This window comes from Benincasa hispida, unplaced genomic scaffold (assembly GCF_027475165.1).
Source record: "Benincasa hispida cultivar pf3 unplaced genomic scaffold, pf3_genome.v1.1 HicScf110, whole genome shotgun sequence".
NCBI classification, from domain to species: domain Eukaryota; kingdom Viridiplantae; phylum Streptophyta; class Magnoliopsida; order Cucurbitales; family Cucurbitaceae; genus Benincasa; species Benincasa hispida.
The window spans coordinates 1-72,089 of record NW_028325411.1 but is presented as its reverse complement, the minus strand read 5'-3'; the positions used below and the strand labels follow the sequence as shown (position 1 = coordinate 72,089).

General features: G+C 34.4%; 1 long non-coding RNA gene across 1 annotated transcript; it reads right to left on the bottom strand.

Moving 5' to 3' along the window:
* Positions 1–48,953: 48,953 nt before the first annotated feature.
* LOC120081879 (uncharacterized) lies at positions 48,954–66,229 on the bottom strand. Its single transcript, XR_005482972.2, has 3 exons — positions 65,137–66,229; positions 64,957–65,040; positions 48,954–49,536 (listed from the first exon to the last, which is right to left on the bottom strand). It is a non-coding gene; the product is annotated as an uncharacterized LOC120081879 (long non-coding RNA).
* Between the last annotated feature and the right edge of the window lie 5,860 nt (positions 66,230–72,089).

The following is a 72,089-nucleotide window of genomic DNA, read 5'->3' as shown; positions in this document are numbered from 1 at the left end:
CACTCATTATCCCTTACCAACCACCTTCCGTTTACAATCTGGATAAAGTCCCTTGGAATTAAGAAAAAAGATACGGAGAAGAGAGAAAGGAAAAGGGAAGGCAAATACTTCTACTTTTCTCAAGGCAATCGGAATAGAATGTGGCCGAACAGCTTAGCAAAGTCCCTGCCCAAATTTAGATCTTAGGTCTTCTTTTAACTTCAGAGCACCACCGAGAACAAATGATGGAAATATTTCGGAATGCACATGTCACCCCAGACATTTCACCCGAGAGATTGGCCAGGTTAGTGGGACAGATTTTGGCTCTGCTTCAACCTCTTAAATTATTGGCAGAGTTACCATTGACTCAGTATAGAAGTGTGTGGGTCTTAAGATCTTCTATTTACACGACACCTCTAATTCCCACAAGGAGTTAACTCTTGAGCATCATATGATTAAGGACCAAACCTATTGGAACATCCTCAGGAAGGTCCCTGGAGAGTTTACCTTCATTGATTTCTATTGGTAGTGGCCAAAGGTTGTAGGAACGAGTGAGTCCTTTATGATATTTGTTTATTTGGCTTGATGATGGCTTCTTTGTATGTTTAAAATTGGAACTAAAACTCTTCACATGGGAATCTAATGAAGCTTTTATGAGAAAGTTATTCCTTATTTCTTAGAGTTAATCAGCTCATGTTAAAAGATCAAATATCTTTTGAAGACATGTAAACATCTTTTTTAGGTATATTATTTGATAGTTTGCCCAAATAAAAATGATAGCATGACGTCCTCCAATAATGACTTCCAAATAACCATAAGCTTTTGAATTTTATTCTGGTTCTTAGGGGCTCGAAAGTATGATAAACCTCCTGCATGAAAGCAAAAGAAAGCTTTTTCAAGTCCTGATCGACCCAAAATCCAGATGGTACAAGGATCAACTTATATGAATGGTCGAGTAGAGAAAATATGTTATTGATGGAACTTGAATTTAGAAGGCACCTTGAAGGATAATACATAATTGGTCGCTTTTCTTTCTTGTTGGTTGTGTCTTTTTATGTTTTCGCAAAAGGGAGCTTATCTTTATCCTTAGTCTTTAAGGTTGCTAGTTTGATGGTAGATGGGTACACCTTTAGTCTTGACGTTCTAGTTTTGGCCAATATAAACCATAATTTAGGGTTGATAACTAAAGCTTCAAACTCGATTAAATGCATGGACTTTTACTTTCTTATGAATTATGTCCAAGGTTTGTTAGTCCACTATTTTAACACACATTACCCCATTCCAATAGATACTGAGGATTCAAATATGGCCAAGTTTTCTGATGAAGGAGGGTCGATTTATTTTGAAGAATACGAGGCACATGAATTGATCTACATTGGTGCAAATATCTAGTGGCCCATGAACATTCAAAATAGGAATAAATATGAGTGCATGACCAATGACAAAAATCTATCATTTTTAAATTGTTCACATTTCCAGTATGTGATTATGTTACTTATCGTCCCAATGTGGGAGTACTTCGATTATTGAATCGTATAGTTCTTATTGATTTGACCAATAGTTAAGCTTTTATCAAGACATTCCTAATTATATAAGGAAATCTCACCTATTATCACTCTAAAAAATGTGTTATATCATTGGAGGGTCTACACGAGGTGTAAAAAATTATCTCAAGTATTCTTGTCAACCTGCATGTTAAAACCATGCAACAAGTTACTTTGCGGTTCAGAGACTGGTGGTTGACGAAACATGAGAATTAATTTAAAGAAAATAGGCATCGTTAAATGCCCAATGTTATTCCTTCTCTGTTACAACCTAGGCTATCTAAGAATAAAGGGGCCACCCCAAGTGAAAATAAAAAATTTTTAATTGAAGAAACAATACCTTCCCCTTAAAAAGATGTTTCAACCTATGGAGAGGAGAGTCATAAAAGTACCAGTGATCATCATAGGAAGTGACCCTAAAAGAAGGCAAAGGCGTCAGGTGATGGAATTTTTTAAGGACTTTGAAGTGCTTTAGATGTCCTTAATGGCACTAATTTACTGGTATATATACCTCTTCTTTGTGTTCTTTTTGTCCCTTTTATGATATATAATTTATGTTTTTTTTTTTTCTGTAGTCACCTTTGAGCAATTCCCTTCATGAACTTGTGAGTAATGTAACAAAGTGTCTTTAATGGGACCTTATGCTTTTGATTCAACCATCGAGAAGGTTAGTACTTCTGAAATGCCGCTAGTTGAACCAGTTAAATAGCCCTCACAACCTCTTATCATTTACAAAAACATTTGACATGGCAAGAAGAAAGTAGACGTCGAAAGTGTCAAAGTTTTGGACCTTCCAGCCAAGGAAGTTGATTTCTCCAAAGTGCGTTTAGTAGATAAAATCCTACCCTCTTCTGATCCTTTCAAGATTTCTATGCCAACTCGATGTGTCTACAAGGATTTGATTGTTGGGAACCTTGAAACTTCTCTATATTGTGTTGATGTGGTGATTTCAAACTTCTATCAACAAGCAACCCTATCCATGTGGGAAAATATTCAAGAAAATATTGTGCATACTTCCTTTAAAAATATCTCAAGTCTCCAGTCCAATGCTTAGGATGATTTCAAAAGAAATATGCACAATCTTGTCTTGAATACTTTACCAAATGGATGGGGTTGCCCATTTATAGAAGTTTGAAATCACCACATTCACATAATATAGAGAAGCCTCAAGGTCTCTAGCAATTGGTTCCTTGTAGGCACATTGAGTCAGCTAAACAATCTTAGGGTACTAGAGGAAGGTAGTATTTTCCACGCTAAAGGCACTTTGGAACAACCAACTTCCTTGATTGAGGGTCCAAAACTCCTGCTCTCTCGATGTTTACTTTCTTTTTACTGCATCGAATGTCTTCAAAAATGATAAAAGGTCGTGAGGGATGTCTAACTCGTTCAACAAGCAGTGCTTCAGAAGTACCAACCTTCTCAATGGCTGTATCAACAACATAGGGCCCCATTAAAGATTCTTCGCTATGTGGCTCTACAAGTTCTTGAAGTGAATTGCTCAAAGATGGCTACAAAAAGAAAACAAATTATTTGCTAAAAAAAGGATGAGAAGAACATAAGGAAGAGGTATATATACCAATAAGTTAGGAGCACTAGGGACCTCTGAAGCGCTTAAAACTTCTTCCAAAAGAAATTTTCAACTGGAGCGTTTGCCATTTTGGATTGTCTTTTCCAATGATGATCACTAGTATTACTATGACTCTCATCTCCATGGCCGAAGCATCTTTTTTAGGGGTAGGTACTGTTTCTTCAATTAAACAAATTTGGTTGCCACCTTGGGTGACCTCTTTATTCTTGGGTAGCCTAGAAATAGCACTAGGCACTAAATAATGCATATTTTCTTCAAAGTAATTCACATGTTTTGTTAGCCACCAGTCTATGTACCGTGAAGTAACTTGATCGCATACTGAAAAAATGTAAAGACTTTAAAAATGATAGATTCTTGTCATCAATTATGTGCTCATATTTATTTTTACCCTGAATGTTCACGTGCCACTGAATATTTAACTTGTGCCTCGTATTCTCTTAAATAAATTGAGCCTCCATTGACAAAAAAGTTTGCCACTTTAGATCTCAAATATCTATAGGAATGGAGTAATATGTGTTAAAATAGTGGGCTAACCAAGTTTGGATGTAATGCATGGGAAAGTAAGAGTCCAAGAACCCAATTGAGTTTGAAGATTTAGTTACTAATCCTAAACCATGATATATATTCCCTAAAACTGGAACATTTAATTATTAACCCTAAATCATAATATATATTTGCTAGAACTGGAATGACAAGGCTAAAGGTGTCCTTACCAGCCCTCAAACTAGCAACCTTCAAGACTCTAAGACGAATGCAAGCTCCCTTCTATGAAAATGCGAAAATACAACTACAAAGAAAGAAAAGCAACCAAGTACGTTTTATCCTTCAAAATGCCTTCTATCTCAAGTTCTGTAAACAACATATTTTCTCTACTTGACCACTAACGAAACATGATCCTCGTACCATCTAGATTATGGGTAGAGTGGGATCGAAATGCTTTCTTTTGCTTTGTTGCAAGAGGTTTATCATAATTCTGTGCTTTTGTGAGCTAGAATGAAATTCAGAAGTTGAAGGTGTCACACAATAATTTTTATGCGAGCAAACTATTGAATAGTACGCTTGAAAAAGATGTTTGCAAGTCTTCAAAAGATGTCTGATCTTTTCCCATGAGGTGGTTAACTCTCGAAAAGAAGGAAAAACTTCCTCGTAAGAGCTTCCCTAGATTGGAAGACCCACAAATTACCATAGGGAAATTGATAGTTCGCTTGTCATAGTGTGAACAATGTTAGTTAGGTGACACCAAGCATCGCAAAAGGCTTGCACCACATCGCTATTATGGTCACATATATACAAAGAATCCATCACCGAGTCAAATAGATCGACATCGTAAAGGACTCGCTCGTTCCGACTACAAACTCTAGCCCCTCCCAATAAAAATTGGTGAATGTAAACTCTCTAGGATTCTTCTGATGGAGTAAACATGCATAAAGTGGAAGCAAAAAAAATCATTAAGTACTCTAATTGCACTTAATTTGAGTTACAATTTAAAAACAAATTTTCATATACAAGAGTTCCAGTTCATTACCTTTGAAGAATTCCACCTTAATCCTTCCGCTCTCTACGAATTTGACCTTCAAATTTACAATAGACCACCAAGAGAATCTTCTCTACTATTCTCAGCTCTAGATTTGAGTTGTTGAACTCTGAAGTGAGAGGGAATTGGAAGTACTTTGGAAAGGGTTTGAGAGCTCAAAGAAATATTTAGAAATTTAAAAAATTTCATAATTTCATTCATTTCAATTTTAGAAATTGAAGAATTTATTCAATATAAACATGCAAATTAATTCTTTTAGCCATTTGACATTTCAAATGGTATTAGAGTAAGTGGGCTATGTGTTGATTTAGGAAAATATCCACTAAAAAGTCTAAAACTTGGATAAATCCACTAAAAATCATTTTCAAAGCAATAAGATTTGATTGCAGTGTCAAATCTTATATTCCAGGATCAAAATGTTTGTTTTAACCCATAAATGGATCTATTAAGTTTGCAAACCTTTTTCTCTTGACCCTGTTCAATAAATCCCTCTGGTTGAGACATATAGATACTTTCATCAAGATAGTCATTCAAAAAGGCTGTCTTGATATCCATTTACAAGATTTTATAATCATAAAAAGTGGCAATGGACAAGAGTATTCTAATAGACTTAATCATGGCAACTAGAGAGAAGGTTTCTTCACAGTTTACCCTCTCTTTTTGGGTAAACCTTTTTTCCACGAGTCTAGCTTTATAGGTCTGTAACTTACTGGCTTGGTCTCATTTTTTCTTATGTATCCATTTGCAACCAATAGTTTTTACCCGTTCTGATTGATCTACAAGTTTTTAGACTGATTTGAAATACATTGACTCCATTTCAAGGTCCATGGCTTGTATCCATTGGTTTCTATCGATATCTTCCATTGCCCGTTTAAAAGCCAATGGATCCTCTAAGTCATTATCAGGTATGATGACTCAAGTTTTTGTTGAACCCATGTAATAGTTAGGCTGATAAATAGCCCTCCCACTATGTGGAGGCATTCTCAACTCTTGAAAATGATGTGAAGTTCCATTTCATCAACAACTCTTTTTGAAAGACCAGTTTGATCAACAACTTTTGTTGAGTTATCTATAGTTTCTCTAGACATCTCACTCAATACTAGCTTACTGTGAGGTTGATGATTTTTAATGTAGTCTTCCTCTAGGAATGTTTCATTTATCGATACAAATACTTTATCTTCTTGAGGATAATAAAAATAACCACATTTTGTCTCTTTAGCATAGCCTATAAATAGACATAGTTTTGAACAGTGTCCCAATTTCTTTGAATTCTGCACCAACACATGTGCTGGGCACCTCCAAATCCTGAAGTGACTAAACTATCTTTACGTCCTCTCCATAACCCATTAGGTGTTTTCAAAACACTTTTCGAGGGAACCATGTTCAAAATATAGTGCAATCTCTACTGCATGACCCTAAAAAGAAATAGACAACTAAGTATAACTCATCATTGAATGAGCCATGTCCAACAGAGTTCTATTCTCCTTTCAGCTACACTATTTTGTTGTGGTGTGTCTGGTGCTGTGAGTTGAGACTAAATTCCATGTTTTAACAAATAGTCCGAGAATTTTAACTCCATAAACTCACCACCTCGATCTGATCGAAGTGTTTTAATCTTTTTACCTAAGTGCTTCTCAACCTCTGCCTTATATTCCTTGAACTTTTCAAGTGTTTCAAACTTATGTTACATTAGGTAAATATAGAGCTGATGAAATATTCATACCCTCCTCTTGATTTAACTTTCATCGGACCGCAAAGTTATGGATGTATCAGTTCTAAGGATTCTTTGGCACTAAGAAATTTTCCTGAAAAAGATCTTTTGGTCATCTTACCCTCAAGAAAAGATTCACATGGAGGTAAAGAGTTATCTTCTAACTTATTAAGAAGTCTACTCCTAACCAATCTTCCAATCCTATTGAGATTAATGTGTCATGATCTTAATTGCTAAATGTAAGCATTTGGAGAAATCTTTTGTTTCTTCTTTTGAGTTTCAACTGTTCTAAACATCTCTATATTTAAAACGACTTGTACCTCAGTTGGTTTTAACACGTATAAGTTATTTTCTAAATTTGCAGAACATATATTAATACCTTTCGAAGTAATGAACACTGCATTATTTTCAAAAGATACTTTGTAATTTTGCTCTAGCAAACATGAGATAGATATTAAATTCCTTTTCATAGAAGGAATATAATAGACATTTTCAAGTAAAATGTGATTACCTCCAACAAATAACTTCATATTTCCAACTGCTTTAGCTAAAACAACTTCCCCGATCCCTACCTTAAAAGTTGCTTCACTTTTTGTAAGCTGTCTCTAGGAACTAGTTTCTTGAGCGAAAGCACAAATACAATTAGCGGCATCTGAATCTATTATCCAGGTATTTTTATCATGTTCCAATAAGCACGTCTCAATGACAAACAAATCATATTTACTTTGTCATGCTTTCTTTGTTTCTTCATCTATGATATTCATGATTTCTTCAGCAGAAGACATATTCTTAATTTTCTTAGCTAATATATCATATATATTTACTAGAATAATGTTTCAGGCATTTTGATTTGCCTTAATCCATTTGTCATATGCATTCCAACCATTTTGGTCTGCAGAAGATCTGGGAGATTGAGGGCATTCCTCTGATAAACAAATTTTAAATCATCGTTTGCTAGTATATTTGATTTCCATGTTGAATAATCATTATCGTTAAACATATCGAAAGTGAGTAATTTTGAGGAATTCAACATGCTGAATTTTTTTTAAAAAAATCTAATTAGTAAAATGTCTCTAATTCAATTCAATTTTAGCAAAAAGAAACAATGTACCAAAATTCGTTATTTATTTGCAACGATACTGATAGTGAATCAGAATAAGTGCTACCGAGGAGCAGTCAAATACTCTTTCACTAAAGTAAGACATTCTTGACTAAATATTATCTCCAGAATAACTCTTATTCTTATAGTTCCTTTAGTTACCGTTTTCGGTCAAGAACTTACAAATACTTAGTAATTCTGTAAGTGTAACCCTCCATTTTCAGACTTCATAGGTTGACCTCAACGATGCTTCCGAATTGGATAGTCAAGGTTTGGGTATTGACTTAAGAAATCTTATCCATTCTTGGAGTTTGAGTTGTTCCAAATCCCATGTTACGATCCACCGAAGGGATAGCCATTTCTTAAATGACTCGTTTAGGTTGCCTAAAGTCAACAAGCAGGCGCAACATAGGAATCTCACAGTCCAAATTAACGAAAGAGACTGTTGGACATGTTGACATATATCCTTCACCCACTTACAATGAACTACTTTCCCTATGCACCTTGCTATTGATCCATGCAAATACTTTCCGAATTGAGGTCACTCCTAGGGTGACACAAAATTGAGCATGAATCTCACGTTGTGAACTCTTAGGGATGTGAGAGCTAAGAACAATATATCGTATATGTTATTAATCTTCTAATAAAGTGTTCTAAATGTTTGGGTATATACTTTTACTTAGGTTTATTCTAGTTAACCAAATAATCTAACTCTATGTGGTTTGTCCAAGTATAATGTTTATAATTGGATTTAACCTACAATGTCAGTTTTAAAACCTCACACCGCTCACGCATGCTCGTAAAATCGGTTAACAACGCTCAGTATTTTGGTTATAATCCTCAAGTAGGAGGTATTCCGTAGATCGTCAACTTAAGTACCTCTAGCCTTAGACAGGATTATAGACCTATTGAGTTTGTAACCATGTTTTATAAGTTAACGACCTATTTTAAATATTAAAATAAGTTTTAGTTAAACCTAAGTGAGCATGCATCTTATCTTTGTTATATATTTTAAATGTCTAACTCATTTTATAACCCTTATAAAACCATAGACATCCTTTAACAAATGCTTAAACATTCCATACATTAATATAACAACTATATTAATTTTATGAACCTTAATCATGCATACTATATAAATTATAACCAATTTATAACATATATTAATGCATGAAACATGCTTTCCTATGGTGGGATTTAAATCTACCTAACATACAATATGCACATACATGTTTAATTTAAATATAACATATATCACATGCATAAAATATTTAAACAACATTGATATGGACCAACTTTGGCACACTAAGCAAGAAAAAACTAATGTATTACAAAAATAATCCAAAAACATGTTGAGAAAGCTTCTAGACCGCTCGAACCGATCAGAACCGAACCCAAACCACCCGAATCGACCCTCTAAAGCTCCAAAAAGAGGCTGAACCGGTCCTAATAAGGTTAAACCAGACCTAAGGAAGCCAAAACCGATCGAAGCGGCCATCTCCCATGAATCGATCCTCATGTGTATGCGTTTCTAGGCTAGGATGAGCAGTGTTGCAACACCCTATCCTAGTGTTGCAACATCTAGGGCTTCAGGATGAATAGCGTCGTGATGCTGCAAAGGTAGTGGCTATTTTTCTAGTTTTTGCTTCTAAACTTACTTGCTTCAATCTTCAATTACAGCCCAATTTCTACTTTATTGACTCCAATAAAATTATAGACCCTTAATCATGCATTAAGGCTCATCAATAAGAGCATCAATTACAAATTTAACAGCTCAATCAAAGAGAATTCCAATGCCAAAGTTGAATTAAAACCATATCAATCAACCAAACATGCAACTCTAGAAATTCACCCACCAAACTCAAATTAACGTTAATTGAGTGCTTAAATCATACTCTAATACCAATTGATGGAGTAAGCATGCATAAGACGGAAGCAAATAGAATCATTAAGCACTCTAATTACACTTAATTTGAGTTACAAGCATGCTTAAAAACAGTTTTTCACATACAAGATATCCAATTCATTGTCTTTGAAGAATTCTACCTTAATCCTTATGCTCTCCATGAATTTGACCTTCAAATTTACAGTAGACCACCAAGAGAATATATTCTACTATTCTCAGCCTTTGATTTCAGTTGTGGAACTATGAATTGGGAGGGAATTGGAAGTAGTTTGGAGAGGGTTTGAGAGCTCGAAGAAATTTTTAGAAATTTCCAAAATTGAAGTATTTATTCAACATAAACATGCAAGCACTAATTCTTTAAGCCATTTGACACTTCAAGTGGCATTAGAGTAAGTGGGCTATGTGTTGATTTAGGGAACAATCCACTAAAAAGTCTAAAACATGGATAAGTTCACTAAAACCCATTTTCAATCTTAATTTAATTTTATTATAACTTAATTAAATTAAACAAAAAATTCAATTTGTAACATTAAAATTTTAATTCGAAATTGATTTAATTTAAATAAATAATAAAATAAATTTAATTAATTAATTAAATAAATAATAATTTAACATCAAATATTAAATTAATAAAACACCTAGTGGAAATATGAATCCCTATTCATGTAATCAATATTTAAATATATTGAACTATCCAATTACGTTTAATTTCAACAAAATTAAATGTTTAATTATATCAACTTTAAAAGTGAAAACCCTAAATTAAAATTGAACACTTCAATATTCAAACTTTCAATTGAATTTGAACACTTTAAATTAACTCAATATTCTAATCCAAGGTTTAATTTTTTCGAGCTTGTAAAGGGACCTTATGGACCTACAGATCATGAACTCTAATGATTTAAGATTAATTGGCTAAACTCTTTAAACCGAATTAATTAATATTCATTAACTACTGAGAGACACCACTATAGCTTAGTAGTTGCACTCTTCTCATTGTAGATATATTTCTGTCCACCTGATTTAACTATAATCAGTACATCGACTCTTCACAGGTTGTTCGTAATAATGGATGGGTCTAAAGTTGTTTTACCCCCAAAATTACATCTTGCTCCTTAAGTCCCACTGATCCTCTAATGAACAATTGATTTGTGATCCAATCACTAAATCGAGTCCCTTTTAGGCCAATTAGAGGGTGGGGCCCTTGTTCAAGACCTAGAATCAGTACTTAAGAGAACAACCTCTCTACTATCCCTAAATCGAGTAGAAATGAATTTCGTCTTGCACCCTATATCCTCAGTTATCTACTCGATTTTAGTCCTAAAATGGGAGGCTTATTGAGCCAGCATTGTTGAGCCAATCCTCACGTATGTAAATATAAGGATAATCCCAAACAAACAAGGGTTCACAATTAGTTCAGGATTCAGATCGAGTTACCTAAGTCATCGATTTAAAACAGTCAGTCTTACAAAGTAAACAATGTTATAAAGTAATAGTGACTTATTTCTTGGTCTTGGTCTTATACAAACTCTTTGCATAGGAGCCCTCCACTCACATGTCTCTACATAAACGATTTAGGATAACATCGTTTGTGCTATCTACAAAGTGAGTCACGTTCGATAGTGTTACCAGAATAAGGTACCCAACCTTATTCATATACTATAGACCGTTTTGCCTATTTACTTGAACTTGATCCATCTTTATGTCTCCACATAAAGTTCAAGTATTCATGTAATATCCATAGATCTTAGTTTATTGGATTTAGTCTATACAAGTACAATTTACATATTCAACAACAATTTTATTGAATAAATGTCAATGACATCTTTATTGATAATAGAAAATGTTTAATATTACAAACTGCGAGTTTTAGGACATACAACCCAATATCTTCATGATAATGTTTCAATGGGTTTGGTCCTCAATCATATGACGATCGAGAGTTAACATCTGGATAAGATTATGGGCCTCATCATGAATAGAAGATCTTAAGACCAACATACTTCTACTAGGTGAAAGATACCTCTACTACTAATTCAAGAAGGATTCTACCATCATTTAAGTCTGGCCATGAATGTGCAAAAGGACTAGCTAGTGACTCCTTCACAAGAAAATTAAGTCCATTTTTATGGGTTACTCTCTATCTGTAAGGATCACAAGATGCCTCTTTCTAGACGAGATATGCTTAGTAAGGTGAACCATCATTGTGCAAAAAAAATGTAAGATAAAAAATGAGTCTTGGTTTCATGATCTAACAACAATTGACGCATGAAATACTTAAAAAAATGTTGAACTCCCATAAGATAGGTGGAGAACACTAAGAGTCACAACTATCGAAGTTGGTGTCGACCTTATAATGTCAACATCTTTAGGCGGCAACCAAATACTAAAAAATTATCCAGACCTTTCCAGGGTCATCTCTATATGTGTCAAGGCACAACCGAACATTAGAGTTGTTTAAAACTTTCAGGGTCATCTGTATATGTGTTAAGGTGCCAATGGAACACTGGGATTGTTCAATTCTTTTCCAGGTCATCCTTATATGTATCGAGGCGAAAATAGAATATTAAGGTTGTTTAGACCTTTCTGAGATCATTCTTATATGTATCAAGGCGAAAATAGAATACTGAGATTATTTATACCTTTTTAGGGTCATTCCTCTATGTATCGGGGCGAAAATAGAACACTGAGATTGTTTAGACCTTTTCGAGGTCATTTTTGTATGTGTCGAGGCGGCAATAGAACATTCAGGATTGTTCAGACCTTTCTAAGGTCATCCTTATATCTATCGGGATGACAATATAATACTGTGATTGCTCAGACCTTTCCAAGACCATCCCTACATGTGTCAGGGCGACAATAGAATACTGAGATTGTTCATATCTTTCTTGGGTCATCCTTATATGTGTCGGGTGGCAATAGTATACTAAGACCTTTTCAAGGCCATTCTTATATATGTCGAAGTGGCGATGGAATATTAAGGATGTTCAGATTGAGGAGGTGATAGAACACTGACGAACATTGAGACATTTCATTTATAGATGCAAGAGAAAACAAAAAAAAACAAAAAACAAAAAACAAAAAACAAAGCACAATGAAAAAAATAACAAAAGAAAGAAAGAACCCACGTTTTGCAAATATATGTGAAAACTAGAAAAGTTACTCCCTCAAAGTGCAAGTTACCAATAGCTTAACTCTGAAGAAAAATGGGACGAGTTATTAAAATTAAAAAAATATATATAGTGTATTAAGAAGAATTGCAAGAAAAAGAAGAGGAGAATCTAAAGGTAAAAAAATATATATTGTAAAAGGAATTAAAAAATAATAAAAATAGCCAAAATAGTTTCAATTTGTGAAAATGGCCAAGCACCTAAATCTACTACTTTTTAAAATCTAAACAAGGACAAATATATCCTTGTTATCCAATCCCTACAATTATGGTGTGTTTTAAACAAATTTAATAAATTAAAAACAATATCTAATAATCTTAACTACCTAACTAAAAATCTAGTAAAATATCTAATTCTCCTACGATGGACTAATTTAACAAACTAAAAAAAATTAATGTATTCTTAAAAAAAATATTTGGAAGATTTTGTGTCTATGACAACAAAAGTATGGGAAAGAGAAGCAACCTGCTTTAGGTGGAACACTTAAATTTTTACCCCACAAATACCATACACTACAAAAGAGCTAACTACTTTTTCACTAGAGAGTTCGCTACACAAATACATTATACTACAATCAATTAATTAACTCTTTGTCAAACTTTGCAATACCTTACATTAAAAAGAACTTAATCTTTATTAAACGGAGCCACACATATACTTATACAATACCTTGTAACAGCTAAAATTTTTGTTCGACTAAGTCATACAAATATCTTGAATGAAAAGATAATAATGAACCAGATAAATATATGTCTCCTACAAAAAATATATACTTAAGAAAACGCTAAAATATTCATCGAACTGAGTCGCATAAATCCAATACATGACAATTAGAAGAAGGGACAGTTGCAAATATAGACATTAGACCAAAAGTATTAGCAGATATAACAAAATGTAAAAAATAGTTTGCAAATATGGCCAAATTTAAATAGTCAATCAGTGATAGACCTTATTGATAGGAGTCTATCAGTGATAGACCATATCACTAGTAGGAGTAGGAGTAGGAGTCTATCAACGATGGAAGTCTATTGCTGATAGACTTGGCTATATTTGTAATTTTTTTTTTAAATGATGTTATACTTTTAGTTATTATTCCTAAAAATGTTACCGATTACAATTACTCTTAAAAGAAATATACATGTGAATATTTTTGGCGTATGCATAGAATTTAGCAACTTGCAATGATGTATTTGGTAACCTATAGTTACAATTTAATTTAGGTCTTCAAGATATATTTCATCATGTTTTTTTTTCATGATCGCATCTCCAACTCTTTTTAGTTGATATAGAATTCTCCTTAGAATTGGAATCAACGTGAATATTGAAGATGGCATCTTCTAGGAATCATCTCCATCCAAAATGTTGTCAAAATCTTTAAGACTTCAAAACAAATTTAAACAAGCATTTGAGCAATAACCATGGACACATTCAAATTGTTTTGAGAATTGAAAACACAAGAATTGATTTACAATCTAAAATTTATTTCCTTCTATTTATAGATAATTAAGATTTAAAAATAATTTTGAAAGTAAAAGAAGATAATAGAAAAGATAAATAAAATTTCAAATCCAAATCTAAAATATTTCAAATTAAAAGCTTTGTATAGCATTGAGCAGAGAGGGAAATCGATTGAAAGCTTTGTAGAACATTGAAGAGGGGAAACACAAGAATTGGACAACGTAAACCATTAGCAAATAAACCAACACTGAATTTTCATTTAAAATTTAAATCTATTTAGAAACTAAATCCCAATCAAATTTTGAAATTTAAAAATAAATTTTGCTAAAATTTTGGAATAATATACTAGTCAAACTTAATAGAGGTACTAATCAGGGCTCTACACATCACCTATTGGCAGAATTAAAAAAATGACCATTTTTTCGAGTGGGTGTTTCGTTTTGACCATACATGAGGTTAAAAAAAGAAAATAGAAGTAAAATTAAAAAAAAAGAAAAAAAAAAAGAAAAAAAAAAAAGAAGAAAAAACTGTGAAGTTTAATAAAAAGAAAAAAAAGGTTAATGAAAAAATTAGGAAAAAGAAAAAAAAGGAAACCCCATCTTTCTTTCCTCTTGCACAGCGGCACCTCCCCTGATTTCTCTCTCTCTCTTCCTCTCAATTTCACGCCACCACCGGCGAGAGATCTGCTGCCATAAAAAGTTGTAGCCTATAGCAGAGAAAACTTAGAGAAAAAGGAAAGGGAGGGAGCTGACAGAGAGGAAATTTTTCTGATGTTTTTCTATATTGAATACCATAGCTTACATGTTCAATTTATACAACGAGGGTGTAGAACCCTAAAGAATCAGAGAGGACAAAAGAAGTGGGGCCACATAACACATGGTAATAAGTGAATGCATAAGGCTTGTCAATAAACAAATTTGCATTTTCATGATTTCTTGCCCGTGGTAATTTTTGTGTTTGTTGGTGTTGATGTCCTAAATCTCAGGATTTGTAGTCTGTAATTATATTTGTACAAACGTATTATTTATCTAATAAAAATAAGTTGTATTTTATTTGACATTTAGTTGCATTAACCCAAAAATCAATAAACTAATATCCAAGATTATTAGATGTAACTTAAACATGTATCTGGAGACATATAGGTCAATCATGTTTAAGTGATAACCAAAACAGCCTATAGTAGATGGATAAGGTTGAGTACTTTATATTGGTGACTCTATGGATACGACCCACTATGTAGTTGTTATAATTCTTGTAAGGTGCTACAAATGATCTAATCATGATCATTCATGTGGAGACATTTGAGCAGGGTATCCTATCCTTTGATTTGTATGGGTGAGAGTGGCTAGATTTGTCAACTCAATAAGCCTACCATTTCGGGGATTCATCTGATTTAGTAGTTGGGAACACAACTACACAAGAAGAAATTCACTCCTTCCCTATTGTTAGGGTAAGTAGATAAATTGCTTCCTTAAGGGCTAATTCCGAGGCTTGAACAATGTGGCGTCACACTCTTTCTAGGCCTGAGAGCGGTTCGGTTATAATTAGATTATAATTATTTGTTCATTAGAGGGATCAATGGTACTTAAAGAGTTAGACGTAACTATAGGGGTAAAACAATAATTTTGACCCAAATCTACTTAAAGCAATTTGTGAAGGGTCAAACACATTTTTAATTGGTTATATCCAATGGACAAGAAATATATTTGTAGTGCAAAGAGTATAGTTATCGGTCTTTAGTGGAGTGACCGACAGTTAATGGAAGTTGATTAATTTAATTAAAGAGTTTAATAATTAATCAAGTATCATTGGAGCTTCAATCTATAGGTTCATAAGGTCCCCTTGTTAGCTCAATATGGATTAGTGAGAATCAAATTAATTTTAGATTAATTTGAATTGTTCAAATTAATTGAAGGGAAGTAATTATATAAGTTATAATTAAGATAATGTATATGATTGTTCGGTGCTAAGTAGGTGTCGTTAGTTCTACCTAACCCAGAGCAAACAATATTTGTAAAGCTCAAACAACAACCTAAACTAACTCGTAGTTAAAGTGGAAGTAAGAGGTAAATCCACAGGGAAAGGTTATTTAATCTTTTCCTTAACCAAGCTTAACTATAAAAGCGATAAAACGGGGGTCTTAATCATTGACCAAGGTTGGATAGGCCTAACCCTAATCAATCTACATGTTTCTATCTCTATTGGGTTCGATAACGGCAATATAGAAGAGAAAACACGCGCATCAAGTTCTACGATTCAATTGCGCCGATTAATTGTCAAGATAGCTTACTCGATTAATCGAATTTTCTTCAAATCTAGTAATTAGTGCATCCTAGGATAGCCATTAAACACACAATTACTAATGCCTCTTTAGAACTTAGCTAAACATTCTATCGAACACATTAAGAGCAATGCATTCAATCTCGATTGTGACAATACCAAGCATCTAGGCTAAACATGTTTAAGATATAGATCATTCAACATGCTTCAAGAATTAAAAATAGATTCAAGAATGCTCAAATCAGATTGCAAATGATAAAGATAAATAGAAAACTCAAAAGAATTGCAAGAACTCTTGAAATAGAAATAAGATTCGATTACTTCACAAATCCATAGACAAATTCATGAAGAATTACAAATTGTTTCTTACAATCCGAAAAGAAATAAAAATCCAACCTAAGTGAGAAACAAAATTACCATAGAGACGAAATGATATATAGAGAAATTCTAGCCTCCATCGGAATCGTGCTTTCTCTTTTGCAAAAATGAAAGAAAAACTATTTATACTTGCAAAGTAGCGTCGTGATGCTGAGGCTAGCATTACAATGCTAAATCGCAAAAAGGCCAAGAAGCGTTGCGCTTGAGACATGACACTACCCTCGACGTTGAGTTGCATGAGGCGCATGCGCGTGAATATTTGCGTCTAAATTCGGAGTGTTGCAACACTACCCTGTTTTGAAGCAAAATTATGCCTTCTGTCTTCAAGCGTTGCTCAATGCTTCTCCTAGGGTCGTGACGTTGGGTATTAATGGCATTTTGGTAATTTCTTTGATTCTTTTCAACTTTTTTGACTTTCGTGGTCATTGTTTATCCTTTTTAGCTCAATTTCTTGGAATGACTCCTAATTGCCTTCGGGACCGTTTTACCTACAAAATGAGCATTAAAAGCAAATAATCAACACGATTTTGAGGGAATTGATATAGAAAATATATGTCTTTTAAAGACCAAACAATGATACATTATAATATAAAGTTTTAATGAAAGAAGTAAATATTTGAATACAATTCAAATATTAATTATATGGATGTGATTCATATAAAAACTATAGGTTAAAATTAATATGATTATGATTCATATTAATACTATAGGTTGAATGAGAGAATAATAAACAATATATTATATTATATGTGATATAATATACACTATAGGTTATATGTTATTTGTGGTATAACATATAGTTTAATATTTATATATATATATATTAAGTTAGTTAATATATATGGGTTAATATTTATATATTAAAATTCATTTAATTTTAATTTTAATTTAAATAGAAAAAAGGGAGGGATAACTCCCTTAACCCCTTAATTCTCTCATGCTTTACAGAACATAAGAACACAAATGAAAAATTGAAGTCTTCTTCCTCAGCATCTCCATCCTCCCAAGAGAACTCTATGTGTGTTAGTGTTCTCTGTGTGAAATTCTTCTCTCGAAAGGTAAAATCTCCCTCACCAAAATTAAAAATCAGAAGCTCACACCTCTCTGATTGTTCCTCATCCTTAATAAGGAAGACGTTTTGGTGGTGTGCCATTGCTAATGTACATTTTGGGTTGCTGTTCTTACTAAGGAGTTTTGCTTGAGTTCATGGTGTGTTGGAGAGGAAGCGAGAAGACTTGGTACTTCAAAGGTGAATTTCAAATTTCCCTTTTCCCTCTGAAATTCAAAGTGGAGAAAACATGCTTAATTAATTTAGTTTATCCATGTTTCCATCCTCTGAGTTTTCAATGTTCTTTAAAATGAAAATTGAGACACACATTCATAAGGTTCCGCTTTGGGGTATTCCAAACCCTTCTGTATTGTCGTGTGTTAAATAGTGAGTTTAAATAGAAGCACCTTAACATCCCTCCTCGAACGAGCGGGTAACACAATTATCCCAAACTGACTGTCAATAACTTGATCAGCTAAGGGAACATATCTAATTTCAAGAGCACCTTGAAGCACCTTATCATGAATGAAGTGTACGAAAATTTCAATGTGTTGTCTGGCATGAAACATTGGATTAGTGACCAAAGTCCCAACACTAATGTTGTCACACCATAAGATGGGCCAATCTGGAGTAGGAACACCGAGTTCACATAGTAACTGTTTGAGCCAAATTATTTCAGCAGAAGCATAAGCTAAGGCTCGATACTCAAATTCAGTGCTTGAGTAGGCCACTGCAGTTTGTTTCTTTGAGGATCAGGAAGCTAAATGTTGCCCTAGGTAGACACAATAGGCAGCAATAGATTTATGGTCATCAACATTGGATTCTCAATCAGCATTAGAGTAAGCTTTGATACGGAGAGTCTCATATAGGGAGATTAAGAGACCCAGGTATTTTGTGCCACTAAGATACCGAAGAACTCGTTTAATAGTCTGCCAATGAACATCCGTCGAGCTTTTGAGAAAGTGGCTTAGGTGATTAACGATATAGGCAATGTCAAGTCGTGTATTCGTTAAGTATTGCAAAGCTCCAATGGTGTTGCGGTAAACAAAAGGATCGGATAGGGGAGTACCATATGAGATGGAGAGATGCATACCAACAGCAGAGGGCGTCGAGGCCGATTTCAAGGATGTAAGATTTAGTTTAATCAAAAGATCTTCAATGTAGGTAGACTGAGTAAGCAATAAGCTAGAATTAAGACGAGAATCCTTAATAGCCAGGAAATAATTTAAAGGCCCTAGATCTTTTAGAAAAAACTTTCGATCCAAAGTGGTCATAAAATTATTGATTAGAGAAACATTATTGACAGTCACAATAAAATCATCGACATAAACCAACAACATCACAGTACAAGAACCTTGGTAATAGATAAACAAGGAAGAATCAGCCTTATTGTTTACAAAACTCCAAGAGATCAGTGTAGTCTTACACATGTTATTCCACACACACGATGCTTTCTTTAAGCCATATAGAGCTTTGCACAGCTTGCAGACATGATTAGGATAAGTAGAATAAACATACCCAGGTGGTTGATCCATATAGACGTCCTTATGAAGCTGGCATTTAAGAAGGAATTATTGAAGCCTAGCTGACAATGATCCCAACCATAAAATATACCAATCATAAGAATGACTCAAATTTTCGATGGTTTTACAATGGGACTGAAGGTTTCAAAGAAATCAACTCTCGGATTCTAATGGAAACCCTTCACAATGAGTCATGCCTCATGTCTCTGAACTAAATCGTCAGAATTCCTCTTGTTTTGAAAGACCCATTAACACCTAACAATATTTTTACTAAAGGGCATTGATATAAGATCCCAAGTATGATTTTGAGAAAGATCTTTGATTTCAAGATCCATTGCTTCTTTCAGAACGGGAGTAGTTAAAGCATTAGCCTCGCATGTGGATTCGATGGAGACCCAATCAATCGTAGGGGAGGAGGCAAGCCAAACCTTCGATTTGAAGATGTCGACCTTCACTCGAGTAATCATTAGGTGACCAGGTGCCAATGCCAGTGGGGGAAAAGTAGGGGAGTTAGCAAGGACGACAGTCGGGTGAGAAAGAGGAGAAGATAAAGGCAAATCGGTGGAGGGTAGGGATGATGGTTTTGGGATTGGTGTCCTAATTCTCCCAGATTCTCGTTGTTTTGTAAAGATACACATTGTTCAATGAATAAAATAAGTGTTATTTAATTCTGGCATTTACTCATATCCAATAAACAAAACTCCTTGGTTATCTTATGTGGACTTAAGCATGTATATGTGATATACAAGTGGATCATGCCTTAAGTGATAACCTAAATCGATATGGAGTATAAGGATTAAGGTGGGATACCTGATCTTGGTGACACTACGGATATGACCCACTTTGTAGAGGTTTGTAAGTATTGTAAACTACTACAGATGGTAGATCCTGACCATTCGTGTGGAGATGTGGAGCGAGGGTGTCCTATACAAAGAGTTTGTATAAGACCTGGACCACGAGATGACTAGACTCTGTATATAACATCGTTGATACTAGAGACTTGAATCTCACCTAAACGACCATAGGTGACACGACCTTAATCCTGAGTGGTTTGTGAACTCCTGCCTTTGAGGTCGGTCCTTTGATTAGTATTGGATGAAAGTGGCCAGATTGCCAACTCAACATGCCTACCTTTTTGGTGACTTGTCTGATCTGGGAGCTGAGAATTCAATTCACAAGATGAAATCACTCTTTTCCCGAAGCAGAGATAAGTAGAGAGATTTCTCCCTTAAGGGCTGATTCTGGGGCTTGAACATAGTGGCCACAAATTCTCTTTGGAAGAGAAGACTCAGTCATAGTGGAACTATGACTTATGTTCATTAGAAGGATTAGTGGTACTTAATGAGACAGATGTAACTACAGGGGCATAACGGTTATTCGCCCAACTGTATTTCGAGCGATCTATGAAGGGTTGTCACACTACTGATTGGTTAAGATGGACAATAATATATCTATAGTGAGGAGAGTTCAACTGTCAGTCTTTAGTGGAGTGCCTGGCAGTTAATGGATGATGGATCCCATGACTAAAGAGTTTAGTCAGTTATTCACGTATCGTTGGAGCTTCGGATCTACAAGTCCATGAAGTCCCCTTGGTAGCTTGGATTCATGTTGAAGGATCAAGTTCTTGGTGTTGATTTGAAATGTTCAAATTGACAAGAGGTATTTTGATTATATATGATATAATCGGTATGATGTATAAGATACATCTAATGGAGGATTGATGTAAATGAGATTTACATTAAGTACCATGGAATAGAAAAAGAACTATGGTTTATATGTTTATGAGATGAATTTGAACACTTTAAATTAACTCAATATTCTAATCCAAGGTTTAATTTTTTCGAGCTTGTAAAGGGACCTTATGGACCTACAGATCATGAACTCTAATGATTTAAGATTAATTGGCTAAACTCTTTAAACCGAATTAATTAATATTCATTAACTACTGAGAGACACCACTATAGCTTAGTAGTTGCACTCTTCTCATTGTAGATATATTTCTGTCCACCTGATTTAACTATAATCAGTACATCGACTCTTCACAGGTTGTTCGTAATAATGGATGGGTCTAAAGTTGTTTTACCCCCAAAATTACATCTTGCTCCTTAAGTCCCACTGATCCTCTAATGAACAATTGATTTGTGATCCAATCACTAAATCGAGTCCCTTTTAGGCCAATTAGAGGGTGGGGCCCTTGTTCAAGACCTAGAATCAGTACTTAAGAGAACAACCTCTCTACTATCCCTAAATCGAGTAGAAATGAATTTCGTCTTGCACCCTATATCCTCAGTTATCTACTCGATTTTAGTCCTAAAATGGGAGGCTTATTGAGCCAGCATTGTTGAGCCAATCCTCACGTATGTAAATATAAGGATAATCCCAAACAAACAAGGGTTCACAATTAGTTCAGGATTCAGATCGAGTTACCTAAGTCATCGATTTAAAACAGTCAGTCTTACAAAGTAAACAATGTTATAAAGTAATAGTGACTTATTTCTTGGTCTTGGTCTTATACAAACTCTTTGCATAGGAGCCCTCCACTCACATGTCTCTACATAAACGATTTAGGATAACATCGTTTGTGCTATCTACAAAGTGAGTCACGTTCGATAGTGTTATCAGAATAAGGTACCCAACCTTATTCATATACTATAGACCGTTTTGCCTATTTAGTTGAACTTGATCCATCTTTATGTCTCCACATAAAGTTCAAGTATTCATGTAATATCCATAGATCTTAGTTTATTGGATTTAGTCTATACAAGTACAATTTACATATTCAACAACAATTTTATTGAATAAATGTCAATGACATCTTTATTGATAATAGAAAATGTTTAATATTACAAACTGCGAGTTTTAGGACATACAACCCAATATCTTCATGATAATGTTTCAATGGGTTTGGTCCTCAATCATATGACGATCGAGAGTTAACATCTGGATAAGATTATGGGCCTCATCATGAATAGAAGATCTTAAGACCAACATACTTCTACTAGGTGAAAGATACCTCTACTACTAATTCAAGAAGGATTCTACCATCATTTAAGTCTGGCCATGAATGTGCAAAAGGACTAGCTAGTGACTCCTTCACAAGAAAATTAAGTCCATTTTTATGGGTTACTCTCTATCTGTAAGGATCACAAGATGCCTCTTTCTAGACGAGATATGCTTAGTAAGGTGAACCATCATTGTGCAAAAAAATGTAAGATAAAAAATGAGTCTTGGGTTCATGATCTAACAACAATTGACGCATGAAATACTTAAAAAAATGTTGAACTCCCATAAGATAGGTGGAGAACACTAAGAGTCACAACTATCGAAGTTGGTGTCGACCTTATAATGTCAACATCTTTAGGCGGCAACCAAATACTAAAAAATTATCCAGACCTTTCCAGGGTCATCTCTATATGTGTCAAGGCACAACCGAACATTAGAGTTGTTTAAAACTTTCAGGGTCATCTGTATATGTGTTAAGGTGCCAATGGAACACTGGGATTGTTCAATTCTTTTTCCAGGTCATCTTATATGTATCGAGGCGAAAATAGAATATTAAGGTTGTTTAGACCTTTCTGAGATCATTCTATATGTATCAAGGCGAAAATAGAATACTGAGATTATTATACCTTTTTAGGGTCATTCCTCTATGTATCAGGGCGAAAATAGAACACTGAGATTGTTTAGACCTTTTCGAGGTCATTTTTGTATGTGTCGAGGCGGCAATAGAACATTCAGGATTGTTCAGACCTTTCTAAGGTCATCCTTATATCTATCGGGATGACAATATAATACTATGATTGCTCAGACCTTTCCAAGACCATCCCTACATGTGTCAGGGCGACAATAGAATACTGAGATTGTTCATATCTTTCTTGGGTCATCCTTATATGTGTCGGGTGGCAATAGTATACTAAGACCTTTTCAAGGCCATTCTTATATATGTCGAAGTGGCGATGGAATATTAAGGATGTTCAGATTGAGGAGGTGATAGAACACTGACGAACATTGAGACATTTCATTTATAGATGCAAGAGAAAACAAAAAAAACAAAAACAAAAACAAAAAAATCAAAGCCACAATGAAAAAAAAATAACAGATAGATAGAAGTTGCCCACGATTTGCAAATCTAGTTAAAACTAGAAAAGTTAGCTCCCTCAAAGTGCAATGTTTACCAATAGCTTAACTCTGAAGAAAAATGGACGAGTTATTAAAATTAAAAAAATATATAAGTGGTATTAAGAAGAATTGCAAGAAAAAGAAGAGGAGAAATCTAAAGTTATAAAATATATATTGTAAAAGGAATAAAAAAATAATAAAAAATAGCCAAAAAATAATTTTAGTTTAGAAAAGTGGACAGATTACTAAATCTACTACTTTTAAAATCTAAACAAGGACAAATATATCCTTGTTATCCAATCCCTACAATTATGGTGTGTTTTAAACAAATTTAATAAATTAAAAACAATATCTAATAATCTTAACTACCTAACTAAAAATCTAGTAAAATATCTAATTCTCCTACGATGGACTAATTTAACAAACTAAAAAAAAATTAATGTATTCTTAAAAAAAATATTTGGAAGATTTTGTGTCTATGACAACAAAAGTATGGGAAAGAGAAGCAACCTGCTTTAGGTGGAACACTTAAATTTTTACCCCACAAATACCATACACTACAAAAGAGCTAACTACTTTTTCACTAGAGAGTTCGCTACACAAATACATTATACTACAATCAATTAATTAACTCTTTGTCAAACTTTGCAATACCTTACATTAAAAAGAACTTAATCTTTATTAAACGGAGCCACACATATACTTATACAATACCTTGTAACAGCTAAAATTTTTGTTCGACTAAGTCATACAAATATCTTGAATGAAAAGATAATAATGAACCAGATAAATATATGTCTCCTACAAAAAATATATACTTAAGAAAACGCTAAAATATTCATCGAACTGAGTCGCATAAATCCAATACATGACAATTAGAAGAAGGGACAGTTGCAAATATAGACATTAGACCAAAAGTATTAGCAGATATAACAAAATGTAAAAAATAGTTTGCAAATATGGCCAAATTTAAATAGTCAATCAGTGATAGACCTTATTGATAGGAGTCTATCAGTGATAGACCATATCACTAGTAGGAGTAGGAGTAGGAGTCTATCAACGATGGAAGTCTATTGCTGATAGACTTGGCTATATTTGTAATTTTTTTTTTAAATGATGTTATACTTTTAGTTATTATTCCTAAAAATGTTACTGATTACAATTACTCTTAAAAGAAATATACATGTGAATATTTTTGGCGTATGCATAGAATTTAGCAACTTGCAATGATGTATTTGGTAACCTATAGTTACAATTTAATTTAGGTCTTCAAGATATATTTCATCATGTTTTTTTTTCATGATCGCATCTCCAACTCTTTTTAGTTGATATAGAATTCTCCTTAGAATTGGAATCAACGTGAATATTGAAGATGGCATCTTCTAGGTTATCTCCATCCAAAATGTTGTCAAAATCTTTAAGACTTCAAAACAAATTTAAACAAGCATTTGAGCAATAACCATGGACACATTCAAATTGTTTTGAGAATTGAAAACACAAGAATTGATTTACAATCTAAAATTTATTTCCTTCTATTTATAGATAATTAAGATTTAAAAATAATTTTGAAAGTAAAAGAAGATAATAGAAAAGATAAATAAAATTTCAAATCCAAATCTAAAATATTTCAAATTAAAAGCTTTGTATAGCATTGAGCAGAGAGGGAAATCGATTGAAAGCTTTGTAGAACATTGAAGAGGGGAAACACAAGAATTGGACAACGTAAACCATTAGCAAATAAACCAACACTGAATTTTCATTTAAAATTTAAATCTATTTTAAATCAAATTTTGAAATTAAAAAATTAATTTTGCTAAAATTTTGGAATAATATACTAGTCAAACTTAATAGAGGTACTAATCAGGGCTCTACACATCACCTATTGGCAGAATTAAAAAATGGACATTTTTTCGAGTGGTGTTTGTTTTGACATACATGAGTAAAAAAGAAAATAGAAGTAAAATTAAAAAAAAAAAGAAAAAAAAAAGAAAAAAAAAAAAAAAAGAAGAAAAAACTGTGAAGTTTAATAAAAAAAAAAAGGTTAATGAAAAAATTAGGAAAAAGAAAAAAAAGGAAACCCCATCTTTCTTTCCTCTTGCACAGCGGCACCTCCCCTGATTTCTCTCTCTCTCTTCCTCTCAATTTCACGCCACCACCGGCGAGAGATCTGCTGCCATAAAAAGTTGTAGCCTATAGCAGAGAAAACTTAGAGAAAAAGGAAAGGGAGGGAGCTGACAGAGAGGAAATTTTTCTGATGTTTTTCTATATTGAATACCATAGCTTACATGTTCAATTTATACAACGAGGGTGTAGAACCCTAAAGAATCAGAGAGGACAAAAGAAGTGGGGCCACATAACACATGGTAATAAGTGAATGCATAAGGCTTGTCAATAAACAAATTTGCATTTTCATGATTTCTTGCCCGTGGTAATTTTTGTGTTTGTTGGTGTTGATGTCCTAAATCTCAGGATTTGTAGTCTGTAATTATATTTGTACAAACGTATTATTTATCTAATAAAAATAAGTTGTATTTTATTTGACATTTAGTTGCATTAACCCAAAAATCAATAAACTAATATCCAAGATTATTAGATGTAACTTAAACATGTATCTGGAGACATATAGGTCAATCATGTTTAAGTGATAACCAAAACAGCCTATAGTAGATGGATAAGGTTGAGTACTTTATATTGGTGACTCTATGGATACGACCCACTATGTAGTTGTTATAATTCTTGTAAGGTGCTACAAATGATCTAATCATGATCATTCATGTGGAGACATTTGAGCAGGGTATCCTATCCTTTGATTTGTATGGGTGAGAGTGGCTAGATTTGTCAACTCAATAAGCCTACCATTTCGGGGATTCATCTGATTTAGTAGTTGGGAACACAACTACACAAGAAGAAATTCACTCCTTCCCTATTGTTAGGGTAAGTAGATAAATTGCTTCCTTAAGGGCTAATTCCGAGGCTTGAACAATGTGGCGTCACACTCTTTCTAGGCCTGAGAGCGGTTCGGTTATAATTAGATTATAATTATTTGTTCATTAGAGGATCAATGGTACTTAAAGAGTTAGACGTAACTATAGGGGTAAAACAATAATTTTGACCCAAATCTACTTAAAGCAATTTGTGAAGGGTCAAACACATTTTTAATTGGTTATATCCAATGGACAAGAAATATATTTGTAGTGCAAAGAGTATAGTTATCGGTCTTTAGTGGAGTGACAGACAGTTATGGTAGTTGAATTAAATTAAATTAAAGAGTTTAATAATTAATCAAGTATCATTGGAGCTTCAATCTATAGGTTCGTAGGTTCATAAGGTCCCCTTGTTAGCTCAATATGGATTAGTGAGAATCAAATTAATTTTAGATTAATTTGAATTGTTCAAATTAATTGAAGGGAAGTAATTATATAAGTTATAATTAAGATAATGTATATGATTGTTCGGTGCTAAGTAGGTGTCGTTAGTTCTACCTAACCAGAGCAAACAATATTTGTAAAGCTCAAACAACAACCTAAACTAACTCGTAGTTAAAGTGGAAGTAAGAGGTAAATCCACAGGGAAAGGTTATTTAATCTTTTCCTTAACCAAGCTTAACTATAAAAGCGATAAAACGGGGGTCTTAAATCATTGACCAAGGTTGGATAGGCCTAACCCTAATCAATCTACATGTTTCTTCTCTATTGGGTTCGATAACGGCAATATAGAAGAGAAAACACGCGCATCAAGTTCTACGATTCAATTGCGCCGATTAATTGTCAAGATAGCTTACTCGATTAATCGAATTTTCTTCAAATCTAGTAATTAGTGCATCCTAGGATAGCCATTAAACACACAATTACTAATGCCTCTTTAGAACTTAGCTAAACATTCTATCGAACACATTAAGAGCAATGCATTCAATCTCGATTGTGACAATACCAAGCATCTAGGCTAAACATGTTTAAGATATAGATCATTCAACATGCTTCAAGAATTAAAAATAGATTCAAGAATGCTCAAATCAGATTGCAAATGATAAAGATAAATAGAAAACTCAAAAGAATTGCAAGAACTCTTGAAATAGAAATAAGATTCGATTACTTCACAAATCCATAGACAAATTCATGAAGAATTACAAATTGTTTCTTACAATCCGAAAAGAAATAAAAATCCAACCTAAGTGAGAAACAAAATTACCATAGAGACGAAATGATATATAGAGAAATTCTAGCCTCCATCGGAATCGTGCTTTCTCTTTTGCAAAAATGAAAGAAAAACTATTTATACTTGCAAAGTAGCGTCGTGATGCTGAGGCTAGCATTACAATGCTAAATCGCAAAAAGGCCAAGAAGCGTTGCGCTTGAGACATGACACTACCCTCGACGTTGAGTTGCATGAGGCGCATGCGCGTGAATATTTGCGTCTAAATTCGGAGCGTTGCAACACTACCCTGTTTTGAAGCAAAATTATGCCTTCTGTCTTCAAGCGTTGCTCAATGCTTCTCCTAGGGTCGTGACGTTGGGTATTAATGGCATTTTGGTAATTTCTTTGATTCTTTTCAACTTTTTTGACTTTCGTGGTCATTGTTTATCCTTTTTAGCTCAATTTCTTGGAATGACTCCTAATTGCCTTCGGGACCGTTTTACCTACAAAATGAGCATTAAAAGCAAATAATCAACACGATTTTGAGGGAATTGATATAGAAAATATATGTCTTTTAAAGACCAAACAATGATACATTATAATATAAAGTTTTAATGAAAGAAGTAAATATTTGAATACAATTCAAATATTAATTATATGGATGTGATTCATATAAAAACTATAGGTTAAAATTAATATGATTATGATTCATATTAATACTATAGGTTGAATGAGAGAATAATAAACAATATATTATATTATATGTGATATAATATACACTATAGGTTATATGTTATTTGTGGTATAACATATAGTTTAATATTTATATATATATATATTAAGTTAGTTAATATATATGGGTTAATATTTATATATTAAAATTCATTTAATTTTAATTTTAATTTAAATAGAAAAAAGGGAGGGATAACTCCCTTAACCCCTTAATTCTCTCATGCTTTACAGAACATAAGAACACAAATGAAAAATTGAAGTCTTCTTCCTCAGCATCTCCATCCTCCCAAGAGAACTCTATGTGTGTTAGTGTTCTCTGTGTGAAATTCTTCTCTCGAAAGGTAAAATCTCCCTCACCAAAATTAAAAATCAGAAGCTCACACCTCTCTGATTGTTCCTCATCCTTAATAAGGAAGACGTTTTGGTGGTGTGCCATTGCTAATGTACATTTTGGGTTGCTGTTCTTACTAAGGAGTTTTGCTTGAGTTCATGGTGTGTTGGAGAGGAAGCGAGAAGACTTGGTACTTCAAAGGTGAATTTCAAATTTCCCTTTTCCCTCTGAAATTCAAAGTGGAGAAAACATGCTTAATTAATTTAGTTTATCCATGTTTCCATCCTCTGAGTTTTCAATGTTCTTTAAAATGAAAATTGAGACACACATTCATAAGGTTCCGCTTTGGGGTATTCCAAACCCTTCTGTATTGTCGTGTGTTAAATAGTGAGTTTAAATAGAAGCACCTTAACATCCCTCCTCGAACGAGCGGGTAACACAATTATCCCAAACTGACTGTCAATAACTTGATCAGCTAAGGGAACATATCTAATTTCAAGAGCACCTTGAAGCACCTTATCATGAATGAAGTGTACGAAAATTTCAATGTGTTGTCTGGCATGAAACATTGGATTAGTGACCAAAGTCCCAACACTAATGTTGTCACACCATAAGATGGGCCAATCTGGAGTAGGAACACCGAGTTCACATAGTAACTGTTTGAGCCAAATTATTTCAGCAGAAGCATAAGCTAAGGCTCGATACTCAAATTCAGTGCTTGAGTAGGCCACTGCAGTTTGTTTCTTTGAGGATCAGGAAGCTAAATGTTGCCCTAGGTAGACACAATAGGCAGCAATAGATTTATGGTCATCAACATTGGATTCTCAATCAGCATTAGAGTAAGCTTTGATACGGAGAGTCTCATATAGGGAGATTAAGAGACCCAGGTATTTTGTGCCACTAAGATACCGAAGAACTCGTTTAATAGTCTGCCAATGAACATCCGTCGAGCTTTTGAGAAAGTGGCTTAGGTGATTAACGATATAGGCAATGTCAAGTCGTGTATTCATTAAGTATTGCAAAGCTCCAATGGTGTTGCGGTAAACAAAAGGATCGGATAGGGGAGTACCATATGAGATGGAGAGATGCATACCAACAGCAGAGGGCGTCGAGGCCGATTTCAAGGATGTAAGATTTAGTTTAATCAAAAGATCTTCAATGTAGGTAGACTGAGTAAGCAATAAGCTAGAATTAAGACGAGAATCCTTAATAGCCAGGAAATAATTTAAAGGCCCTAGATCTTTTAGAAAAAACTTTCGATCCAAAGTGGTCATAAAATTATTGATTAGAGAAACATTATTGACAGTCACAATAAAATCATCGACATAAACCAACAACATCACAGTACAAGAACCTTGGTAATAGATAAACAAGGAAGAATCAGCCTTATTGTTTACAAAACTCCAAGAGATCAGTGTAGTCTTACACATGTTATTCCACACACACGATGCTTTCTTTAAGCCATATAGAGCTTTGCACAGCTTGCAGACATGATTAGGATAAGTAGAATAAACATACCCAGGTGGTTGATCCATATAGACGTCCTTATGAAGCTGGCATTTAAGAAGGAATTATTGAAGCCTAGCTGACAATGATCCCAACCATAAAATATACCAATCATAAGAATGACTCAAATTTTCGATGGTTTTACAATGGGACTGAAGGTTTCAAAGAAATCAACTCTCGGATTCTAATGGAAACCCTTCACAATGAGTCATGCCTCATGTCTCTGAACTAAATCGTCAGAATTCCTCTTGTTTTGAAAGACCCATTAACACCTAACAATATTTTTACTAAAGGGCATTGATATAAGATCCCAAGTATGATTTTGAGAAAGATCTTTGATTTCAAGATCCATTGCTTCTTTCAGAACGGGAGTAGTTAAAGCATTAGCCTCGCATGTGGATTCGATGGAGACCCAATCAATCGTAGGGGAGGAGGCAAGCCAAACCTTCGATTTGAAGATGTCGACCTTCACTCGAGTAATCATTAGGTGACCAGGTGCCAATGCCAGTGGGGGAAAAGTAGGGGAGTTAGCAAGGACGACAGTCGGGTGAGAAAGAGGAGAAGATAAAGGCAAATCGGTGGAGGGTAGGGATGATGGTTTTGGGATTGGTGTCCTAATTCTCCCAGATTCTCGTTGTTTTGTAAAGATACACATTGTTCAATGAATAAAATAAGTGTTATTTAATTCTGGCATTTACTCATATCCAATAAACAAAACTCCTTGGTTATCTTATGTGGACTTAAGCATGTATATGTGATATACAAGTGGATCATGCCTTAAGTGATAACCTAAATCGATATGGAGTATAAGGATTAAGGTGGGATACCTGATCTTGGTGACACTACGGATATGACCCACTTTGTAGAGGTTTGTAAGTATTGTAAACTACTACAGATGGTAGATCCTGACCATTCGTGTGGAGATGTGGAGCGAGGGTGTCCTATACAAAGAGTTTGTATAAGACCTGGACCACGAGATGACTAGACTCTGTATATAACATCGTTGATACTAGAGACTTGAATCTCACCTAAACGACCATAGGTGACACGACCTTAATCCTGAGTGGTTTGTGAACTCCTGCCTTTGAGGTCGGTCCTTTGATTAGTATTGGATGAAAGTGGCCAGATTGCCAACTCAACATGCCTACCTTTTTGGTGACTTGTCTGATCTGGGAGCTGAGAATTCAATTCACAAGATGAAATCACTCTTTTCCCGAAGCAGAGATAAGTAGAGAGATTTCTCCCTTAAGGGCTGATTCTGGGGCTTGAACATAGTGGCCACAAATTCTCTTTGGAAGAGAAGACTCAGTCATAGTGGAACTATGACTTATGTTCATTAGAAGGATTAGTGGTACTTAATGAGACAGATGTAACTACAGGGGCATAACGGTTATTCGCCCAACTGTATTTCGAGCGATCTATGAAGGGTTGTCACACTACTGATTGGTTAAGATGGACAATAATATATCTATAGTGAGGAGAGTTCAACTGTCAGTCTTTAGTGGAGTGCCTGGCAGTTAATGGATGATGGATCCCATGACTAAAGAGTTTAGTCAGTTATTCACGTATCGTTGGAGCTTCGGATCTACAAGTCCATGAAGTCCCCTTGGTAGCTTGGATTCATGTTGAAGGATCAAGTTCTTGGTGTTGATTTGAAATGTTCAAATTGACAAGAGGTATTTTGATTATATATGATATAATCGGTATGATGTATAAGATACATCTAATGGAGGATTGATGTAAATGAGATTTACATTAAGTACCATGGAATAGAAAAAGAACTATGGTTTATATGTTTATGAGATGAATTTGAACACTTTAAATTAACTCAATATTCTAATCCAAGGTTTAATTTTTTCGAGCTTGTAAAGGGACCTTATGGACCTACAGATCATGAACTCTAATGATTTAAGATTAATTGGCTAAACTCTTTAAACCGAATTAATTAATATTCATTAACTACTGAGAGACACCACTATAGCTTAGTAGTTGCACTCTTCTCATTGTAGATATATTTCTGTCCACCTGATTTAACTATAATCAGTACATCGACTCTTCACAGGTTGTTCGTAATAATGGATGGGTCTAAAGTTGTTTTACCCCCAAAATTACATCTTGCTCCTTAAGTCCCACTGATCCTCTAATGAACAATTGATTTGTGATCCAATCACTAAATCGAGTCCCTTTTAGGCCAATTAGAGGGTGGGGCCCTTGTTCAAGACCTAGAATCAGTACTTAAGAGAACAACCTCTCTACTATCCCTAAATCGAGTAGAAATGAATTTCGTCTTGCACCCTATATCCTCAGTTATCTACTCGATTTTAGTCCTAAAATGGGAGGCTTATTGAGCCAGCATTGTTGAGCCAATCCTCACGTATGTAAATATAAGGATAATCCCAAACAAACAAGGGTTCACAATTAGTTCAGGATTCAGATCGAGTTACCTAAGTCATCGATTTAAAACAGTCAGTCTTACAAAGTAAACAATGTTATAAAGTAATAGTGACTTATTTCTTGGTCTTGGTCTTATACAAACTCTTTGCATAGGAGCCCTCCACTCACATGTCTCTACATAAACGATTTAGGATAACATCGTTTGTGCTATCTACAAAGTGAGTCACGTTCGATAGTGTTACCAGAATAAGGTACCCAACCTTATTCATATACTATAGACCGTTTTGCCTATTTACTTGAACTTGATCCATCTTTATGTCTCCACATAAAGTTCAAGTATTCATGTAATATCCATAGATCTTAGTTTATTGGATTTAGTCTATACAAGTACAATTTACATATTCAACAACAATTTTATTGAATAAATGTCAATGACATCTTTATTGATAATAGAAAATGTTTAATATTACAAACTGCGAGTTTTAGGACATACAACCCAATATCTTCATGATAATGTTTCAATGGGTTTGGTCCTCAATCATATGACGATCGAGAGTTAACATCTGGATAAGATTATGGGCCTCATCATGAATAGAAGATCTTAAGACCAACATACTTCTACTAGGTGAAAGATACCTCTACTACTAATTCAAGAAGGATTCTACCATCATTTAAGTCTGGCCATGAATGTGCAAAAGGACTAGCTAGTGACTCCTTCACAAGAAAATTAAGTCCATTTTTATGGGTTACTCTCTATCTGTAAGGATCACAAGATGCCTCTTTCTAGACGAGATATGCTTAGTAAGGTGAACCATCATTGTGCAAAAAAAATGTAAGATAAAAAATGAGTCTTGGTTTCATGATCTAACAACAATTGACGCATGAAATACTTAAAAAAATGTTGAACTCCCATAAGATAGGTGGAGAACACTAAGAGTCACAACTATCGAAGTTGGTGTCGACCTTATAATGTCAACATCTTTAGGCGGCAACCAAATACTAAAAAATTATCCAGACCTTTCCAGGGTCATCTCTATATGTGTCAAGGCACAACCGAACATTAGAGTTGTTTAAAACTTTCAGGGTCATCTGTATATGTGTTAAGGTGCCAATGGAACACTGGGATTGTTCAATTCTTTTCCAGGTCATCCTTATATGTATCGAGGCGAAAATAGAATATTAAGGTTGTTTAGACCTTTCTGAGATCATTCTTATATGTATCAAGGCGAAAATAGAATACTGAGATTATTTATACCTTTTTAGGGTCATTCCTCTATGTATCAGGGCGAAAATAGAACACTGAGATTGTTTAGACCTTTTCGAGGTCATTTTTGTATGTGTCGAGGCGGCAATAGAACATTCAGGATTGTTCAGACCTTTCTAAGGTCATCCTTATATCTATCGGGATGACAATATAATACTATGATTGCTCAGACCTTTCCAAGACCATCCCTACATGTGTCAGGGCGACAATAGAATACTGAGATTGTTCATATCTTTCTTGGGTCATCCTTATATGTGTCGGGTGGCAATAGTATACTAAGACCTTTTCAAGGCCATTCTTATATATGTCGAAGTGGCGATGGAATATTAAGGATGTTCAGATTGAGGAGGTGATAGAACACTGACGAACATTGAGACATTTCATTTATAGATGCAAGAGAAAACAAAAAAAAACAAAAAACAAAAAACAAAAAACAAAGCACAATGAAAAAAATAACAAAAGAAAGAAAGAACCCACGTTTTGCAAATATATGTGAAAACTAGAAAAGTTACTCCCTCAAAGTGCAAGTTACCAATAGCTTAACTCTGAAGAAAAATGGGACGAGTTATTAAAATTAAAAAAATATATATAGTGTATTAAGAAGAATTGCAAGAAAAAGAAGAGGAGAATCTAAAGGTAAAAAAATATATATTGTAAAAGGAATTAAAAAATAATAAAAATAGCCAAAATAGTTTCAATTTGTGAAAATGGCCAAGCACCTAAATCTACTACTTTTTAAAATCTAAACAAGGACAAATATATCCTTGTTATCCAATCCCTACAATTATGGTGTGTTTTAAACAAATTTAATAAATTAAAAACAATATCTAATAATCTTAACTACCTAACTAAAAATCTAGTAAAATATCTAATTCTCCTACGATGGACTAATTTAACAAACTAAAAAAAATTAATGTATTCTTAAAAAAAATATTTGGAAGATTTTGTGTCTATGACAACAAAAGTATGGGAAAGAGAAGCAACCTGCTTTAGGTGGAACACTTAAATTTTTACCCCACAAATACCATACACTACAAAAGAGCTAACTACTTTTTCACTAGAGAGTTCGCTACACAAATACATTATACTACAATCAATTAATTAACTCTTTGTCAAACTTTGCAATACCTTACATTAAAAAGAACTTAATCTTTATTAAACGGAGCCACACATATACTTATACAATACCTTGTAACAGCTAAAATTTTTGTTCGACTAAGTCATACAAATATCTTGAATGAAAAGATAATAATGAACCAGATAAATATATGTCTCCTACAAAAAATATATACTTAAGAAAACGCTAAAATATTCATCGAACTGAGTCGCATAAATCCAATACATGACAATTAGAAGAAGGGACAGTTGCAAATATAGACATTAGACCAAAAGTATTAGCAGATATAACAAAATGTAAAAAATAGTTTGCAAATATGGCCAAATTTAAATAGTCAATCAGTGATAGACCTTATTGATAGGAGTCTATCAGTGATAGACCATATCACTAGTAGGAGTAGGAGTAGGAGTCTATCAACGATGGAAGTCTATTGCTGATAGACTTGGCTATATTTGTAATTTTTTTTTTAAATGATGTTATACTTTTAGTTATTATTCCTAAAAATGTTACCGATTACAATTACTCTTAAAAGAAATATACATGTGAATATTTTTGGCGTATGCATAGAATTTAGCAACTTGCAATGATGTATTTGGTAACCTATAGTTACAATTTAATTTAGGTCTTCAAGATATATTTCATCATGTTTTTTTTTCATGATCGCATCTCCAACTCTTTTTAGTTGATATAGAATTCTCCTTAGAATTGGAATCAACGTGAATATTGAAGATGGCATCTTCTAGGAATCATCTCCATCCAAAATGTTGTCAAAATCTTTAAGACTTCAAAACAAATTTAAACAAGCATTTGAGCAATAACCATGGACACATTCAAATTGTTTTGAGAATTGAAAACACAAGAATTGATTTACAATCTAAAATTTATTTCCTTCTATTTATAGATAATTAAGATTTAAAAATAATTTTGAAAGTAAAAGAAGATAGTAGAAAAGATAAATAAAATTTCAAATCCAAATCTAAAATATTTCAAATTAAAAGCTTTGTATAGCATTGAGCAGAGAGGGAAATCGATTGAAAGCTTTGTAGAACATTGAAGAGGGGAAACACAAGAATTGGACAACGTAAACCATTAGCAAATAAACCAACACTGAATTTTCATTTAAAATTTAAATCTATTTAGAAACTAAATCCCAATCAAATTTTGAAATTTAAAAATAAATTTTGCTAAAATTTTGGAATAATATACTAGTCAAACTTAATAGAGGTACTAATCAGGGCTCTACACATCACCTATTGACAGAATTAAAAAAATGACCATTTTTTCGAGTGGGTGTTTCGTTTTGACCATACATGAGGTTAAAAAAAGAAAATAGAAGTAAAATTAAAAAAAAAGAAAAAAAAAAAGAAAAAAAAAAAAGAAGAAAAAACTGTGAAGTTTAATAAAAAGAAAAAAAAGGTTAATGAAAAAATTAGGAAAAAGAAAAAAAAGGAAACCCCATCTTTCTTTCCTCTTGCACAGCGGCACCTCCCCTGATTTCTCTCTCTCTCTTCCTCTCAATTTCACGCCACCACCGGCGAGAGATCTGCTGCCATAAAAAGTTGTAGCCTATAGCAGAGAAAACTTAGAGAAAAAGGAAAGGGAGGGAGCTGACAGAGAGGAAATTTTTCTGATGTTTTTCTATATTGAATACCATAGCTTACATGTTCAATTTATACAACGAGGGTGTAGAACCCTAAAGAATCAGAGAGGACAAAAGAAGTGGGGCCACATAACACATGGTAATAAGTGAATGCATAAGGCTTGTCAATAAACAAATTTGCATTTTCATGATTTCTTGCCCGTGGTAATTTTTGTGTTTGTTGGTGTTGATGTCCTAAATCTCAGGATTTGTAGTCTGTAATTATATTTGTACAAACGTATTATTTATCTAATAAAAATAAGTTGTATTTTATTTGACATTTAGTTGCATTAACCCAAAAATCAATAAACTAATATCCAAGATTATTAGATGTAACTTAAACATGTATCTGGAGACATATAGGTCAATCATGTTTAAGTGATAACCAAAACAGCCTATAGTAGATGGATAAGGTTGAGTACTTTATATTGGTGACTCTATGGATACGACCCACTATGTAGTTGTTATAATTCTTGTAAGGTGCTACAAATGATCTAATCATGATCATTCATGTGGAGACATTTGAGCAGGGTATCCTATCCTTTGATTTGTATGGGTGAGAGTGGCTAGATTCCGAGGCTTGAACAATGTGGCGTCACACTCTTTCTAGGCCTGAGAGCGGTTCGATTATAATTAGATTATAATTATTTGTTCATTAGAGGGATCAATGGTACTTAAAGAGTTAGACGTAACTATAGGGGTAAAACAATAATTTTGACCCAAATCTACTTAAAGCAATTTGTGAAGGGTCAAACACATTTTTAATTGGTTATATCCAATGGACAAGAAATATATTTGTAGTGCAAAGAGTATAGTTATCGGTCTTTAGTGGAGTGACCGACAGTTAATGGAAGTTGATTAATTTAATTAAAGAGATTAATAATTAATCAAGTATCATTGGAGCTTCAATCTATAGGTTCATAAGGTCCCCTTGTTAGCTCAATATGGATTAGTGAGAATCAAATTAATTTTAGATTAATTTGAATTGTTCAAATTAATTGAAGGGAAGTAATTATATAAGTTATAATTAAGATAATGTATATGATTGTTCGGTGCTAAGTAGGTGTCGTTAGTTCTACCTAACCCAGAGCAAACAATATTTGTAAAGCTCAAACAACAACCTAAACTAACTCGTAGTTAAAGTGGAAGTAAGAGGTAAATCCACAGGGAAAGGTTATTTAATCTTTTCCTTAACCAAGCTTAACTATAAAAGCGATAAAACGGGGGTCTTAATCATTGACCAAGGTTGGATAGGCCTAACCCTAATCAATCTACATGTTTCTATCTCTATTGGGTTCGATAACGGCAATATAGAAGAGAAAACACGCGCATCAAGTTCTACGATTCAATTGCGCCGATTAATTGTCAAGATAGCTTACTCGATTAATCGAATTTTCTTCAAATCTAGTAATTAGTGCATCCTAGGATAGCCATTAAACACACAATTACTAATGCCTCTTTAGAACTTAGCTAAACATTCTATCGAACACATTAAGAGCAATGCATTCAATCTCGATTGTGACAATACCAAGCATCTAGGCTAAACATGTTTAAGATATAGATCATTCAACATGCTTCAAGAATTAAAAATAGATTCAAGAATGCTCAAATCAGATTGCAAATGATAAAGATAAATAGAAAACTCAAAAGAATTGCAAGAACTCTTGAAATAGAAATAAGATTCGATTACTTCACAAATCCATAGACAAATTCATGAAGAATTACAAATTGTTTCTTACAATCCGAAAAGAAATAAAAATCCAACCTAAGTGAGAAACAAAATTACCATAGAGACGAAATGATATATAGAGAAATTCTAGCCTCCATCGGAATCGTGCTTTCTCTTTTGCAAAAATGAAAGAAAAACTATTTATACTTGCAAAGTAGCGTCGTGATGCTGAGGCTAGCATTACAATGCTAAATCGCAAAAAGGCCAAGAAGCGTTGCGCTTGAGACATGACACTACCCTCGACGTTGAGTTGCATGAGGCGCATGCGCGTGAATATTTGCGTCTAAATTCGGAGCGTTGCAACACTACCCTGTTTTGAAGTTAAATTATGCCTTCTGTCTTCAAGCGTTGCTCAATGCTTCTCCTAGGGTCGTGACGTTGGGTATTAATGGCATTTTGGTAATTTCTTTGATTCTTTTCAACTTTTTTGACTTTCGTGGTCATTGTTTATCCTTTTTAGCTCAATTTCTTGGAATGACTCCTAATTGCCTTCGGGACTGTTTTACCTACAAAATGAGCATTAAAAGCAAATAATCAACACGATTTTGAGGGAATTGATATAGAAAATATATGTCTTTTAAAGACCAAACAATGATACATTATAATATAAAGTTTTAATGAAAGAAGTAAATATTTGAATACAATTCAAATATTAATTATATGGATGTGATTCATATAAAAACTATAGGTTAAAATTAATATGATTATGATTCATATTAATACTATAGGTTGAATGAGAGAATAATAAACAATATATTATATTATATGTGATATAATATACACTATAGGTTATATGTTATTTGTGGTATAACATATAGTTTAATATTTATATATATATATATTAAGTTAGTTAATATATATGGGTTAATATTTATATATTAAAATTCATTTAATTTTAATTTTAATTTAAATAGAAAAAAGGGAGGGATAACTCCCTTAACCCCTTAATTCTCTCATGCTTTACAGAACATAAGAACACAAATGAAAAATTGAAGTCTTCTTCCTCAGCATCTCCATCCTCCCAAGAGAACTCTATGTGTGTTAGTGTTCTCTGTGTGAAATTCTTCTCTCGAAAGGTAAAATCTCCCTCACCAAAATTAAAAATCAGAAGCTCACACCTCTCTGATTGTTCCTCATCCTTAATAAGGAAGACGTTTTGGTGGTGTGCCATTGCTAATGTACATTTTGGGTTGCTGTTCTTACTAAGGAGTTTTGCTTGAGTTCATGGTGTGTTGGAGAGGAAGCGAGAAGACTTGGTACTTCAAAGGTGAATTTCAAATTTCCCTTTTCCCTCTGAAATTCAAAGTGGAGAAAACATGCTTAATTAATTTAGTTTATCCATGTTTCCATCCTTCTGAGTTTTCAATGTTCTTTAAAATGAAAATTGAGACACACATTCATAAGGTTCCGCTTTGGGGTATTCCAAACCCTTCTGTATTGTCGTGTGTTAAATAGTGAGTTTAAATAGAAGCACCTTAACATCCCTCCTCGAACGAGCGGGTAACACAATTATCCCAAACTGACTGTCAATAACTTGATCAGCTAAGGGAACATATCTAATTTCAAGAGCACCTTGAAGCACCTTATCATGAATGAAGTGTACGAAAATTTCAATGTGTTGTCTGGCATGAAACATTGGATTAGTGACCAAAGTCCCAACACTAATGTTGTCACACCATAAGATGGGCCAATCTGGAGTAGGAACACCGAGTTCACATAGTAACTATTTGAGCCAAATTATTTCAGCAGAAGCATAAGCTAAGGCTCGATACTCAAATTCAGTGCTTGAGTAGGCCACTGCAGTTTGTTTCTTTGAGGATCAGGAAGCTAAATGTTGCCCTAGGTAGACACAATAGGCAGCAATAGATTTATGGTCATCAACATTGGATTCTCAATCAGCATTAGAGTAAGCTTTGATACGGAGAGTCTCATATAGGGAGATTAAGAGACCCAGGTATTTTGTGCCACTAAGATACCGAAGAACTCGTTTAATAGTCTGCCAATGAACATCCGTCGAGCTTTTGAGAAAGTGGCTTAGGTGATTAACGATATAGGCAATGTCAAGTCGTGTATTCGTTAAGTATTGCAAAGCTCCAATGGTGTTGCGGTAAACAAAAGGATCGGATAGGGGAGTACCATATGAGATGGAGAGATGCATACCAACAGCAGAGGGCGTCGAGGCCGATTTCAAGGATGTAAGATTTAGTTTAATCAAAAGATCTTCAATGTAGGTAGACTGAGTAAGCAATAAGCTAGAATTAAGACGAGAATCCTTAATAGCCAGGAAATAATTTAAAGGCCCTAGATCTTTTAGAAAAAACTTTCGATCCAAAGTGGTCATAAAATTATTGATTAGAGAAACATTATTGACAGTCACAATAAAATCATCGACATAAACCAACAACATCACAGTACAAGAACCTTGGTAATAGATAAACAAGGAAGAATCAGCCTTATTGTTTACAAAACTCCAAGAGATCAGTGTAGTCTTACACATGTTATTCCACACACACGATGCTTTCTTTAAGCCATATAGAGCTTTGCACAGCTTGCAGACATGATTAGGATAAGTAGAATAAACATACCCAGGTGGTTGATCCATATAGACGTCCTTATGAAGCTGGCATTTAAGAAGGAATTATTGAAGCCTAGCTGACAATGATCCCAACCATAAAATATACCAATCATAAGAATGACTCAAATTTTCGATGGTTTTACAATGGGACTGAAGGTTTCAAAGAAATCAACTCTCGGATTCTAATGGAAACCCTTCACAATGAGTCATGCCTCATGTCTCTGAACTAAATCGTCAGAATTCCTCTTGTTTTGAAAGACCCATTAACACCTAACAATATTTTTACTAAAGGGCATTGATATAAGATCCCAAGTATGATTTTGAGAAAGATCTTTGATTTCAAGATCCATTGCTTCTTTCAGAACGGGAGTAGTTAAAGCATTAGCCTCGCATGTGGATTCGATGGAGACCCAATCAATCGTAGGGGAGGAGGCAAGCCAAACCTTCGATTTGAAGATGTCGACCTTCACTCGAGTAATCATTAGGTGACCAGGTGCCAATGCCAGTGGGGGAAAAGTAGGGGAGTTAGCAAGGACGACAGTCGGGTGAGAAAGAGGAGAAGATAAAGGCAAATCGGTGGAGGGTAGGGATGATGGTTTTGGGATTGGTGTCCTAATTCTCCCAGATTCTCGTTGTTTTGTAAAGATACACATTGTTCAATGAATAAAATAAGTGTTATTTAATTCTGGCATTTACTCATATCCAATAAACAAAACTCCTTGGTTATCTTATGTGGACTTAAGCATGTATATGTGATATACAAGTGGATCATGCCTTAAGTGATAACCTAAATCGATATGGAGTATAAGGATTAAGGTGGGATACCTGATCTTGGTGACACTACGGATATGACCCACTTTGTAGAGGTTTGTAAGTATTGTAAACTACTACAGATGGTAGATCCTGACCATTCGTGTGGAGATGTGGAGCGAGGGTGTCCTATACAAAGAGTTTGTATAAGACCTGGACCACGAGATGACTAGACTCTGTATATAACATCGTTGATACTAGAGACTTGAATCTCACCTAAACGACCATAGGTGACACGACCTTAATCCTGAGTGGTTTGTGAACTCCTGCCTTTGAGGTCGGTCCTTTGATTAGTATTGGATGAAAGTGGCCAGATTGCCAACTCAACATGCCTACCTTTTTGGTGACTTGTCTGATCTGGGAGCTGAGAATTCAATTCACAAGATGAAATCACTCTTTTCCCGAAGCAGAGATAAGTAGAGAGATTTCTCCCTTAAGGGCTGATTCTGGGGCTTGAACATAGTGGCCACAAATTCTCTTTGGAAGAGAAGACTCAGTCATAGTGGAACTATGACTTATGTTCATTAGAAGGATTAGTGGTACTTAATGAGACAGATGTAACTACAGGGGCATAACGGTTATTCGCCCAACTGTATTTCGAGCGATCTATGAAGGGTTGTCACACTACTGATTGGTTAAGATGGACAATAATATATCTATAGTGAGGAGAGTTCAACTGTCAGTCTTTAGTGGAGTGCCTGGCAGTTAATGGATGATGGATCCCATGACTAAAGAGTTTAGTCAGTTATTCACGTATCGTTGGAGCTTCGGATCTACAAGTCCATGAAGTCCCCTTGGTAGCTTGGATTCATGTTGAAGGATCAAGTTCTTGGTGTTGATTTGAAATGTTCAAATTGACAAGAGGTATTTTGATTATATATGATATAATCGGTATGATGTATAAGATACATCTAATGGAGGATTGATGTAAATGAGATTTACATTAAGTACCATGGAATAGAAAAAGAACTATGGTTTATATGTTTATGAGATGAATTTGAACACTTTAAATTAACTCAATATTCTAATCCAAGGTTTAATTTTTTCGAGCTTGTAAAGGGACCTTATGGACCTACAGATCATGAACTCTAATGATTTAAGATTAATTGGCTAAACTCTTTAAACCGAATTAATTAATATTCATTAACTACTGAGAGACACCACTATAGCTTAGTAGTTGCACTCTTCTCATTGTAGATATATTTCTGTCCACCTGATTTAACTATAATCAGTACATCGACTCTTCACAGGTTGTTCGTAATAATGGATGGGTCTAAAGTTGTTTTACCCCCAAAATTACATCTTGCTCCTTAAGTCCCACTGATCCTCTAATGAACAATTGATTTGTGATCCAATCACTAAATCGAGTCCCTTTTAGGCCAATTAGAGGGTGGGGCCCTTGTTCAAGACCTAGAATCAGTACTTAAGAGAACAACCTCTCTACTATCCCTAAATCGAGTAGAAATGAATTTCGTCTTGCACCCTATATCCTCAGTTATCTACTCGATTTTAGTCCTAAAATGGGAGGCTTATTGAGCCAGCATTGTTGAGCCAATCCTCACGTATGTAAATATAAGGATAATCCCAAACAAACAAGGGTTCACAATTAGTTCAGGATTCAGATCGAGTTACCTAAGTCATCGATTTAAAACAGTCAGTCTTACAAAGTAAACAATGTTATAAAGTAATAGTGACTTATTTCTTGGTCTTGGTCTTATACAAACTCTTTGCATAGGAGCCCTCCACTCACATGTCTCTACATAAACGATTTAGGATAACATCGTTTGTGCTATCTACAAAGTGAGTCACGTTCGATAGTGTTACCAGAATAAGGTACCCAACCTTATTCATATACTATAGACCGTTTTGCCTATTTACTTGAACTTGATCCATCTTTATGTCTCCACATAAAGTTCAAGTATTCATGTAATATCCATAGATCTTAGTTTATTGGATTTAGTCTATACAAGTACAATTTACATATTCAACAACAATTTTATTGAATAAATGTCAATGACATCTTTATTGATAATAGAAAATGTTTAATATTACAAACTGCGAGTTTTAGGACATACAACCCAATATCTTCATGATAATGTTTCAATGGGTTTGGTCCTCAATCATATGACGATCGAGAGTTAACATCTGGATAAGATTATGGGCCTCATCATGAATAGAAGATCTTAAGACCAACATACTTCTACTAGGTGAAAGATACCTCTACTACTAATTCAAGAAGGATTCTACCATCATTTAAGTCTGGCCATGAATGTGCAAAAGGACTAGCTAGTGACTCCTTCACAAGAAAATTAAGTCCATTTTTATGGGTTACTCTCTATCTGTAAGGATCACAAGATGCCTCTTTCTAGACGAGATATGCTTAGTAAGGTGAACCATCATTGTGCAAAAAAAATGTAAGATAAAAAATGAGTCTTGGTTTCATGATCTAACAACAATTGACGCATGAAATACTTAAAAAAATGTTGAACTCCCATAAGATAGGTGGAGAACACTAAGAGTCACAACTATCGAAGTTGGTGTCGACCTTATAATGTCAACATCTTTAGGCGGCAACCAAATACTAAAAAATTATCCAGACCTTTCCAGGGTCATCTCTATATGTGTCAAGGCACAACCGAACATTAGAGTTGTTTAAAACTTTCAGGGTCATCTGTATATGTGTTAAGGTGCCAATGGAACACTGGGATTGTTCAATTCTTTTCCAGGTCATCCTTATATGTATCGAGGCGAAAATAGAATATTAAGGTTGTTTAGACCTTTCTGAGATCATTCTTATATGTATCAAGGCGAAAATAGAATACTGAGATTATTTATACCTTTTTAGGGTCATTCCTCTATGTATCAGGGCGAAAATAGAACACTGAGATTGTTTAGACCTTTTCGAGGTCATTTTTGTATGTGTCGAGGCGGCAATAGAACATTCAGGATTGTTCAGACCTTTCTAAGGTCATCCTTATATCTATCGGGATGACAATATAATACTGTGATTGCTCAGACCTTTCCAAGACCATCCCTACATGTGTCAGGGCGACAATAGAATACTGAGATTGTTCATATCTTTCTTGGGTCATCCTTATATGTGTCGGGTGGCAATAGTATACTAAGACCTTTTCAAGGCCATTCTTATATATGTCGAAGTGGCGATGGAATATTAAGGATGTTCAGATTGAGGAGGTGATAGAACACTGACGAACATTGAGACATTTCATTTATAGATGCAAGAGAAAACAAAAAAAAAAAAAAACAAAAAACAAAAAACAAAGCACAATGAAAAAAATAACAAAAGAAAGAAAGAACCCACGTTTTGCAAATATATGTGAAAACTAGAAAAGTTACTCCCTCAAAGTGCAAGTTACCAATAGCTTAACTCTGAAGAAAAATGGGACGAGTTATTAAAATTAAAAAAATATATATAGTGTATTAAGAAGAATTGCAAGAAAAAGAAGAGGAGAATCTAAAGGTAAAAAAATATATATTGTAAAAGGAATTAAAAAATAATAAAAATAGCCAAAATAGTTTCAATTTGTGAAAATGGCCAAGCACCTAAATCTACTACTTTTTAAAATCTAAACAAGGACAAATATATCCTTGTTATCCAATCCCTACAATTATGGTGTGTTTTAAACAAATTTAATAAATTAAAAACAATATCTAATAATCTTAACTACCTAACTAAAAATCTAGTAAAATATCTAATTCTCCTACGATGGACTAATTTAACAAACTAAAAAAAATTAATGTATTCTTAAAAAAAATATTTGGAAGATTTTGTGTCTATGACAACAAAAGTATGGGAAAGAGAAGCAACCTGCTTTAGGTGGAACACTTAAATTTTTACCCCACAAATACCATACACTACAAAAGAGCTAACTACTTTTTCACTAGAGAGTTCGCTACACAAATACATTATACTACAATCAATTAATTAACTCTTTGTCAAACTTTGCAATACCTTACATTAAAAAGAACTTAATCTTTATTAAACGGAGCCACACATATACTTATACAATACCTTGTAACAGCTAAAATTTTTGTTCGACTAAGTCATACAAATATCTTGAATGAAAAGATAATAATGAACCAGATAAATATATGTCTCCTACAAAAAATATATACTTAAGAAAACGCTAAAATATTCATCGAACTGAGTCGCATAAATCCAATACATGACAATTAGAAGAAGGGACAGTTGCAAATATAGACATTAGACCAAAAGTATTAGCAGATATAACAAAATGTAAAAAATAGTTTGCAAATATGGCCAAATTTAAATAGTCAATCAGTGATAGACCTTATTGATAGGAGTCTATCAGTGATAGACCATATCACTAGTAGGAGTAGGAGTAGGAGTCTATCAACGATGGAAGTCTATTGCTGATAGACTTGGCTATATTTGTAATTTTTTTTTTAAATGATGTTATACTTTTAGTTATTATTCCTAAAAATGTTACCGATTACAATTACTCTTAAAAGAAATATACATGTGAATATTTTTGGCGTATGCATAGAATTTAGCAACTTGCAATGATGTATTTGGTAACCTATAGTTACAATTTAATTTAGGTCTTCAAGATATATTTCATCATGTTTTTTTTTCATGATCGCATCTCCAACTCTTTTTAGTTGATATAGAATTCTCCTTAGAATTGGAATCAACGTGAATATTGAAGATGGCATCTTCTAGGAATCATCTCCATCCAAAATGTTGTCAAAATCTTTAAGACTTCAAAACAAATTTAAACAAGCATTTGAGCAATAACCATGGACACATTCAAATTGTTTTGAGAATTGAAAACACAAGAATTGATTTACAATCTAAAATTTATTTCCTTCTATTTATAGATAATTAAGATTTAAAAATAATTTTGAAAGTAAAAGAAGATAATAGAAAAGATAAATAAAATTTCAAATCCAAATCTAAAATATTTCAAATTAAAAGCTTTGTATAGCATTGAGCAGAGAGGGAAATCGATTGAAAGCTTTGTAGAACATTGAAGAGGGGAAACACAAGAATTGGACAACGTAAACCATTAGCAAATAAACCAACACTGAATTTTCATTTAAAATTTAAATCTATTTAGAAACTAAATCCCAATCAAATTTTGAAATTTAAAAATAAATTTTGCTAAAATTTTGGAATAATATACTAGTCAAACTTAATAGAGGTACTAATCAGGGCTCTACACATCACCTATTGACAGAATTAAAAAAATGACCATTTTTTCGAGTGGGTGTTTCGTTTTGACCATACATGAGGTTAAAAAAAGAAAATAGAAGTAAAATTAAAAAAAAAGAAAAAAAAAAAGAAAAAAAAAAAAGAAGAAAAAACTGTGAAGTTTAATAAAAAGAAAAAAAAGGTTAATGAAAAAATTAGGAAAAAGAAAAAAAAGGAAACCCCATCTTTCTTTCCTCTTGCACAGCGGCACCTCCCCTGATTTCTCTCTCTCTCTTCCTCTCAATTTCACGCCACCACCGGCGAGAGATCTGCTGCCATAAAAAGTTGTAGCCTATAGCAGAGAAAACTTAGAGAAAAAGGAAAGGGAGGGAGCTGACAGAGAGGAAATTTTTCTGATGTTTTTCTATATTGAATACCATAGCTTACATGTTCAATTTATACAACGAGGGTGTAGAACCCTAAAGAATCAGAGAGGACAAAAGAAGTGGGGCCACATAACACATGGTAATAAGTGAATGCATAAGGCTTGTCAATAAACAAATTTGCATTTTCATGATTTCTTGCCCGTGGTAATTTTTGTGTTTGTTGGTGTTGATGTCCTAAATCTCAGGATTTGTAGTCTGTAATTATATTTGTACAAACGTATTATTTATCTAATAAAAATAAGTTGTATTTTATTTGACATTTAGTTGCATTAACCCAAAAATCAATAAACTAATATCCAAGATTATTAGATGTAACTTAAACATGTATCTGGAGACATATAGGTCAATCATGTTTAAGTGATAACCAAAACAGCCTATAGTAGATGGATAAGGTTGAGTACTTTATATTGGTGACTCTATGGATACGACCCACTATGTAGTTGTTATAATTCTTGTAAGGTGCTACAAATGATCTAATCATGATCATTCATGTGGAGACATTTGAGCAGGGTATCCTATCCTTTGATTTGTATGGGTGAGAGTGGCTAGATTTGTCAACTCAATAAGCCTACCATTTCGGGGATTCATCTGATTTAGTAGTTGGGAACACAACTACACAAGAAGAAATTCACTCCTTCCCTATTGTTAGGGTAAGTAGATAAATTGCTTCCTTAAGGGCTAATTCCGAGGCTTGAACAATGTGGCGTCACACTCTTTCTAGGCCTGAGAGCGGTTCGATTATAATTAGATTATAATTATTTGTTCATTAGAGGGATCAATGGTACTTAAAGAGTTAGACGTAACTATAGGGGTAAAACAATAATTTTGACCCAAATCTACTTAAAGCAATTTGTGAAGGGTCAAACGCATTTTTAATTGGTTATATCCAATGGACAAGAAATATATTTGTAGTGCAAAGAGTATAGTTATCGGTCTTTAGTGGAGTGACCGACAGTTAATGGAAGTTGATTAATTTAATTAAAGAGTTTAATAATTAATCAAGTATCATTGGAGCTTCAATCTATAGGTTCATAAGGTCCCCTTGTTAGCTCAATATGGATTAGTGAGAATCAAATTAATTTTAGATTAATTTGAATTGTTCAAATTAATTGAAGGGAAGTAATTATATAAGTTATAATTAAGATAATGTATATGATTGTTCGGTGCTAAGTAGGTGTCGTTAGTTCTACCTAACCCAGAGCAAACAATATTTGTAAAGCTCAAACAACAACCTAAACTAACTCGTAGTTAAAGTGGAAGTAAGAGGTAAATCCACAGGGAAAGGTTATTTAATCTTTTCCTTAACCAAGCTTAACTATAAAAGCGATAAAACGGGGGTCTTAATCATTGACCAAGGTTGGATAGGCCTAACCCTAATCAATCTACATGTTTCTATCTCTATTGGGTTCGATAACGGCAATATAGAAGAGAAAACACGCGCATCAAGTTCTACGATTCAATTGCGCCGATTAATTGTCAAGATAGCTTACTCGATTAATCGAATTTTCTTCAAATCTAGTAATTAGTGCATCCTAGGATAGCCATTAAACACACAATTACTAATGCCTCTTTAGATCTTAGCTAAACATTCTATCGAACACATTAAGAGCAATGCATTCAATCTCGATTGTGACAATACCAAGCATCTAGGCTAAACATGTTTAAGATATAGATCATTCAACATGCTTCAAGAATTAAAAATAGATTCAAGAATGCTCAAATCAGATTGCAAATGATAAAGATAAATAGAAAACTCAAAAGAATTGCAAGAACTCTTGAAATAGAAATAAGATTCGATTACTTCACAAATCCATAGACAAATTCATGAAGAATTACAAATTGTTTCTTACAATCCGAAAAGAAATAAAAATCCAACCTAAGTGAGAAACAAAATTACCATAGAGACGAAATGATATATAGAGAAATTCTAGCCTCCATCGGAATCGTGCTTTCTCTTTTGCAAAAATGAAAGAAAAACTATTTATACTTGCAAAGTAGCGTCGTGATGCTGAGGCTAGCATTACAATGCTAAATCGCAAAAAGGCCAAGAAGCGTTGCGCTTGAGACATGACACTACCCTCGACGTTGAGTTGCATGAGGCGCATGCGCGTGAATATTTGCGTCTAAATTCGGAGCGTTGCAACACTACCCTGTTTTGAAGTTAAATTATGCCTTCTGTCTTCAAGCGTTGCTCAATGCTTCTCCTAGGGTCGTGACGTTGGGTATTAATGGCATTTTGGTAATTTCTTTGATTCTTTTCAACTTTTTTGACTTTCGTGGTCATTGTTTATCCTTTTTAGCTCAATTTCTTGGAATGACTCCTAATTGCCTTCGGGACTGTTTTACCTACAAAATGAGCATTAAAAGCAAATAATCAACACGATTTTGAGGGAATTGATATAGAAAATATATGTCTTTTAAAGACCAAACAATGATACATTATAATATAAAGTTTTAATGAAAGAAGTAAATATTTGAATACAATTCAAATATTAATTATATGGATGTGATTCATATAAAAACTATAGGTTAAAATTAATATGATTATGATTCATATTAATACTATAGGTTGAATGAGAGAATAATAAACAATATATTATATTATATGTGATATAATATACACTATAGGTTATATGTTATTTGTGGTATAACATATAGTTTAATATTTATATATATATATATTAAGTTAGTTAATATATATGGGTTAATATTTATATATTAAAATTCATTTAATTTTAATTTTAATTTAAATAGAAAAAAGGGAGGGATAACTCCCTTAACCCCTTAATTCTCTCATGCTTTACAGAACATAAGAACACAAATGAAAAATTGAAGTCTTCTTCCTCAGCATCTCCATCCTCCCAAGAGAACTCTATGTGTGTTAGTGTTCTCTGTGTGAAATTCTTCTCTCGAAAGGTAAAATCTCCCTCACCAAAATTAAAAATCAGAAGCTCACACCTCTCTGATTGTTCCTCATCCTTAATAAGGAAGACGTTTTGGTGGTGTGCCATTGCTAATGTACATTTTGGGTTGCTGTTCTTACTAAGGAGTTTTGCTTGAGTTCATGGTGTGTTGGAGAGGAAGCGAGAAGACTTGGTACTTCAAAGGTGAATTTCAAATTTCCCTTTTCCCTCTGAAATTCAAAGTGGAGAAAACATGCTTAATTAATTTAGTTTATCCATGTTTCCATCCTCTGAGTTTTCAATGTTCTTTAAAATGAAAATTGAGACACACATTCATAAGGTTCCGCTTTGGGGTATTCCAAACCCTTCTGTATTGTCGTGTGTTAAATAGTGAGTTTAAATAGAAGCACCTTAACATCCCTCCTCGAACGAGCGGGTAACACAATTATCCCAAACTGACTGTCAATAACTTGATCAGCTAAGGGAACATATCTAATTTCAAGAGCACCTTGAAGCACCTTATCATGAATGAAGTGTACGAAAATTTCAATGTGTTGTCTGGCATGAAACATTGGATTAGTGACCAAAGTCCCAACACTAATGTTGTCACACCATAAGATGGGCCAATCTGGAGTAGGAACACCGAGTTCACATAGTAACTGTTTGAGCCAAATTATTTCAGCAGAAGCATAAGCTAAGGCTCGATACTCAAATTCAGTGCTTGAGTAGGCCACTGCAGTTTGTTTCTTTGAGGATCAGGAAGCTAAATGTTGCCCTAGGTAGACACAATAGGCAGCAATAGATTTATGGTCATCAACATTGGATTCTCAATCAGCATTAGAGTAAGCTTTGATACGGAGAGTCTCATATAGGGAGATTAAGAGACCCAGGTATTTTGTGCCACTAAGATACCGAAGAACTCGTTTAATAGTCTGCCAATGAACATCCGTCGAGCTTTTGAGAAAGTGGCTTAGGTGATTAACGATATAGGCAATGTCAAGTCGTGTATTCGTTAAGTATTGCAAAGCTCCAATGGTGTTGCGGTAAACAAAAGGATCGGATAGGGGAGTACCATATGAGATGGAGAGATGCATACCAACAGCAGAGGGCGTCGAGGCCGATTTCAAGGATGTAAGATTTAGTTTAATCAAAAGATCTTCAATGTAGGTAGACTGAGTAAGCAATAAGCTAGAATTAAGACGAGAATCCTTAATAGCCAGGAAATAATTTAAAGGCCCTAGATCTTTTAGAAAAAACTTTCGATCCAAAGTGGTCATAAAATTATTGATTAGAGAAACATTATTGACAGTCACAATAAAATCATCGACATAAACCAACAACATCACAGTACAAGAACCTTGGTAATAGATAAACAAGGAAGAATCAGCCTTATTGTTTACAAAACTCCAAGAGATCAGTGTAGTCTTACACATGTTATTCCACACACACGATGCTTTCTTTAAGCCATATAGAGCTTTGCACAGCTTGCAGACATGATTAGGATAAGTAGAATAAACATACCCAGGTGGTTGATCCATATAGACGTCCTTATGAAGCTGGCATTTAAGAAGGAATTATTGAAGCCTAGCTGACAATGATCCCAACCATAAAATATACCAATCATAAGAATGACTCAAATTTTCGATGGTTTTACAATGGGACTGAAGGTTTCAAAGAAATCAACTCTCGGATTCTAATGGAAACCCTTCACAATGAGTCATGCCTCATGTCTCTGAACTAAATCGTCAGAATTCCTCTTGTTTTGAAAGACCCATTAACACCTAACAATATTTTTACTAAAGGGCATTGATATAAGATCCCAAGTATGATTTTGAGAAAGATCTTTGATTTCAAGATCCATTGCTTCTTTCAGAACGGGAGTAGTTAAAGCATTAGCCTCGCATGTGGATTCGATGGAGACCCAATCAATCGTAGGGGAGGAGGCAAGCCAAACCTTCGATTTGAAGATGTCGACCTTCACTCGAGTAATCATTAGGTGACCAGGTGCCAATGCCAGTGGGGGAAAAGTAGGGGAGTTAGCAAGGACGACAGTCGGGTGAGAAAGAGGAGAAGATAAAGGCAAATCGGTGGAGGGTAGGGATGATGGTTTTGGGATTGGTGTCCTAATTCTCCCAGATTCTCGTTGTTTTGTAAAGATACACATTGTTCAATGAATAAAATAAGTGTTATTTAATTCTGGCATTTACTCATATCCAATAAACAAAACTCCTTGGTTATCTTATGTGGACTTAAGCATGTATATGTGATATACAAGTGGATCATGCCTTAAGTGATAACCTAAATCGATATGGAGTATAAGGATTAAGGTGGGATACCTGATCTTGGTGACACTACGGATATGACCCACTTTGTAGAGGTTTGTAAGTATTGTAAACTACTACAGATGGTAGATCCTGACCATTCGTGTGGAGATGTGGAGCGAGGGTGTCCTATACAAAGAGTTTGTATAAGACCTGGACCACGAGATGACTAGACTCTGTATATAACATCGTTGATACTAGAGACTTGAATCTCACCTAAACGACCATAGGTGACACGACCTTAATCCTGAGTGGTTTGTGAACTCCTGCCTTTGAGGGCGGTCCTTTGATTAGTATTGGATGAAAGTGGCCAGATTGCCAACTCAACATGCCTACCTTTTTGGTGACTTGTCTGATCTGGGAGCTGAGAATTCAATTCACAAGATGAAATCACTCTTTTCCCGAAGCAAAGATAAGTAGAGAGATTTCTCCCTTAAGGGCTGATTCTGGGGCTTGAACATAGTGGCCACAAATTCTCTTTGGAAGAGAAGACTCAGTCATAGTGGAACTATGACTTATGTTCATTAGAAGGATTAGTGGTACTTAATGAGACAGATGTAACTACAGGGGCATAACGGTTATTCGCCCAACTGTATTTCGAGCGATCTATGAAGGGTTGTCACACTACTGATTGGTTAAGATGGACAATAATATATCTATAGTGAGGAGAGTTCAACTGTCAGTCTTTAGTGGAGTGCCTGGCAGTTAATGGATGATGGATCCCATGACTAAAGAGTTTAGTCAGTTATTCACGTATCGTTGGAGCTTCGGATCTACAAGTCCATGAAGTCCCCTTGGTAGCTTGGATTCATGTTGAAGGATCAAGTTCTTGGTGTTGATTTGAAATGTTCAAATTGACAAGAGGTATTTTGATTATATATGATATAATCGGTATGATGTATAAGATACATGTAATGGAGGATTGATGTAAATGAGATTTACATTAAGTACCATGGAATAGAAAAAGAACTATGGTTTATATGTTTATGAGATGAAATATTAAAACTATATGTTATAAATATAGTATGATAAGTTGGTTATCATTTATATTTATAATAATATTAATTATTAGATAATTAATATTATTTTTAAATAACTAAAAATGTAGTGGGTGGTTATTGATCACGGTAACCGTGAGTTTAAAAGGAAATCGGTTTCCTATTTTAAAAAAGAGGTTTTTACATAAGTTTTTTACAAAAATTTGAAAAAAAATTTGAGTTTTCTCTCTGGCGAAAAGAAAATCACGGAAGTCGTCAAGTAAATACAGATATACTAAACGACGGCTGGGCTAGGTAAACGATCGTGCAGGTGCTAGCTAAACGATCGTGCAGGTGCTAGCTAAACAATCGTGCAATGTTTACTAAACGATCACATAGCTTTGCTAAAAGATCGCTGGCCCAAGGTAAACGATCGTGTAGAATCAACCAAGCTAAACGATAGAGCTGAACGATTGCATAGCTTTTGCTAGACGATCACATAGCTTTATCTAAACGATTGAGCATTGACCAATACGATAGGTCTCTGACTTCTCCCACTTTCCCAGTCGTGTACACGATCTATCTTTCCTCCGTTCGTCTGCCTCACACCAAGTTCGAACAAAGCCCACCCTCTGGATTCTCACAATGAGAATACCAAGGTCGCCTTGTTGGTGGTGTCAGACATAACTCGACATCGTCGAGGTTTTCTGGAGGCCGTTCGTGGTGCTTTGGAGGAGTTCATTCATGGTGTTGCGGAAGAGTTCGTGTCGTGGAGGAGATCGTGATCGAGGAGATCATTGAGGACGAGCACGAAGTGTTCATGCTGTGTTCTACGATGTTGTGGTCGTGTAGATCGAGCGCTCATGGTTGCTGTTGTCGATTAAAGTGCGCATCGGAGCGTGGAGACGCTTTTGCTGTTGTTAGTATAGTTTTTCCCTCTGTACATTTGTTGTTTCATTTTGTAATTTCTCTGTAATTTGCATAATCGTTTATGTTTAAAGTCGACTGTAAATGTTATGTTAATTCATGATTGTAATGTGGAATAGTCTTGTTTCTGCTGCTCACGGAAATTTCGAGTGTCGATTTCCTTCAATTGGTATCAGAGTCAGGTTATTTGATATTCCAAATTACAAATCTGAATCGAACGGTTTTTACAGTCGCGATGGGTTTTTGCATTTGTATTAACCGTTTTCTGCATTTGTGGATGAATGTGATGAATGTTTCAGATATAAATTGTCTTTTTTTTTAAAAGCTTTCGTTATTACAAAGTGTTAATTGTAAGGGTCCCTGTGTTTTCGAGCGAAATTAACTTTGTAATCGAGTCTGTAATTTGAAAAGTTCGAGTTCATCGAGTCATTCGTGATGAAGCTTCGGCGCATGACGATGCAATTCTCAACGAAGAAGAAGACCAAACGTTGGTCGGATCGTGTAGCCTCAGGTAAACGATCGTAGGGATTTTACTAAGCGATCGTTTAGATTTTTTGTTCTAGACGGTCGTGTAGTATTTTCTAATCGATCGTTTAGCTAATGCTAAGCGAATTGGATAAATCGTTTACCATATTATGTAGCGTTGGTTGCACGATCACATAGGCACTGGAGGTAGGCAATCGTCGTGGGAGCATGCGATGCTCATTGTTTAGTATAAGGCGCGTGCTAGACGATCATGTAGTTAGCAAGCTTCATCATTTAGTTACTACCTATGCAATCACGCGTATGCAATATGGAGGCACTGGCTATGCGATCGCTTAGGCGATGGTGCTTCGCGGCATCGTAGTTGCTTAGACAATCGTGGAAGGCAGGCGATGTGTGGAGTGCACTAAATGATCGTGTACTTCAGGATTCATCACTTAGTAAAGGTACACGATCGTGAAGTAATAACTAAATGATCGTTTGGATTTTTCTAGACGATCGTATAGTAAATGTTAAACGATCGTTTAACTTTGGAGCGCTGATAAGCGATAGAACGAAGTGTTTGTTTTATCGTGTAGACGATCGCGGGGTGCTTTGTACACGATGGTTGGTTGGAGAAGCGATGCTTTACCAAGCGGTTCAAGACCCGGTTCGCCTGTTTGAACCGGAGACTCCTTGTCTTTGTAATAGTTAGCTTCTTTTTTGTGTTTCTAAGGAAATTTCACCCGGTTCATCAACTTTTATTGCTTATACATGTGATGTATGGTTCTTATATGTCAAAGTGTTTGTCATATAGTTAAAAACCCACCTTCATGCATCATGTATTATAAATGTTATAATATTGCATGAAGAAATTACTAGAAAGCATGCGCATGCATCATGAAATATAAGGGTTATATTTTGCATGCATTGAGCATTATCATGCATCATCCTTTTATTATAATTATTATAGTCTAAGGGTGAATGGAAACATGTTTTGCTTGTTTCAATTCTGTTTTGTATGAGTGTTATATAAAAGAAGTAGCAATGAATGGACAATGCATTGTGGTATGGGTTAGCTTAGCATTGTGGTTGTTTCCGTTTATAAGTGTTATAAAGGAAATTAGACCTAAAATCAATAATTCAGAGTTGCATGCGGACTTAAGGTGAACTCAAGTTTTTTAAAAGGGTTTTAAAATTGGATTGAGATAGACCTAAGTTCAATGGTTCTAAAGAGTTTAGTAACCTAGATTAATCTTTTAAAATCGGTTTAATAAGATTAAATTAGTTGGCATAAAAGATTAAATTTATTGTAAACCTATTTATAAGGGACTTTTGTCTAAGGCGGGTTCTGGCTAGGCTAGGGTTCTTAAGTTGACGGAAACGTAACACCCCTACCTAGGAAACTACCTGGAAAGGTGAATTAGATAGATTTTCAACAAGCATGCGACGTTTTGGTCAAAGAATCCATTAAAGAGTTTAATGGATGATGATCAAAAGTTGTTCAACTATCCAAGGTAAAAGTTACTCTTTGGAAAACCTAAAAGTCACTTAGTTAAAATCCTTAGCCGTGTTTTTTCTAAGTAAACTAAACTCTAGGTTATAAAATATTCAGTGGGAGGAGGAGGCGTATCAGATATGTCTATGATTCCACTCACGTTTCTCCCTGTATGTTCACACCGTGAGATTCAAGCTTGGCCTCGAGATGCTCCAGGATGCATCCCCCTTAGGATGGTGTTTGCATGAGTCAATATCAAGGTGGACGAAGAGAGTATTTATAGTAAGTGGGTGAAGGGTGTGTGTCAACACGTCCTATGGTCTCTGTCATTGGTTCACACCGTGAGATCATTCTGTATGCCCTTGTGTCGCCCTGGTAACGGCCCCCTTAGGAAGGGTTTTGTGCAGTTGGTCAATATCAAGGTGAACTCCAAAAATGGATAGGGTCACTTTAGGTTTTTCCCCAATCGATTTTTTTCCCTTAGGATTGGCCTTTTGGGATGGACCTCTAGGGCTTAAAATGGCGGGTCACACTTATGGGAGATTGTTAAGTAAGTTAATGATCTCTTGGCCAAATCAATGATAGCTAGTTGTTATAGGAACAAGAGTTGTTCTGGTATTAATGACTAGTTGAAAACTTCTCAATTCAGAGGAGGGATAACTGACCTCCTTTAGGTGGCTTTTATCCTAAACCTTTGAAGCGTCATTGCGAAACTAAATGTCACACGGGGTTCATGTTAGTTTTGCTAAAACCTTATTGGATGTTGTTTTGTTTTACAATGGGTATTTGCTTAAAACCTAACGTAGGTCAATGTGTTTTTCTTTTCAGAAACTCGTTAGTATTTCTATTTAAAGCTTTTAAAAATGACCGATTATTTACAATGGAAAGAATCGTGTGAAATGACTTTCGTGGCAAGCGATCTCCATCCCACTACTTTCCAAAAGAGAAGACAAGACAGTAAATATGATTTATTGGTCTTGGAGACATGTCTGGTAGAGAATGATGATTCTACCTAGATTCTTGATTCAGGTGCTACCAATCATGTCAATTCCTCTTACTAAGGATTTAGTTCCTGGCAAACGTTGCCACAGGGAGAGATGACTCTTCGAGTCGGTAATGGTGAGGTTGTTTAAGTTGTTGCTGTAGGCAGGCTGAAGTTATTTGTTAACAAGAAATGTTATCTGTTACTGGATAATGTTTTCGTAGTTCTTCATATTAAGAGGAACTTAATCTCAGTTTCTTGTCTCATTGAACAAGGCTATACCGTCTCCTTTTCTGAGAATAAAGTGTTTATTTTCAAGAATGGAATGGAGATTGGTTATGGTTTAATGGAAGATAACTTATATGTACTAAGGCCGTTAGTCATAAAAGCCTTGTTTAAAACTAAAATGTTTAGTACGACAACAACAGCTAAAAGACCAAAGGTTTCTCCAAAGGAAAACGCCCATCTTTGGCATCTTAGTTAGGTCACATCAACCTCAATAGGATTGAGAAGTTGGTGAAAAGTGGACTTCTAAAGAGTTTGGAAGAAAACTCCTTGTCGGTATGTGAATCATGCCTTGAAGTCAAGATGACCAAATGACCTTTTACTAGAAAAGGTTACAGAGCCAAGGAAACCTTGGAGCTTGTACATTCAGACCTCTGTGGTTCGATGAATGTTAGAGCTCAAGGTGGGTATGAATATTTCATCTCTTTCATAAATGATTATTTCAGGTTTAGGTATCTCTTCCTAATGCAACGTAAGTCCGAAGCCCTTGACAAGTTCAAGAAGTACAAGGCTGAAGTTGAAAACTTGTTAGGTAAGAAGATAAAAACAATACAATTTGATCGTGGTGGAGAGTATATGGACCTCAAATTCCAGAACTATATGATAGAACATGGGATTGCGTCCCAACACTCGGCTCCTGGTACACCTCAGCAAAATGGTGTATCAGAAAGGAGAAACAGGACCTTGTTGGTCATGGTTCAGTCTATAATGAGTTATGCTCATCTTCTAGACTCGTTTTGGGGTTATGCAGTGCAGACTGCATGTTATTTCCTGAACACCGTTCCCTCAAAAAGTGCTTCTAAAACACCTTTTGAGTTATGGACGGGCTGTAAAGGTAGTTTACGCCACTTCAAGATTTGGGGCTATCTGGCACATGTGCTAGCGACTAACCCAAACAAGTTGGAACCGTGTTCGAAGGTTTGCCTCTTTTTGGGCTACCCCAAGGAAACGGAAGGAGGATACTTCTATGATTCAAATGAGAACAAAGTGTTTGTTTCCATTAATGCTATCTTCTTAGAAGAAGATCACATGAGGGATCATAAGCCACGAAGTAAGCTCGTTTTACGTGAGATCTCAAGTGAGACTGAGACTACTGAGGGTTCAACAAGAGTTGTTGAATAGGTCGACAGATCAACAAGAGTTATTGAGGTCAAGATGTCTAGTCAACCAGCTGAAGAGTTGAGACTGCCTCGACGTAGTGGGAGAGTTTTGAGCCCACCGGATTGCTACATGGGTTTGATTGAAGCCCAAAACATCATTACGAATGATGAGGTCGAGGATCTATTGTCTTTAAGAAAGCAATGGAGGATGTTGACAAAGAACAATGGGTCAAGACGTTCCTCAAGTATCTTCGGAGAACGAGGGACTACATGATTGTGTTTAAAGCTAAGGATCTGATCCTTACAGGATACAACGTTGCTGATCCCTTTACAAAGGCCCTCACGGCTAACGTGTTTTAGGGTCACCTGGAAAGTTTGGGTCTGTGGGACATGCGACAGCTTGTCTAGGGCAAGTGGGAGATGATACTGGGGTATGTCCTAGTTTATTATATATTGTACATTTTTATATTGTATTGTACATTAGTCTCACGAGTCATTAGGACAAGTGGGAGATTGTTGGGATTGGTGTCCTAATTCTCCCGGAGTCTTGTTGTTTTGTAAAGATACACATTGTTCAATAAATAAAATAAGTGTTATTTAATTCTGGCATTTACTCATATCCAATAAACAAAGCTCCTTGGTTATCTTATCTGAACTTAAGCATGTATATGTGATATATAAGTGGATCATGCCTTAAGTGATAACCTAAATCGATCTGGAGTATAAGAATTAAGGTGGGATACCTGATCTTGGTGACACTATGGATATGACCCGCTTTGTAGAGGTTTGTAAGTATTGTAAACTACTACAGATGGTAGATTCTGACCATTCGTGTGGAGATGTGGAGTGAGGGTGTCCTATACAAAGAGTTTGTATAAGACCTGGACCACGAGATGACTAGACTCTGTATATAACATCATTGATACTAGAGACTTGAATCTCACCTAAACGACCATAGGTGACACGACCTCAATCCTGAGTGTTTTGTGAACTCCTGCCTTTGAGGGTGGTCCTTTGATTAGTATTGGTTGAGAGTGGCCAGATTGCCAACTTAACATGCTTACCTTTTTGGGGACTTGTCTGATTTGGGAGCTGGGAACTCAATTCACAAGATGGAATTCACTCCTTTCCCAAAGCAGGGATAAGTAGAGAGATTGTTCTCTTAAGGGCTGATTTCGAAGCTTGAACATAGTGGTCACAACTTCTTTTTGGAAGAGAAGACACAGTCATAGTGGGACTATGACTTATGTTCATTAGAGAGATTAGTGGTACTTAAGGAGACAGATGTAACTACAGGGGCATAACGGTTATTGGCCCAGCTGTACTTACGAGCGATCTGTGAAGGGTTGTCATACTATTGATTGGTTAAGATGGACACATAATATATCTGTAGTGAGGAGAGTTCAACTGTCAGTCTTTAGTGGAATGCCTGGTAGTTAACGGATGGTGGATCCCATGACTAAATAGTTTAGTCAGTTATTCAGAATCGTTGGAGCTTCGGATCTACAGGTCCATGAAGTCCCCTTGGTAGCCTGGATTCATGTTGAAAGATCAAGTTCTTGGTGTTGATTTGAAATGTTCAAATTGACAAGAGGTATTTTGATTATATATGATATAATCGGTATGATGTATAAGATACATCTAATGGAGGATTGATGTAAATGAGATTTACATTAAGTACCATGGAATAGAAAAAAGAACTATGGTTTATATGTTTCATGAGATGAAATATTAAAACTATAGGTTATAAATATAGTATGATAAGTTGCTTATCATTTATATTTATAATAATACTAATTATTAGATAATTAGTATTTTTTTTTAAATAACCAAATATAGTGGGTGGTTATTGATCATGGTAACCGTGAGTTTAAAAGAAAATCGGTTTCCTATTTTAAAAAAGAGGGTTTTACATAAGTTTTTTACAAAAGTTTGAAAAAAAATTTGAGTTTTCTCTCCGGCAAAAAGAAACTCATGGAATTCGTCAAGTAAATATAGATTTACTAAACGACGGCTAGGCTAGGTAAACGATTGTGCAGGTGCTAGCTAAACGATCGTGCACTGTTTACTAAATGATTACATAGCTTTGCTAAACAATCGTTGGCCCAAGGTAAACGATCGTGTAGAACAACAGAGCTAAACGATCGCATAGCTTTTGCTAGACGATCGCATAGCTTTATTTAAACGATTGGGCATCGACCAATACGATAGGTCTCCGACTTCTCCCACTTGCCCAGTCGTGTACACGATCTGTCTTTCCTCCGTTCGTCTGCCTCACACCAAGTCCGAACAAAGCCCACCCTCTGGATTCTCACATCGAGAATACCAAGGTCGCCTTGTTGGTGGTGTCAAACTCAACTCGACATCGTCGAGGTTTTTTTAACGTCGTTGGTGGTGCTTTGGAGGAGTTCATTCGTGGTGTTGCAGAGGAGTTCGTGTTGCAGAGGAGATCGTTGAGGACGAGCGCGAAGTGTTCGTGCTGTGTTTGTGCGGTGTTGCAGTCGTGTAGATCGAGCGTTCGTGATTGTTGTTGTTCGATCAGAGTGCGCATTGGAGCATGAAGACGCTTCTACTGTTGTTAGTACAATTTTTCCTCTTTACATTTGTTGTTTCATGTTGTAATTTCTTTGTAATTTGCATAACCGTTTATGTTTGAAGTCAACTATAAATGTTATGTTAATTCATGATTGTAATTTAGAATAGTCTTGCTTCCGCTGGTCACGGAAATTTCGAGTGTCGATTTCCTTCAGATGTCGATAATGAAGAGTGATTAAGTTGATTTAGGGCAAGATATGCACACGTGGGGTCCGATAAGTTAGGAGGTTGTGTTGAATTTAGGCTACGTGGGGACATGGTTGGAGTTGAAGTAGAGACAAATGGACAGATTGGAGAGCTTAGGCCATTAGAAGGTAGAGAGGAGTGGGCCGTATGGTATGAGCTGGGATTGTGAGATGAGAAAGGCTGAATTTTTGTTAGTAATGGGCCATTTTGTTTAAGAGGTGGGTTTTGAACTATGGGCTAATATTGAGTTGTAATCTGGTCATCCCAAGGCGACAAAGGAAGATCATTTGACAAATTTGGGCCAGCTAGTAAATCACAATGTGATTCTGATACAAAATCTGTAGCAAAAGGAAAAGAAAGTTCATCAAATTCAACATGCCTTGATATAATAATTTTGCCTAATTTCAAAAGGCATTTATGCTCTTTATGTTGAGGTGTATGCCCTAAAGCCTCGTAATTTTATGTTAGTTGAATAAATGGTTGCTTAATTTTATATTACTTGTGCAATAATCCATTAATCTAAGATCCAAGGTTATCTAATGTAACTTAAACATGTATATGGAGACATACAGGTGGATCGTATTTAAGTGATAACCTAAATGGTTTGTAGTATATGAATAGGATTGGGTACCTTATCCTGTAACACTACTGATATGACCTGCTTTGTAGTGTTACAATTTTTATAAAGTACTACAAATGATCTGAACCTAATCACTCTTGTGGAGACATGAGTAGGGGTATCTTATACGAAAGTGTTTGTATAAAGACCAAACCACAAAAATGTTAAGTCTTTCTTTATAACGTTGCTGCTAAAAGAGACTTAAATTTCACCAAGATGACTTGACCTAATCCTAAGTGAGTTGTGAACTCCTGCCTATGAAGGCGATCCTTTGATTTGTATGGGTGAGAGTGGCCAGATTCGCTTACTCAATAAGCCTACCATTTTGAGGATTTATCTGATTAGGGAGCTGGGAACACAGCTACACAAGAAGGAATTCACTTCTTCCCTATAGTTAGGGTAAGAAGATAAATTACTCCCTTAAGGGATGATTCTAGGGATTGAACAATGAGGCACTCATCTTCTCCTAACCCGAGAGAGGTTCGATCATAGTTGAACTATGACTAATTATTAATTAGAGGGATCACTGGTACTTAAGGAGTTAGATGTAATTATAGGGAAAAATGGTAGTTTAACCCAACTATACTTACGAGCAATTTATGAAGGGTCAACGCATTGTTAGTTGGTTAAATCTAATGGACACGAAAATATATCTATAGTACGAAGAGATTAGTTGTTGGTCTTTAGTAGAGTGACCGACAATTAATGAATGTTGATTAATTTGATTAAAATAGTTTAATAAATTAATTCGTATGATTGAAGCTTCAATCTATAGGTCCATTAAGTCCCCTCATTAGCTTAATGAGGACTAATGAGAATCAAATTAATTTTGTTTAATTTGAATTGTTCAAATTAATTAAAGAGAATTAATTGGAAAAGATACAATTAAATAATGTACATATATACATTATATAATGTATGTTGATACATTATATGATTTTATGAGAGAAATAAATATTTGAATATGATTCATATGCTAAAATTTAATGTGAATATGATTCATATTAAATTTATATAGTTTTATGAGAGAAATAAATATTTGAATATGATTCAAATATTAATCATATGAATATGATTCATATGCTAAAATTTAATGTGAATATGATTCATATTAAATTTATATAGTTTTATGAGAGAAATAAATATTTGAATATGATTCAAATATTAATTATGTGAATATCATTCATATAGAAACTATATGTTAAAATTAATATGAATATGATTCATATTAAATTTATATAATTTGATGAGAGGGATTGTTATTTGAATGTGCTTCAAATATTACATTATATGAATGTGATTTATATAAAAACTATAGGTTATATGTTATACGTGATATAACATATAGTTTAATGTATATATATATTAAGTTAGTTAATATATATTTTTTGTATGATTATTATTCAAAATTAAAATTATTTGAATTTGATTTTTGAAATTAAAGAAGTGGGAGTTATAACTCCCTCAACCATTCAAATGGGAATAGGAGAGAGAAAGGTCCTGGTCTCTTTCTCTCTCTAATTCACCTTTCCTCTGTTTTCTGTAGAATTGTTCTCAGAAAATTAGGTGAATCTTCTCCTTCCCTCATGCCAAAATTAAGTGCAAGCCCACACCTCTGCATGATTCTCATCCCTGAAAATAACGAGAAAGACCCCGTGGTGGTATTCAGTTGCAGTGTTCATGAGATCAGGAGAAGCGACGTGAATGGGAGAGGAATGCAAAGATTTTGGTCTTCAAAAGATAGCATGACTACAATCCCTAATCTCTCTTCTCCATTTTTTTATTAAAGCATGTTGTAGTTTCTTGTTTAGAATGCATATTAAGTTACTTTTTTAAAAATTCTGTGTAAATTTGAAAACGGGAAATGATCCTATTTCCATCAGTGGTTTTCACAAACCTTCAAGTGGTATCAGAGATAGGTTTTTTTATTCCCCCTTTTTTTTAATCTCTAAAATTTAAAAATTCAGGTATATGGTGGGTACTGCATTTTTTATGTGTTTCATGTGATGAATGTTGGTTTTTCAATTTTGGATGTTACGAGATTGGACTATACTTTTACTACTTTCCTTTACAAATTTGATTTGTAAGGGACCGGTGTTTTAGGCATAACTGTTGCAATTGAGTCTGTATATTCATTGTCCTATGTAGTTCATGATTTTTTCGATATTTTTCTGGAGAAAACGAGGCCTAAATTAGAGAAGAATCAGAGGAGAACGTCACTGTACAGTAGGCGACTGTACATCAACATTGCAATGCTATGCCCTATCGTAGCAACATTGCGAAGAGACCAACTGGAATTTTTTTTCGAGTGTTGCAATGCTAGGTCACAGCATTGCAACGCTTCGAAACAGAAAATTCACGTGGTTCACGAGGGATTCATGAAGTTTGGGCGGTCCGATTCGCTTGGTTTGAGCGATTTGCGGCTTGATTTGTGGCTTTGGTCTGGTTCAAGCTGTTTTTCCATTTATTTTTGTGATAAATAGTTGTTTAATTAATTAAATTAATATAATAGTTATATTAATTTAATTAATCCTTTAGGAGTCCAACCCTAGTCCATATGATTGCTGTTTATATTATGAATTGGATGTATAATTTAATTTTCTTAAATGTCATAATGTATGCCGTATAGAAAATTTCACCATAGGTTACACATTTTTCATGCATCACATATATTATAAATGTTATAATATAGTTGCACGATTCAGACTTATAGCATGCTCATGCATCATATTTAATATAAGAGTTATATTATATGATTGCATCATAGTAACATGTCCATGCATCATACTTTATTATAAATGTTAAATTAGTATGATGTATACTATACGTGTTATAAATGTAACTAATGAACATAAACTAGTGTGAGAAATAGGTAAAGAACAACCATTACCAACAATAACCTTTTCAATACCTCCATATTTAGTAGCATAGTTCATGTTGTTGGGATCTTCGGTGACATGATTTAAAGTTCCACTGTCCATATACCAACCGACATCTACAACAAATTCAGGAGTGGCAACAAAGATATTATTCCTTTGAGTAGCAAGGCTGGCTTGGTTAGATTAATGAGCTTGATTGTTAAGACTGTTACCTTGTGCTCGGTTGAGTGGAACATTGTTTTGGTTTGGAGGAAACCCTTCGTTGAATAGCATGTAACAAGTTAAGGCAGTGTGTCCTTGTTTAAAACAATACTGGCAGGTTGGTCGGCTGTTGCCACCATTCCAACGTCCTCTTCCTCTTCCACGACCAGTTCCTTTTTATCCATTATTTTGCTGAGGAGGACTATTATTGGTGGGATTTTATTGTTGCTTGTTCCTACTGACATTTGAGCCACTGCTTGTTGAGAGGTTAACGGATGAAGAGTTGCCAAGGGTGTCCGACTTGCTAGAATTTTGAATCTCAAGGCGTTTCTCAAAACTCAAGAGCTCAGACTGAAAATCAGGCCATTTAATGCTTGTTCGTCCATGGATCGAGGCCACGATGGGGTTGAATTCTTCATCTAGTCTGATTAGGATTTGAGAAATGAGAGGTCGAAGTATAATGGGACTTTCGGTGAGTTCTAATTTATCTGCATGATTTTTTATAACAGGTATATATACTCATTCATTTTCATAAGATAGTCTTCTTCTGCTCATGACTGGATTCCAGAAAGCTCTTGAATAGAGTCCACAAATTGTTGGCATTCTCATGACCCATGACTTGAGTAGCAACTTCGACTGTCATGGAGTTATAGAGTCAACCCAATAAGAGTTGGTCTGTGGCAACCCAAGACTCATATAAGGGATTCACAGTTACAAGGGAGGCAACAAAGGAACTCAACGCTTCATACGTCATTTCAGAGGTTGCCTCATGTGGGGTTGCGACTGGAGCTGGTGCCACCGGTTGGTCGGCTGTTGTTGGCTAAGAAAACATGGGAGGGTATAAGGTTTCTCCCGTCAAGTGGCCCTCTAGGTGGTAACTTCTCAAGGTGGAGAGAGCTAAATTTTTCCACAAAAAATTGTTCCGGTCAAGCTTGATGACTATGATTTAATGGAGGGCTACTAAAAGGTAGGACTATTAAAAGACCCACTGGTATTTGAAGAGACGTTAGCCATAGCTTTGATACCAAAAAAAAGTTGCAACCTATAGCAGAGAAAACTTAGAGAAAAAGTAAAGGGATGCAATGGACAGAGAGGAAATTGTTCTTATGCTTCTATATATTGGATACTATAACTTATATATTCAATTTATACAAGGAGGGTGTAAAACCCTAAAGAATTAGAGAGGACAAAAGAAGTGGGGCCACACAGCACATGGCAATAAATGAATGAATAAGACCTGCCAATATACAAATTTGCATTTTCTTTTTTCTCTTTCTTTGCATCTTCTTCGGCAAACTTGGCCACGGCTCTATCTGAATACACATTATGGCGTTACACAATCAATGGGCCGCCCGGACGGAGTTGTTGGCGCTAGGCATGATAAACAAAAAATGGATTTTGCAAAAATTAATTAATTTAATTAAATTTTAAGCATGGCTAATTTATAGAGTGAGGTTCATTCAAATTCTGCAGATTTTGGATTCAAAATATTGGAGAAAATATCTTAATTTAACTTGGGATTTAAATTAGACTAAAAAATAATTTCATTTAAGTTTTAATTGGGGTTAAATTTGTTAATTTAAATTGGATTTTAGAATTTAATTTCATTTTCGTGAGAACTTTTTTTTTTAGTATATTTAAAATTTTGTCCAATTTAAAATGGGTTCTTATTTCATGATAAGGTTCTTTAGTCAAATTAAATTATGGGGAAGGCCTTAAATTTATCTTAAATCAAATTTAGGTTATTTTTCAAAATTTTATCTCGAATTCATCTAAATTTAAGTTCTTTATCTCAAATCAAACTACATTGTCGATAAAACCTCAAATTTATCTCAAAGTAAAAAAAAAAAAAGTGACCATATTATAAAATTTTATCCCAAATTCAAATCATTCAATTTAAGCTTTTATCCTCGAGCCAAATTAAATTGGATACCCAAATTCCTAATAAACTTTTATACTGAATTCATAGTTTGATGGATGGAGTTAAAATCAAGAACAAATCAATTGTATTTTGATTTCAACTCTAACTTTTTCAAGATTCACCCACCCCTACATGTGCTAAATTTCAAGAAGGGGCATTTTTTTTAATGAGAATTTTTAGACCAATTACGAATTGCCACATCATTTTTCAAATTAATGATGAAATTACAAATAATCAAATTTTTTACGAATTAAAAGTTGACATGTTCTTGAATTGAAATTGAAGATAAAGAGCTAACCAATCCCCATGATGTCATATATTTTCATCTTCATCATTGTTGGAACAAATTAATTATTTTGGTCCAATCGAGTATTAATATTTCGGTCTGGGTCCAAATAAGCCCAAAAATAGGTTTAAGAAACCAACCAAGCCCAAAATCTAATTAATTTGGCTCAAGAGTCAAATCCGACCTGAAGAGATTAAATCCCATTTGGAAGTATGTGAATGTCGGTATCATTGCTTTTCAAATCGTTTGGAATTCGAAAAAAATAGGAAAATAAACATACATAGATGTAGTATAGAATAAGATACATTTCAACTAGTATTAAGTTGGCTGAGAACAAAAAAAAAAAAAAGCGTAAAATAAAAATACAGATAAACTCAATTTTGAAGACGGTCTTCTTGGTGTTTCTTCTAAAAGCAATCCTTCCACGTACAAAATTGATGAGACATTACCATTAATGTCTTTTTTGTTATTCTCAAGCAAAGGAACAGATGGTGAGATCCGTAATATTATAAAAGATTAAGGAAAGGAATAAGAAAATTTCTCATAGAGAACTATTTACTATTCTTGAAATTTCTTGAGAGAACTTAAGAGAATATTTTTTTCAATACTAGAATTAAGTGTGTCTGTTCTCTACCATCCTTTACCAATTCAGAGAGAAAGAATGTATTTAATTGGACGAGGAGTTAAAACTCTGCCTTACGCACACTAATAACTCCCCATGGGGAGTTATTTTGTTTAAATTATTTATTTAATTATATATATATTAAATCTAATTTAATATATTAATAAATAATTAATTATAATTAACAATTAATTTATTCGTTAATTAAATATCACATATTTAGTTAAATTTATATTTGAATCATATTCAAATATGATCCTCTTTCATAATCTATAGTTCTAATATGAAACTCATTCATATTAAAACTATAAATATTTGATATGAATATAAATAAACTATTAATTATCCATAGCCTATAGTTTTAATATTAATATAATTCATATTCATTAATATTTGAATCTCATTTAAAAATATTATTATCTTATATTATATAATTTAATTTGAATCTCATTCAAAATAAACTAAATTATAATGTATCTATATACATTATATCATATACAATTAATCCCCTTAATCAATTTGAACATTCTAAATTCTTTAAAAAAAAATAAATGTTTCTTGTTTTACCCTTAGTGAGCTCTAATGATTTGAGATTAATTAATTTAACTCTTTAATTATGTTAATTAACATTCATTAACTGTGGATCCCTTCACTAAAGATTCATGACTACACTCCTCACACTATAGATATATTTCTGTATCCACGGATATAATGATTATCACATAAATCGATCTTTCACGGATTGTTCATAATTACATCGGGTTAAATTACCATTTTATCCCTGTGATTATCTCTTGTACCACTGATTTTTTTAATGAACCATTAATTTATAATCCAACCATAAGCTAAATTGCTCTCGAGCCAATAAGAGAGTGAGGCTTCATTGTTCGAGACTTAGAACCAGCATTTGAGGGACCACTTAAAGGATGAATCAATCAACCAAGGTGAGCATGAAGACTATTTAGTTGTTTTTGTTAAACTTTTGGTTTTTGTGATATGGATTGGCTTCGGTTAATTTGGTTTGGAGTTTGGTGGGGGATTTTAGCTTAATTTGGATTTGGTATAAAATACTTATCAATACAATGTGTTTGCTCTTTTTAGATTGGGTGTGGTTTATAACATTGGGTAATTTTATCAATTGTTGTCGTGGTTTATGACATTGGGAATTTTATCAATTTGAGTGTGTAGGGATAACTTAAGTATTTGCTAATTAATATATTTTTTTTTATTTCAAAAATTATTTTGTTATTTTTACTATATTGGAAACTTTTTGCTATTTTTACAAACAAAACTTTGAAGTTTGCTAATTATCTGGCCCAGCCCTAACATTTTTCCGTTTAGTTATTTTTTAAAGGAAGCCCACTAAAATAGCTACACATTCAATTGCCCCTTCCCATTTGGAGTTTTGAGATAGAACTTCAAGAAAAACAGCAAAATGGCTTCGTTGAGGCCCGAATTGAAACCCCAAGCCCCCATTTTCATTGCACCCACCTTTCATAAAGTGTAGCATCGAAACCCCCACATGGCAGGCCAAATTCTCTACAGAACGAATTGACAATTCACCACAAAACGGAAACAAACTCTTTGCAATCCAATCGCCGTCCAGAATCTATACCCATAAACCACTTGTACACCACTGGTCGACGGAATCACCATAACCGAAAACGATTGAGAAAATTCAAGCAAGAGGAATGACATAAAGAGCTGGAAGAAGAAGAGCTTCCGACGACAAAGAACAGTGAAAATGGTTCGGAACATGTGAGTTTTTCTACAATGTTTTTGGGGGTTTTTGTACAGAACACCCAAATTTGGGTGGGGCGCTTTTTTAAAATGAGGTTTTTCTAAACGTTAAATTCAAGTGAAATCATCCAAATGAATTTCTGCACGTAGAAAAGCCTCTCAAATTCTCGCTCTCTCATTCTCTCACTTTCTTTCCTCTATCGCTTCCTTTCTTCATTTATAGGTCGCTCTCCTCTCTCTCATTGTCTCGCTCTTGCTCTTGCATTCGCGTTCTTTGACACTATCTCATTCTCTTGCCCTTTAATTTTGTTGAATTTGGTCAAAGCTGCCCTCTTCCCACAGCTAGAGCTACTCCAATGGACTCATCACAGTATTCATTCACTCTCACTCTCGTACTCTCATTTTTTCTCATTCTTTCGCACTTTGGTTTTATCAAAGTTGACCGGAGCTACTTTCCTCTCTCAAGAGCAAAGACGCTCCTGTGGACTTGCCTGAGCTGGTGTGTGGTTTTACGAAAATTGATCACACCGAGAAGGAGGAGAAAAAAAGAAAGAATAAAGAAATCTGAATGAAGGGAAATCTGTTACTTCACTTATTCGTGATACCAGAAGGTGGTCACCATTTTTTTTTTCTAAAAGAAAAAAGAGTATGTTTTATTTTGGACCTTTAAAATAGGTTAATTGTGTAATTTTCTTAATAGGGGTATTTTGCAGCATAAGAAAGTTGGGTTGGGTGAGCTTTTTAAGCCCATCGAGTGTTTGTTTGATCGATTAAAAGAAAACGGGGGATTTAATAACCCACTATTTTGTTCCCAACATTTCGACTCGCTTTCATTACGCGATTTCATTACTCTCCCCTTTACTCACCCGTTTCTCTCTCTCTCTCTCTCTTCTCATCTCCTCTCTTCTTTCGCCATTCGGTCCGTCTCCTTCATCTCATCTCTACTTTCTCCCTCTGGCTCATATGAGTTGTGTTTCTTTTAGACTTCATTCTATATTTGCACTTTCTTGCTGAATCGTGTGTTTCTATTCTTTGGTTTTCTTTGTATGGCTATTTTTTTTTATAGATCTAGTAGATATGGACGATTTTTTGGTAGATCCAACTATTTTTTTGTTATTCTATGGCATCTTTTTGGTATTTCTAACTATTTTTTTTTTTGTTGAACCCTGCATTTCTCTTCTTCAATTTTCTTTGAATGGCTAATTTTTTAGATCTAGAAATATATGAACGATTTTTTGGTAGATTAAACTATTTTTTCCACTTCATATTTTTTAGATCTAAAATATTTTGAAATATTTGGTTTATGGGATTGGTTTTGTACATTCTCTTCTGGATTCCCCAATGTTTTTCGTCCTTGCATGTTTTCCATTTTTTTCAATGATATGAGTTCGATTTCACGGAAACGGTTCACATGGCAAATCTATTTTGTGAGGTTTTTTTTTTATATTCGAATTGTTTGGTTTTCATTTTATGACTAGTGTATATGATTCTTCTTTATGTCTGCTACTTTTTTTGGTCGTTATATGTTTGTCCTTTTCGTCTTGTTTTTGCTTCTATTGCATTTTTTCCTCGTATCTAGTGTAGCTTTTTTCCACTTGTATTATGTTTTCACTGTTATTTTTTTTCCGCTAATATCTTCTTCTTCTTCGTATGTGCTACCTCTTTCAATCATTATATGTGTTTACTCTTCATCTCTTATATTTTTTCCCACTTCTATTATGTTATTACTGTTGGGTTTTATGCCCTAAAACTCATAGATGTAAATGTGAATAATTTACTATCATCAATAAATAGTTATCAATGTTATTTCAATAAGTTTTATTGATTGTGTTGTATGCATTTTGTCTTAATAATCCCAAATCCAATAAACTAGTATCCTAGGTTGTCTTGTGAGTCTTGGACTGTATATGGAGACATACAAAGATCATTGTTTAAGATACAACCTAAATGGTCTATAGTATAAAGATAAAGGCTAAGTACATTATCCTTGTGACACTATGGATACGGCCCACTTTGTACTTGATAAAAACACAATGATCTAACGGGTTCGTGTAGGTGACATGGGAATGGAGGTATGCTATGCAATGAGTTTGTATAAGACCGGACCGCAAAATAGTAACCACTAGATGATTTAGGCCATTTCTTTAAGCTGGGAATAGTGGATTGGTCATACGAGATCCTAGAAAACCAGAACATCGATGTGAGGAAGAGGAAAATCTTCTTTTGGGCTTGCTTTAGGCGTCTTTGGACTCACAGAACCTGCTTTCACGTTTTTTCCCAAAGCAAGTTCGCCACCAACTCGAATCTTATGTTCCTTTTATCAAAGGGTGACTGAGAGAGAATTTGGGCCTGGCGTGCATCTGATTCGGTCAACAATAACTACAAGTCTTGGAGC